Source organism: Nuphar pumila, chromosome 2 (genome assembly GCF_984573655.1).
Source record: "Nuphar pumila chromosome 2, dmNupPumi1.hap1.1, whole genome shotgun sequence".
Taxonomy (NCBI): domain Eukaryota; kingdom Viridiplantae; phylum Streptophyta; class Magnoliopsida; order Nymphaeales; family Nymphaeaceae; genus Nuphar; species Nuphar pumila.
Window position 1 is genome coordinate 114,686,360 of NC_143250.1, and position 62,058 is coordinate 114,748,417.

At 38.2% G+C, this 62,058-nt stretch overlaps 2 protein-coding genes across 3 annotated transcripts; one reads left to right on the forward strand and one right to left on the reverse strand.

Moving 5' to 3' along the window:
• Nucleotides 1–15,589: 15,589 nt before the first annotated feature.
• LOC149846825 (tRNA(adenine(34)) deaminase, chloroplastic-like) lies at nucleotides 15,590–31,068 on the forward strand. Its single transcript, XM_089998164.1, has 4 exons — nucleotides 15,590–15,720; nucleotides 15,811–15,898; nucleotides 29,611–29,738; nucleotides 30,466–31,068. Exons 1-4 carry the CDS (start codon nucleotides 15,599–15,601, stop codon nucleotides 30,725–30,727), a joined length of 600 nt encoding a protein of 199 aa, XP_089854290.1. The 5' UTR covers nucleotides 15,590–15,598; the 3' UTR covers nucleotides 30,728–31,068.
• A 710-nt stretch (nucleotides 31,069–31,778) lies between these two features.
• LOC149846826 (phosphate transporter PHO1 homolog 1-like) lies at nucleotides 31,779–41,841 on the reverse strand. Of its 2 annotated transcripts, none has more exons than XM_089998166.1 (14): nucleotides 41,465–41,841; nucleotides 41,059–41,365; nucleotides 40,331–40,757; nucleotides 40,158–40,206; nucleotides 40,009–40,080; nucleotides 39,779–39,908; nucleotides 37,052–37,172; nucleotides 35,214–35,463; nucleotides 35,022–35,126; nucleotides 34,493–34,537; nucleotides 33,460–33,612; nucleotides 33,103–33,381; nucleotides 32,807–32,943; nucleotides 31,779–31,956 (listed from the first exon to the last, which is right to left on the reverse strand). In XM_089998166.1, exons 1-14 carry the CDS (start codon nucleotides 41,708–41,710, stop codon nucleotides 31,869–31,871), a joined length of 2,409 nt encoding a protein of 802 aa, XP_089854292.1. In that variant the 5' UTR covers nucleotides 41,711–41,841; the 3' UTR covers nucleotides 31,779–31,868. The 2 variants fall into 2 exon arrangements, with proteins under 2 accessions (XP_089854292.1, XP_089854291.1); XM_089998165.1 differs by having other exon boundaries at nucleotides 40,331–40,766.
• Nucleotides 41,842–62,058: the final 20,217 nt, after the last annotated feature.

A 62,058-nucleotide genomic window follows, 5' to 3' on the forward strand; every position in this document is an offset into this window, starting at 1 on the left:
GACTCTCTTAGAGCCAAAATGGCATTGTGTCGAGGACATCGAGTTTTGCCAAAAAAACTTGATATGGAACACTTTTACCAATTTGTAATTGGATTAAGGCCAAAATTTGAATCTACTAAATCAACTCTTTTTTATCGTGGTAAAATCCCTACTATTATGGATACTATTGAAGAACTAACTATGGAGGAAAACCATCTTAGAAAGATTACTCTAAAGGTTGATGATGATTCTGTTCTAGCTGTGTCTAGAACAGGGAATCATACTCGCACTTATAGGCCGACTCATTTTGGGAGAAAGAGTGGTGAGTTTGACAAAAGAAAAGTTATGTCACCACTGTCATGAACCAGGGCACTATAGGCCTCAATGTCCAAAGCTAAAAATGAGAGACGAAAAGAGGGTTGCATCTATTGAAACTGAGCCAAAAAATCAAGATGCACCTGTTTCCAATGGCTCAACTGATGAAGATTCTTCAACCTCTTCAACTGGAGCGGCAGTTGCATCTGTATCTGGTCCAGGTAACTTCCCTTGGCTTTTAGATTATGGTGCCTCATTTCATATAACTGTTAAATTGTAATTCAATGTATTATATATATATATATATATATATATAAAGATACATATACATATATATGTACATGTATTCATCTACTTATATATATAATATATATTTCTTTAGTTGTAGGGGTATTTTAATCATTTTTATATTTTACGCATATTCATGTTTTTGAATATGATTGTAATTCCTTCTTTTTATTCTTTTTATTTTTGTAATATTTTTAATTTCTTATTTTTGTTCTTTTATGTAATATTTCTGTACACGGTCAGTGGCTGACTGTGTGACTTTTGTACACCGTTTAAAAGGTAGACGTTGGGCTAATTCTCAACGTCTCTAATAAGAGCCGTTGGGAATAGCCCAACGTCTCTTTAAGTGCTTATAAATAAAGGGCTATGTGAGCCCATTGAAGGAACGTATTACAGTAAGGAGTTGTCTCCTTAAGCTTATAAACACCGTGCATTTATTGTACTTCTTTTGTGGTGTAAAGCTTATAAACACTATGCATTTATTGCACTTATTTGTTGTGTAAAGCTTATAAACACTGTGCATTTATTTTGTGTCTTGAGTATTTGAAGTATCAAGTTATTTGAAAACTTGATTGTTTGCAAGGATTATTCACATGGTATCAGAACAAGGTTGGAGAAAGAAAGATCGTGTGGGTTCTCACTTTTTTGGGTGCCTTGAAAAGTGTGCCTTTAAATTTTTGGTGATTGGAGTGGATCCTCTTGTTCGTCCAATATTTTAGAAGACTCTTCTATCAAGAAAGGTCTAAAAATCCTTTGGGGTACGTATTCTTTTTCACCATCTCTCCTCTCTAATGGGTGAAAAAGACTCATTTTTCTCTCGGCTTCAAACTCAATGAGACCAACTATCACGTTTGGGCTGAAAACATGGAGGCTCATATTAAAGGAAAAGGGCTTTGGGGCTATGTCTAAGGCTCGATTCCTGAACCGCAGCCAAAGATAACCTTGATGGAGAAAGGAGAAAGAAAAATCCTTGAAGGTGAAGAAAGAACCAAAGCTCTTGAAGACTATACCAAAAAGCATGAAGAATGGGAGATAAAGAATTTTAAAATTCTTTTATGGATTTTTTTATCCGTAGAAACAAGAATTAACGCCAATATTATCAAGTTTAAGAAGGCTTCTCAAGCGTGGGATTACCTTGAGAAGATGTACACCTCTAGGGACTTATCTCATAAATATTACCTCTAAAAGATGGCGCTAACTCTTCATCAAGGAGAAATGACTATAAGGAAGTATTTTGCCGAACTCTCTTCTATTTGGGATGAGCTTGCTATGCTCGAACCCAAGTGGAGTGAAGAAGCCATAGAGTTTCGTCATAAACAATTGGAAGAAGATAGATTTTTTAATTTTTTGAATGGGCTTAGGCCTGAATTCGAACAAATCTGGTCTTTACTTTTATCCGCCTTCACTTCCCCCTCTCTTGAAGATGTAATTATTAAACTAAGTGGGGAAGAGACTCGTATGGGTATAAGCAAGAACAACCCAAGTGTTCTAGCTACACCTTCCAATAATGAAGAAAATGAAGAAGTTGATGCCGTCTCTCGACCGGGGATCAACTTAAGGACCTACATACCTCCTCACTTCAAGAATCAAAACTCAAGTAGTCAAGGAGGGAAGAAGGATTATAACAAGATTTTATGTCATTTTTGTAAGGAACCGGGGCATATCAAGCCTATTTGCCCAAAGTGGAAAAAGTTACTTGCCATGGCTACTACATCCCAACCTAAAAAGGAAGAGTGCTCGTCATCTTCAAATGAAGCTCTCTCATTGCAACAAATCGTGGATGCACTTAAACCTCTTCTAAAATGGGCTATTTTCGAAGCCGCCATGTCAACCTCTTCTCCTTCCGGTAAGACCTTTTGGCTTTTAGATTCGGGTGCTTCTTTTCACATGACCCCAAGTTTTAGTTCTTTTTTTGAATACTCAAAAAATCTCTCTCCAACTTTTGTTTCAACCGCGGATGGAACATCTCTTGAAGTAAAAGGAATAGAAAATTTTAAAAAACAAGGGTTCTTTATTCCAAAAATTAGATTTATACCCAAATTAAACTTAAATTTGTTTTCCATTTCTCAACTCTTCGATCATGGATGTGATATAAAGTTTTCAACTAACAAATGTTGGATACCGGTTCGCCAGTTCAGGAGATTGATTGGGGAAGGCTCTAGGAAGGGCAATTTATACTATGTCGATTCCCTTCAAATTCCAAAGAACCTGTTTTGTAATGTTGTCCAACAAAAGCATATTAATGTGTGGCACAAGAGACTTGGATATCCAAATATTGCAAAAATTTCTCATTTACCTTTTGTTAAAAGTCTATGTAAAAGTGATTTCACTTGTAACGACTATATTCTTGGGAAAATGAAAAAATTACCTTTTTGTCAAAGATCTATGTTTACAACAAGACCTTTTGAAATTATCATATAAAGTTTTCATCTAACAAATGTTGGATACCGGATCGCCGGTTCGGGAGATTGATTGGGGAAGGCTCTAGGAAGGGCAATCTATACTATGTCGATTCCCTTCAAATTCGAAAGAACCCGTTTTGTAATGTTGTCCAACAAAAGCATATTAATGTGTGGCACAAGAGACTTGGACATCCAAATATTGCAAAAAATTCTCATTTACCTTTTGTTAAAAGTCTATATAAAAGTGATTTCACTTGTAACGACTGTATTCTTGGGAAAATGAAAAAATTACTTTTTTGTCAAAGATCTATGTTTACAACAAGACCTTTTGAAATTATCCATTCAGATGTATGGGGACCGACACCCGTCCTATCAAAAAGAGGCTTTGTATATTATGTCATTTTTGTTGACGACTACACGAGATATTGTTGGATTTATTTTCTTAAACACAAATATGAAGTTTTCTCAATTTTTAAAACCTATCATATGATGATTAAAAATCAATTTAATGAGAATCTAAAAATTTTTAGAACTGACTCTGGTGGAGAATACCTTTCAAGTGAATTCAAAAATTATCTTGAAAGTCATGGTATTCTTCACCAAAGATCTTGTTCGAAAACCCCTCAACAAAATGGATTCGCCGAAAGAAAGCATAGACATATAATAGAGACAGCTTGAACATTACTTTTTTCTCAAAACATCCCAAAAGGTTTTTGGGCTGAAGCAGCTTTAGCATCTGTCTATCTGATAAATCGGCTACCTTCTAAAAACTTGAACAATATCTCGCCTTTTGAAAAATTATATACCAAAGAACTCGACTATAGTCGGTTGAGAATTTTCGATTATAAATGCTTCGTTCTTACTGACAAGAACGACAAGCTTTCACCAAAAGCCATTGCATGCACTTTTCTTGGATATTCTGAAACTCAAAAAGGGTTTCATTGTTATGATATTAAGAATGACAAGCTATATGTTTCCAGAAATGTGAGTTTTCTGGAAAATGTTAATGGTTTTGAAAGGAGTGAACCCTTTGAAGAAAACATGGATTACTCTTTTTTATTTGAAATGTTAGCACATGATGATGATAGTGATGATGATTTCATTCATAATGACGTCAATGATAAAGAAGATGGCTCTTTTCATCCACCTATCTCCCAACATAGAAATGAAGGAGCATTGAGAGATCCTATAACATATATCCATAGAGATAGAAATAGTTTTATGAGTGCAATTGAAAAATTCAGTGAACCTAGTGAGTCCAATTCAATAAATGATGAAAACCTACGAAGAACTGAGAGAAGTAGAAAGATGCCTTCTAGGTTTATTTCATATGATTCGTTTACTCCTAAACATAGAGCCTGTCTTAGCCTCATTCATTCCTATATAGAACCCAGAAACTTCGAAGAAGCCAAAAAGAATGATGAATGGCTGAAAGTAATGGAATGTGAGCTTTCAACTCTTAACAGGGCAAAGACTTGGGAGTTCCAAGATCTTCCTAAGGGTAAGAAAGCAATAAGGTGTAGATGAGTATTTAAGGTAAAAACTAAAAGTGTTGGATCTCTTGAGAGATATAAGGCTCAATTAGTTGCAAAGAGATATAGTCAAGAATACGAGATTGACTATGAAGAAACTTTTGCCCCTATGGCCCAAATGGTCACTGTCCGATGTTTCATTACCATTGCCTCAATCAACAAATGAAACATCTATCAAATGGATGTTAAAAACGCCTTCCTAAATGGTGATCTGAATGAAGAGGTATATATGGATGCTCCACCAGGAATGGAGACTCTTAAAGCAAAAGTGTTTCGCATTCAAAAATCACTTTATGGTTTAAAACAAGCCCCAAGGCTTGGTATGATAGATTTAACTTCGTAATGTTAAAAAATGTTTTTTCTTCTTGTTTCACTGACACTGCCTTATTTGTTAGAAAAACCATTGCTGGGATTGTCATTCTGCTCTTATATGTGGACGATATGCTTATAACCGAAAGTGATTCTAAAGGGGTTAAAAGCATAAAATCAATTTTGAAGGATAGGTTTGAAATGCTTGATTTGGGATTTCTAACTTCTTTTTTGGGTATTGAAGTAGCATACTCTTATAGAGGGTATTCTTTATCTCAAATTAAGCTTGCCTCTGAGATTATTGACAGGTCAAGTATTATGGATGATAAGGTTTGTGAAACTCCTGCTATAGTAGGAGCCAAAATGAAGATTGATGATGGTATTTCTCTCTCCGATCCCACCCCCTACAGACAACTTGTGGGATCTTTGATGTATCTGAGTATTACTAGACCAAATATCTCTCATGCAGTTCATACTGCAAGTCAGTTCCAACATGCACCAACATCAGTTCACATGAGTGTCATCTTGCATATTATAAGATACATAAAGGCCACACTAAACAAGGGAGTATTCTTATCATCTTCTTCTGAATTAAAATTAATTGCTTATACTGACTCTGACTGGGGAGGTGACCCGAATAACCGTCACTCCATCACTGGTTTTTGTGTGTTTTTAGGAGACTCGCTGATTTCATGGAGATGTAAGAAGCAACAAAAAGTGTCTCTATCTTCAACAGAAGCTGAATATTGTGCCATGATGACTACTACCATGGAAATTGTATGAATTCATCGGCTATTAGAAGGCATGAGGATCTCAATAGAAGGGCCCACCAAGCTATGTTGTGATAACAACATTACAAAAAATCATACTTTTCATGAGCGGACTAAACATATTGAGATGAACTGTCACTATGTTCGGGAAGCGTATCTGAAAGGAGTTATAAATATTCCATATGTAACTTTAGAATATCAGTTGGTAGATTTCTTCACCAAAGCTTTGTGTGCTCCGCGGTTCAATTTCCTCCTTGGCAAACTTTCGGTCATCTTGCCCTAAGTTTGAGGGGGGGTGTTAAATTGTAATTCATAAGACAATGTATTATATATATATATAATATTTCTTTAGTTATAAGGGTATTTTAGTCATTTCTACATTTTACGCATATTCATGTTTTTTAATATGATTGTAATTCTTCCTTTTTATTTTTTCTTATTTTTGTAATTTTTTTTATTTTTTATTTTTGTTCTTTTATGTAATATTTTTATATACAGTCAGTGGTTGACTGTGCAAGAGTCATCCATTGACTGTTGTACACAGTTTAAAAGGTAGACGTTGGGCTAATTCCCAACGTCTCTAATAAGAGTCGTTAGGAATAGCCCAACGTCTCTTTAAGTGCTTATAAATAAGGGCTATGTGAGCCCATTGAAGGAACATATTAAAGTAAAGAGTTGTCTCCTTAAGCTTATAAACATTATGCATTTATTGCACTTCTTTTATGGTGTAAAACTTATAAACACTGTGCATTTATTTTGTGTCTTGAGTATTTGAAGTCTCAAGTTATTTGAAAACTTGATTGTTTGCAAGGATTATTCACAATAACCCCAAATGATAAATGTTTGTCCGAATGTCTTAAAATTAACTCAAGTATATCAAAAGTCCTTACAGCAAATAAAACATCTCTTGAAATAAAAGGAGTAGGATGTTTTGAAAGTTTTCAAAAATTCAAAATTTTTTGTATTTCAGAAGTTAGATATATCCCAAAATTAAATTTGAATCTTTTATCTGTGTCACAAATTTTTTATTATGGATGTAATATATCATTATCTTTTGATGGTTGTTGGATACAGGATCGTCAGTCAGAAAAGTTGATTGGGGAAGGCCATAGAGAAGGAGGATTATATTACATGGACTTTTTGGAACTACCAAAGAATGTATTTTGTTTAAATATTCAGAAATTATAAACAGAGTTGTGGCACAAAAGGCTTGGCCATCCTTATATGTCTAAAATCCAATACTTTCCAAGTGTGAAAAATTTTTGCTTGTAAAGATTGTATTCTTGGTAAAATGAAAAGATTATCTTTTTCTAATAGAACCTTTGTCTCTACAAAACCTCTTGAGTTAATATATTCAGACGTTTGGGACCCGCACCAATTATCTTTAAAGGCGGTTATACGTATTATGTCATATTTGTTGATGACTTTTCTAGACACACTTAGGATTTATTTTCTTAAATATAAATCTGAAGTTTTTGCTCACTTTCAAATATTTCATAAGATGGTTACAAACAAATTTCAAAGTAATATTTTCATTTTTTGCACTGATTCAGGGAGAGAATTTTAAAACTATCTTAAAAATATATGGCATTACTCATCAACGATCATGCCCACACACCTCTCAATGAAATGGTCTTGCAAAACGCAAGCATCGCCACATTATGGAAACCACTCAAACTTTTCTAATTGCAAGTCAAGTTCCGAAAGGTTTTTGGGTTAAAGCAGCTCTCACTGCCGCCTATCTCATCAATAGAATGTCATCTTCTTCATTTAAAAATATATCCACAATTGAAAAACTTTATGATTTAGCTACAGACTACTCTAGATTAAAAGTTTTTGGATGTAAATGTTTTGTATTTACAAACAAAAATGATAAATTCTCCCATCGTGCTATCCTATTTGCCTTTTTAGGATATGCTGAAAATAAAAAAGTCTACATGTGCTATGATCTTCAAAATGGCAAATTATATGTATCAAGAAATATGTCTTTTCTAGAAAAAAAAAGTTCTTTTGAAAGTGAAAAATCTAAGGATATTACTGAATATTCTTTTTTAATCGATTTAACTTCAAAATTCAATGAAGAAAATTTCGAATGTAATTTTGACAATGATCAAAGTCCTATTATCTTTGAAAATGATAATGAAGACCAAACCAGTAGGGATGTTGGTCTGCAATATTCAAGACGAAGAGTTCGAGAGCAACACCCTCCATGTGCATTAGAAAGGTTTTCTGAAGTTCTCCCTCGAAGGACTTCTAGAATTTCTAGACCTCCCAAAAAATTTGTCTCTTACGAATTTTTTTCACCCTCGTATAGGGCAGCCCTTGCATTAATCCAATCATATGTTGAACCTTCCTCTTATTCTGAAGCCAAAAATCGTGAAGAATGGGTTGAAGCCATGAAAACATAATTGAATGTATTAGAAAAGGCCAACACTTGGTTCATTCAAGATCTTCCCCTCAGAAAGCAACCTATAGACTGTAGATGGGTCTATAAAGTCAAAACCAAAAGTGATGGGACCCTAAAAAGATATAAGGCACAACTCGTAGCCAAAGGTTATAGTCAAGAGTATGGCATTGACTATGAAGAAACTTTTGCCCCTGTGGCTCGCATGATCACTGTTAGAACTTTAATCACTTTGACTTCTATTAAAAAATGTTCTATATTTCAATTGGATGTCAAAAATGCTTTCTTAAATGGGAGTTTCGTTGAAGAAGCCTATATAGATGCTCCACCTCGTATTTGTATCCTTAAGGGCAAAACTTTTCGTCTTGAGAAGGCCCTTTATGGCCTCAAACAGGCCCCAAAAGCCTGGTATGACATATTTAGTCATGTTATGACTAATATTTGATTTCACTCTTGCTTGACTGATACTGCTTTGTTTATTAAGAAATCTGATGCAGATATCATCATTCTTTTTCTTTATGTGGATGATATGATCATCACCGGTGATGACAAACATGGAGTTGTCAATATCAAAACTCTTCTTAAAACTCATTTTGAAATGTCTGACTTAGGATTATTGAGATATTTTTAGGAATTGAAGTTGCTTATTCTCCTCGTGGATACTTAATGTCTCAATCTAAGTTTGCCCTTGATATTGTTTTCAGGTCGGGCATTATGAACGATAAGAAGGTGGACACCCCAAAAGTGGTCAATGTTAAAATAAAAAATGATGATGGAGAGCGTCTTGATGATCCTACTCCATTCAGACAGCTTGTTGGAGCACTTTTCTATCTCTCCATCACTCGGCCAGATATTGCACATGTTGTACACACAGCTAGCTAGTTTCATCATGCTCATACTTCTGTTCACATGGGAGCAGTTTTACGTAATATTAGATAATTAAAGAGCTTTCTTTTACGAAGACTCTTCTTGTCTGCATCATCCTCATTAGATCTAATTGCTTATACTGATGCTGATTGGAGAGGTGATCCTAATAATAGGCATTCAACCATTGATTTCTGTGTGTTTATAGGTGAATCTCTAGTATCGTAGAGGTGCAAGAAGCATCAAAAAGTTTCTCTTTCCTCCACTGAAACTGAATATAGAGCCATGACAACCACTACAATGGAAGTCGTATGGCTCAGGCGACTACTTGTTGATATGGGAGCTGAAGCAATACATGTTTTACGAATGTGTTGTGACAATAATAGCGCAATCTACATTGCAAGCAACCGGACGTTCCATGAACGCACGAAACACATTGAGATGGATTGTCACTATGTCATAGAAAAGTACTTGCATGAAACCATTGATCTGCCATATGTTACGTTAGAATACCAGTTTGCAGACTTCTTCACCAAACCTCTTGCGGCTCCTCGATTTCACTTCCTCTTAGACAAACTTTCGCTCATTGTACCGTAAGTTTGAGGGAAAATGTTAAAATGTAAAATACATATTTATATAATAATAATATAATTATATTATTATTATATAAACTTGTATATATTTTTATTTTTTTATTTTTTGTCTTTTTAACTATCTAGTTTATTTTGAACTAGATAGTTTGCTTTTGGTCAAGTTTCGGTTGAAGTTTGACCAAGCATCTAGCTGTTAGAACTAGTCCAATGGCTTAAATTCTAGCCGTTTTGACTTAGTTTCAATGGGGGTGCATCCTTCTTTGTAAAATCATTCACTAAAAATGCTTTTTAAGCATTTGTTCTCATAAATAAAGCTTGTCATTTATTTTTTGTTTTTTCATTTATACCCTTTTTGGAGTCTTGTATAAAGTATCTTTTAGATACTTTCTTTTGAGAGATTCAAGTGCATTAGTGGTTCGTGAAAGACTATCATTTCATTACAATGACAACAGTTGCTTTGTTTACCACTCTATAGTTGATGCTTTTACTTTCTTTCATTCACATGAATGGTTTAATTTCTCTTAATATTTCTTTACTCTAAGAAAGAAAAGAACTGCGTTTGTTGCATTTATGTAAGTTAACATCAACTTATGCGTTGTGACTGAATGTTTCTTTTCTTATATGTTGAATATACGTGATTGCAGGGAATTGTGCTCAATTGCAGGCTTACCCACCTAACCATCAGACTGCCAATTCCAGAGTAACAAACCTTTGCTGGAACTGCAAATGAGATCTAGAGCTCTAGCTACCTTTTGTCTATGAAATGCGTCTGGTTATACAAAGTTGCAATAAATCTTTATTTGTGCTAAAACTCTTTAATGTGAATGGTAATTGTGTTGAAAATGAAAATAAATGCTTATCATGGAAGTTCACCTTTGTTATTCGATGCTTGCTTTTCTTTTCACAAAGAGGCCAAACAATTGTGTAATTGTTAAAATAAGAGAAAACATCATTTAATGGTTTCTCTTGCGTGATGCTGGCCTCTCAGAATACCAAATAACTGTGTTAGATAAAGCCCGCTTGGATCCATGTTTGTCTTTAAAAAGCATGAAAACTCAAACCACTGCTGCGCTTGACAGGTGAACATGCCTATACTCGTTCTATTAGCATCGTTTTCACTTCATGGTAGGCTCTTTTTTTTTATACGCACCAGCCACTCAAAGGTGGTGTTATAGGTGACAAGATAAGAGGGGGGCTATTCTCTAGTGTTCACTTATGTCTGGTGTATTGCTTGCCTAATGCCATTTATAACGGTCATACTGTAAAACATGCGAAAAAACGATGGTGGTGCAAGCATACACAGTAATATAAGAAGATTGCCGTACTCCCAACACGCCTTGTTTCGAAAGCAGATCAGGTCATGCTGAACATGCGCGTTTTTGCTCATGCCGACATCGTGGCCGTCTGCATTTTGGATGAATGCCATGTGGTTTTGTTGACTTTTGAACTTTTTAAAATGCAAATCGGATGGCCACAATGTCGGCATGAGCAAAAACTCTCATGTTCAGCATGACCTGATCTGCTTCCCCTTGTTTCTTAGATTTGCAGGTCCCTTGTTCCATTTTCCAATTTTACTTTTTGGAAAGAAAGAAATGGTACAAGTTTAATGCAATGACTAGTTGGATGTGGTTCAGGCATCCCAACTGCATCTGAATCTGTTTAGCTGGATTCAGTAGAGTAAAAAACATATGACACCAACGGGGGAGCACTTGTTTTGTAGGAGCAGTTAGTGAACGTCACCTTGTGTTGGGATGTTGCAAGTTCAAAACCCAATGGTATGAGTTGTATAACTGGTGGGGGTCTGTCCAAATTTGAGTCCAAACTGAAACCAAATCTGATAGATATCTGAATCAAATTATGTGTGGAGGAATATCCAATTAGCAATTTTAAGCTAGTCAGATCTGGATTCGTTATTGCACTTTATTATCTGATTTGAACTCCACTCGGAATCCGATTAGGTTGACTTCAGTAAAACTTACATTCAAACCACCCACCTGTTTACACGCACACGACAGCATAGTTGGCGCTCTTGAGCCGCCGCCCCCACAAATTGAGATCAGGTTCAATGTGTTTGCACACTTTGAGTGCATCTGATCACCCACCATCTGCGCTGACAAGCTGTATCCTAAAGATGATCGGTGATCAGTGCAGCAGCACAGTAGAAGTGTGCAATCACATTGCACCTGATCCTCCTTCTCGCCCACTAAGGTGGCGGTCAAACCAAACCCAATTTGGCCAACTCAAAGCATGTAAGCAACCTCTCTCTTTCTCTTCAAGGTCTCTGACCGTCATTCTTTCTTGTTGTTTCAGGTAGCTAGTAGCTACTGTAGCCACCCTCGGGTTTTAGCAATAGACGAAGAAGATGGAAAACAAAAATTGAAGCCAAAACCTGATCAAAATTGGACAGATTGGTCGATCGACTGGAGAGAGGAACATAGAGGGGGAAGAGGGTAGGACGGCAATGTATCAAACTCACTTCAGGTCGTCCATAACCGTCAGGGACAGGCCCTCCGTCCCTTGCTGTAACGAATTCCGCTACTCCCATGGAAAGGGGAGGCTTCTAGGTTCTGCTTGTGCTTGTGGGCACGGGTATGCTTGGTACCCACCTTCTTGTAGGCTGAGGCAGTCGACTCTGGTTAACCAATTCGCGGCCAGGAGGGTGGTGCTCCTCGGCGGAAGTGGGTATTGCCGCTCTCGAGGTGATGGGTTTCCGTTCTTTCATCTCGAGGAGGGTGGTGGTGGGGAGAGGAGAAGGGCTAAGTGCGTGGTGAAGGAAGAAGGATTTGGTGGTTACCACGAGTGCGATTATAGGGTGGAGCTTCACGGGTGGGTGCAGGAAATACTGGGCTTGTTGGTCAGATTCGAGAGTTATCTAATCCCTGTTTCAGGGAAGTGCAGTGGTGTTCGACTTGATGAGTCTCCGCTTCTTCCGTATGATCATGACCATGATGGTGAGAGTGATTCCAGATTCGGATTCGAGCATTGGGCTTTCGAGGAAATCGCAAACGGGGACGTTGGTCGAGTTGTTGGAAACAAGTCTAAGGCTGGAAATGTTAGCAGAAGGGGCGGTGTAAGAAGAAACAGAGCTTCGGATAGTCGTTACGGACACGATGATGATTGCGAGGATGGTGATGATGCTGGTTATGAAGTTAGTACTCGGCTGAACGGTTATGGTTCTTCTTCTTCCAAGAGGCATCAGTGTATGTGCAGATCGCAGGACGAATTCACTTTTGGAGCTGAGCATTTCTCAAGTGATTCCAGAGGAAGATATAGACGAAATCAGACTGAATCAGGGAGCGCATCATTGAGGGTTGGTGGCCGTTATGGCGTGACAAAAGATGCGTCTTATGAAGTTGAGAGTTCAGCCAGGGCTTCCTCGATTGATACTCGAAGTAAGCAACAGCAGCAGATTAAGCATGATGATAAATACTTCTACAAGGATAACAGAAGAAGAAAGCAACGAGAGATCGGGAGCGATGGTCGGTCCTTTTCGAAGAATGATGAGATCAAGGTTTGTGTGCATGAAAAAGAAAACAGGGCTTTGTCAAATACATCAGTTCGTCGCCATGAACAACAGATTCAGATGAAGCTGGCAGATTCTAAAGTTCAGAGAGGAGATGTCACTAGAGAGTCCTCTGTTTCTGGGGTTAACTATTCTGGTTGTTATAGGAATGTCAAACCTTATGAGGATAGTCCACCCAAAGTTGGGGTGGGAGCAGTCACAGAACTGAGCCAACCATATGTTACAAGAGAAAACCACTATGTAATGGAGTTTGGTGCCGCAGATTCTTCTTCAGCGACGATCTCAAATAATGCTCATTACACATGCGGAAAAGAGAAAAGGGCATCTGTGAACGAAAGGCAAGCAACTTCGACCTCGATTCGCAGTTCAGTTCAAGGTTCAAAAGAAACTCAGGAGATGAAAGTGAACCAAGTTGGCATGGAGCCTGCACTGAAGCATCCAGATGGCTCAGTTGTCATTGTGGATTCAGATTTATCAAGACTTCACGAGCCCAAGGAGTATGTTTCTAAGCATTTTCATTCTTCAAATATCGATTACTTGCAACAAGCAAACACCAGCAGCACACAGACAGGTACAAGGATTTCACAAGAACAGTTACCATCACCAGAAATGGCAATGGCTTCATTTTCTCAGCTGCCAACCGTAACTATTGCTGGTGCTGGCCATCAAAGAACTGGATATACAACTACTGATTATGTTGTCAAGCATAATCACTCTTCAAATTCAAACATGGAATACAGGCAAGAATTAAACACTAGCAGTACACAGATAGGTGTGACGATTTCAGAACTAACGACCTTGCAGGAAAACCCAAGGCCTCGTCCTTCTCAATCAACACCAGGAAGCTCATTGAAAACAACCGGTGCCCACCAATCAGGTGGATATGCAATTAGAGACTATGTTGCTAAACATAGCTGCTCAGAAGAATCAAGCACTAGCGGTTCACAGACAGGTGCCACTATCTCAAGGCAGATAACTTCACAGGAAGTTTCAATTCGTCCATCTTCTCAGTCAAAAATCAGCGGCTCATTGGAAACTTCTGGTGGCCAACGATCGCCTGGTTATGTAAGTAATGACTATGTTCCACAGCATCACCATTATGTAAATGTTGATTATGTGCAAGAACTAAAAACTAGTGCACAGACAGGTTCAACCGTTTTAGGACAGGTAACCTTACAACAACCACCAATGCCATTATCTTCTATATCAGAAATTCAGGGATTGTCACGAGCTACTGATGGTCATCAACCAACTGGTTATGCTAATAATGAGGCATTCACTGAATTATTACAAATCGGTTCTCATGTCCTAAATGTACAACTGCAGGAAGGAGCTCCTAGATATCACTCTGAAGTAGGGAATAAAAGAAATGATACATTAAGTGAGCACGCTGATCTGATTGACAAGAGTGGTGATTCCAGCTCAGTCATCTTCCTGGAGGAATCACCTCATGAAATGATGCAACCTTCTGCTGATCAACTGCACCGGACAAACCTGCCTTCTCAGAGAATTCTAGAAACAACTGAGAAAATGTATCTAGTAGAGAGAGAGAGGACTTCGCACAGCACAACTGCTGTGCTACAGCAAGTAGTATTGGTGAGTCCATCAAATTCAAATGGAGATTCTGTGCAAGGTGGCTCAAGTGAAAAGAACTCCAAAGACTCTGAGATGCAGATTACTTGGCAGTCTCCTTCATCATCTGAGATAAAAGGCCCATCTGATGAAATGTGGGATGTTGCAGGTGAAACATTCGAAGAACCTTCTAGTTTGGATATACTGGAAGCTTATGTGCCTCCTTTATCTGTTGCTTCTGCGGAGAACTTGACTGAAGTAACTTCCACTATAGGAGCGGTTCAGGGAACTGGTGCTGCATCCTCTAGGAGAGCAATTGTGAAGAGGTCAAGCAGATCATTGTGGAGCTACCTTGCAGAAATAATTAAGAATGGCTGGGCTTTACGGATGGGATCACATAATTCAATAGCAAAGTCAGCTTCTAAGAGCTCATCAACTGAATCTAGCAGCAGTGAGGCATGGTTTTCAGGTCATGAACCAGAAGATGAGGAGAAAGTGAGGAAAGAGAAGAAGGATAGGTTGAAAGAACCAACAGCCATCAAAGGGTCAGACAGTGAACTGATATATGGTTTGAATGTGAACCAAGGACAGGAAATCACTGACAGGACGAGTCTCCAGGCAACAATAACTAACAATGAGGTTGCTACAGCTTCTTCAGTGACCCTCTCTGAACATGGATCATTCCGCAGAAGAACTTCAATATCAGATAATCAAAGATGGGATTCTGCTACTAATTCTGCCTCTATAGGTTCATTATCAGCATCAGTGAGTGGTAGAACATCACCTGATGTCATTCCAAGTTTGACAATTGGTGCACTAAAGCAAAAAGAAATTAATGAGGCTGGAGTTTCCTTAGTGGAGATTGTCAGTGATGACTTTGGCACAGGAGTGCATAAACCGTTCATCATGGATATGCCAAGGAATGCCAAGGGTGAAGATAAGGAAAGAGCCTCGAGAGAAAGTAAGTTTAAAAGAACTGCACAAGTCCAAAGAGAAAGATTTGAAGCATGGGAAGAAGCATATAGACTGGAAACTGAGCAGAGAAAGATGGATGAAATGTTCATGAGGGACGCACTTTTGGAAGCAAGAAAAGCAGCTGATACCTGGGAGGTACCAGTTGGAGCTGTATTGGTCCAGGATGGTAAAATTATTGCTCGAGGCTGCAACCTGTAAGTAATTCTTTCCTATTTTTTCTCTGTTGCAAAGTTAAGATCACACCTATTGCATCAAACTGATAACCGAGTGAATTGATGTTTCAGTGTGGAAGAGTTGACAGATTCAACTGCACATGCTGAAATGATGTGTATCAGGGAGGCATCTAACATACTTCAAACTTGGCGCCTTGCAGTAATTTTCTTATCTTTTCCTTTGTATTTTGTGGACTATGCTGCTTGCAAATAACTCTGTTCGACTTTACTATTTAATATCTGATCTCATGCAATGTGTATTCCTGCTAACCTTAGAAGCTACACCAACTGAGGGAGGCGTATTCTGTTGCATAATTTTCCCTGCAGTCTCTCATGTATAAAAGCGAGTTATTCTTCAATGGTAGTTTTGATATTCTTGGGGCAGTTAGCAACATTAAGAAGAGAAAAACAGATGATCTCACACCTTCAAGGGGGCGTTTATTTTAGCCCAAAATGAGGGAAAGAGGCCCATTTTCATATGAAATGGGCCTCTATTCCCACAAGGGCTGAAATAAACGCACAGTGTGAAAGAAACAGTAGGGCCTGCGAGGGCCCACCAGCTTTCAAACAATCCAGCAACTTTCATAGGAAAGACGTATTCCTCCCCCTAAATTCCAACTCATGTTTATCTGAGAAAATGCCCAGATATGGTATTTGCCTTTGAGTATGGATGGCATCACATTGTGTTGCCCATTATGCTATTGCTATTGCATGATATCCTGATCTCATTCAACATTGAAAAATAAATTAGGAATGATCCTTTTCTTTTTGATGAATTTACCATTAAAATATATGTGCATATCTGAACAGATCTCCTCTATGATAGAAAAGTAGTTGGCAAGCATATATAATTTCTTTAGAGGAATTTGGCAACTGTATAACAATTGAATCCATAGATATTGGATCCTCTATCTCAAGGTGGATCAGCTTCTCATATTTGGAAAATTTGTTCTTTACAACAACAACAACAACAACTATGCCTTCATCCCAAAACAATTGGGGTCGGCGATATGAACCAAAAAAGAAAATCATTCTGGGTCTTCCACATGAATCCTTCTCCTCCAATCATTTTTATCCAATGCCATGTCCTCGGTGAGGTTCAAAGCATTCATATCCTTTCCTATCACCTCCATCCATGTCTTTCTAGGCCTACCTCGACCTCTTTTAACTAATATATTTTCCCATTTCTCCATCCTTCTAACTGGAGCATCATTAGGCCTTCGCCGAATATGTCCAAACCAGTGTTGTGAGAGGCGTACGCCTCAGTACCTGAAGCGTACGCCTCAGAGGCGAGGCGCACACTCAAGGTACTGAGGCGTTGCTGTGATGCGCAAATTGCCCCTCATCACAGTTCCCCGGTTACAAATTCCCCGGTGGCGAACTTCGCCGTTGGCTGTTCAGTCTTCTCCGACCACCGGACGCGCCCCCCCCCCCCCCCCTCGCTTCCGTACCAGCTGGGCGCATGGTCCTTCTCCTACTGCCTCCCCTCCCACTGCTTCACTTCCAGTCCAGTTGTGAGAGGCGTACGCCTCAGTACCTGAGGTGTACGCCTCAGAGGCGAAGCGCAGGCTCAACGCCTCGCTTCGCCTCATCGCATTTAACTACCTTGGTCCAAACCACCGTAAACGATTCTCTCTCATCTTATTTTCAATGGATGCAACGCCTACCTTCTTACGTATCTCCTCGTTTCGATTCTTATCTTTTATTGTATTTCCACACATCCATCTCAGCATACGCATCTCAGCTACACTCATTTTTTGAATATGATGTCTCTTGGCAGCTCAACATTCCGTACCATATAGTAAAGCGAGCCTAATAGTCGTCCTATAAAACTTTCCCTTCAACCACAATGGCATTCTACGATCGCACAACACTCCAGTTGCACTCTTCCATTTCATCCACCCAACCTTTATCATATGATTTACATCTCCATCAATTTCTCCATACTTTTGAATGATAGATCTCAAATATTTGAAACAATCATCCACCGGTATTTCTTGCTCACCAAACTTCACTACACTCCCATCACTACTTTGTTGCTTACTAAACCGACATTCCATGTATTCTGTCTTACTCTTACTTAACTTAAAACCTCTTGCTTCCAATGTCTGTCTCCATAATTCTAACTTAGCATTAACCCCAGCTCTAGACTCATCAATCAAAACAATATCATCAGCAAGCAGCATACACCACGACACATTTTCTTGAATTGATCTCGTAAGCTCATCCATCACTATAGCAAATAGGAAAGGGCTTAAAGCAGATCCTTGATGTAACCCAACCGTTATAGGAAAATTTGTTCTTTATGTATGTTAAATTGCTATTCCATATATATACCTTTTTTTTATTATTTAGTTTTTGTATAACTTAATGCATATGTTATCCCACCATGTCTCAACAAACACGTTAGGGGATACATCTGTCACGAAATGGCATGAAACCCAAGATATTCCAAAAAGATTAAACTAAATCTTATTATGCAAATAAAATCCAAATGCCATGTCACAATGCATTTAGGTATGAACAAGACAAAATAAAGTAGAATACAAGAGTTTTGAGAATAAATAATTTCATTAATAAGAAAATATAAAATACATTGAACCTCACTACAAAATACACTCATACACACACCACCTTTTATTTATAAAAGAATAAGTGATGGCGGACTCGGCACGGGAGCCGATCCACAATCTGAGATCCAATTTGATCTCCACGCATGAAAGCTAAGTTAAGCAGGTGAGTCCGAATAGGACTCAAACCATCTGTGATTCGAGGCCTGAGCACTCTGTTTCGACAGAGGAGGCCAATGTGGGAAAGTTGCGCAACACACACACCTTTCCAATAGTTCCGAAAACTCAGAATTCAGATCTGTGTAGGCAGAGTTATGACAGGTTCTATGGGACAGATGGACAAAACACCTGGTACAGACAGGTGACTGCTTCGAGAGGATTTTTGATCCCTCTGACAACTGAGTTTGGAAACACTCAGAACAGACATTCAACAGAATTTTATTGTCTTTCCAACGAATCAAGATTTGTAAATTTTGGCGATGTCTACTAAAAGTTATGACTAATTTATTCTGCAGTATTTTCAGAAGCTCGATACTCAGAAAATCGATTTGGTAAAACTAATTTTCGGAGCAGTAGATGGATGATTCAACAAAACATCAAAACATGAAAGATATGCTTTAAGATGTAACAAATCTAGAACTTCAATCGGATCAACAAACAACGTTGAGGTGAGCAAGTTATGACAGAAATACGAATCTCTGTCAGAAACTTCAAATAACAGAGGCTAACTCAGGTCACATGCAACGGATTAAAATTTGCTAGAGATTTTTGATGCTCCACGAAAATGAATTAGGTAAAATGCTAAACAGTAAACTTGAAAAGCCGAACATTAACTTTCCAACCAGCTGAGGCTCATAAATTTTCATGCAACTGATAATGAGATATGACGAAAACACGAAACACTATCAGAGATGCAATGGACAGGACCGAACTCTGGTCTTGTCCAGACGTCCAAAATTTGCCAGTAATTTTCATGGCCTAACGCAAATGATTCAGGAAAAACAGTAAACAACAAAGTTGTAGGGTAGGATCCTAGCTTTCCAACAAGTCAAAGATCACTTGATTTAGACCAATACAGTCAAAACACTGAGACTGTGTCTGACGATCCCGAATGCAGAAACGACTTTCCTTAGCAGGAAAACGTGATTCAGAAAACACAAGCACACACCAACAATCCAAGTTTTTGAACAACCAGTAACTCATAAACAATATCACTATCACTTTGAAATAGTCTCTCAATCTTTAACAATGGATTCAACAGACGATGACAACAAATACGCAAAGAACACAAAACAAAGATCACAAGTTTTAGACAAAATGTTATCTTGTTTGCAATGAACAAGATCGAAAACAATTCAACAACAACTTCGATGGATCAGGACGAACATCAGCAACGCAACACAATGGGATTTCTCGAACAGATCTCTCACAACAACACACACTTGAATCAGCAATAGAACTGAATCAGACACCAGCCAAAAACCGACCTCCCTTGTTGAACCAGCCAGCACCACGCCTAACACACCTCTATTTTTTTCTCCAGAATTTTTCCCCAAATTTTCAAAATCCTCCCTCCTGGACGCCCCCCCCCCCTCCCCGTAGGCCTTTTAAAAACATGGGGAAGGGGCCTCACAAAGAGAGAGAGCCCTTCCCCAAGTTGGAACTCTCCCTAGGCCTTGACTAAACCATTTTTAGCACAGGGATATTAAAGCCCTTTTAACAGCTATATTGACTTTCAAAGTCAATATAAATTTCAAACCATGGCTATGGATGTCCACACTAAGTGGCGCCACCCATATGGCTCCAACGAAGTTTGGATCTCGGGCAAGATCCAATCAATGTAAGATTCGAACCCACAAGCAAAAAGGCATTAATATTAAATGCAATAAAAAAGAAAAACTACCCTTAATCCCCACACACCCTCTAGTGCCACAAAAAGATCCTACAGGGCACTAGAACTATCCGGATCCGTAGAATCTGCCACCTAAAATAAAATTAAAAAAAAATGTTTCATATGTTTCCAAGTTTGTTTCCATGGAATCAACACATCCAAAAAGAAATTATCGACGGACACAGGCTAAGTTGAGGATCCAATTGGACCAGAGAAGTCCTGCATGCGAGTGGATCGCCTCGGGTAACGATGTCCGGATCGGTTCTGTTGAGTTGGATTTGGATCCAACTCGTCTTCAATGCTCTGCTCATCTGGATGCTCTGCATCATCCCCTCAAGTTGAAAAGGCTTCGTCCTCGGAGCCTTGTCCTTCGTATGTGACACTCCAAAATTTCTGCAAAAAATCAAAATATAATCAACGTAGAAACTATTCACAGGAATAAAAAATGAATTATGCAATGCAGACAACATCATGTAATTATGGAAATAATAATGTATGCAATACAAATTTGATAAAGTTCTAGCAATCATGAATACATTAAGATTTATATCAAGCAAGCCAAATATATTTGGGTTTTCACGCAAATATTCATATTGATTCTCCCAAACATGAATGGTTCGACCAAAATCATGCAAATCATCATTTCTTGCAACATGTAATTCAGAAAAATTGGATTGAAGCACAAAATTTTTAAGGACATGATATTTAATAATTTGACCTTGCATAAGAGCTCGAATGATTGCAACAAAATTTGGATCAGCAGATAAAAAGTGTCTTTGTATCATGCTATTTAAAATATCAAACTTTGCACAAAGAGTTTGGTAATCACAAGACAATTTATTTTGAAAGCAAGCAACACAATATAGTAATAAAGCAAACTTACTATCAGAATTTATCAATGATATAGAAGCAAGATTATCAACTAAACCCTGATGGTCTCAACAAATTTTTGGGGTTTTCATGTTTGCCATTTCAAATGTGTTCTTCTCACATTCAAGATTAAAATGAGTTTCAGAATTTTCGAATAACTCAACAAGAGAAATGTCATTTTGAACTTCAATCCTTTCAATGACACATGTTTCTTGTTGATTCCCAATCTATGTCACAGGGATTCGGCCAGACAGGTGCCGCACCCACATCGGCGCGATGCGGGTGCGGCACCGGGTGCGGTCAACCCAACCCTGGGTGCAGTCAACGCACCCAGGGTCATTTTGGTCAAGACCGCACCCAGGGTCATTTTGGTCAACCCGACCCCGAGACCCGTGTCGGGGGAACCCCCAAACCCCCCTTCTATATATATTGTTTTGTTTTGTTTTTTTTTTTGCCGCACCCCCGCACCCAAGGTTTTTTAAAGTGCCGCACCCCCGCACCCATGTGACTTAGTTCCCAATATTAGAATCCATCTTTTTAATTCTTATATTTTGCTCGAAGATGGGATTATTAATGACAAGTGTGAGTTCATTGTTGACATCCTCACATTCAAATGATTCTTCATCTTCGATGTTTTTATCAGCATCTTCGTAGATTGGATTGTCAAAGATGAATTTGTCCTCGAACAAGGATAGACAACCGTCGGGATTCTCAACAAACAATGGGTTGTCAAAATCGATATGAGAAAGTTCTTTATGATAATCTATTTCAAAAAGTGAAGAAACTTGGGACAACTCGTCGAACACCTCATCTTCATCGAATATAGGTTCGCCAACAATCTCTCGCACAGGAACATCCTCAATTTCATTGAAGATCGGGTCACCAAAAATGTCACGAAAAGTCTTCTCTGAAGGATCTTTTGTGAAGATAACAAGAGTGTGCGATTAATTTCTTTGCACGGGGGCTCTATCTCAAAATCTGAACCAATTTCAAAATCCTTACTCTCCCCTATGACTTCTTTGATTTTTTGAGGTTTGAAGTCATACGAAATGGGATTTTCTTCCACCTCGCAACTCACATACGAGGCATCCTCACACCTAACCCTAGAATTTGCAAATCTAAATGAGGCGGGGCTGGGTTGGGGACTGAAAGATGAAAATAACATATGAGTATTCCTACTCATATTTCTATACAAAAAATTCACATAAGTCGACTTGGGATATGGACCACGGGTCTCTCATTTGGATCTCCTAGGCGGATCCACACTTCTACCTGAATATGGACATAGATGCGGGTCAGACTCACGATCAGAGTCATACCGCCTATAAGACTTTAGGGATCCATGCACACTGGCCTTGGATCGTCGTTCTTCCTCGATCATGAAGTCACAAACCTTTATGTACTGATCAAGGACTTGGTTTTGCAGGTCGAGCAGTTTATGCCAAAATCCCTATTTTCCCTTTCAAGTTAGGGCTCACTATGACCTCTACCACTCATTTGCCCGACCATGGCGAACCAACACCAAAATTTTTTTTGACGACAGCCATGAATTTCTGAACCGTGTCGGATTAAGAAATCCAACAACCTTCGCTCTGATACCAAAAATGATGCAGATCCTACTATGAGGCTCCAATACCAAAATGATGGCGGACTTGGCATGGGAGCCGATCCACAATCTGAGATCCAATTAGATCTCCATGCGTGGAAGTTAAGTTAAGCAGGTGAGCCCGAATAGGACTCAAACCATCTGTGATTCAAGGCCTGAGCACTCTGTTTTAATAGAGGAGGCCAACGTGGGAAAGTTGTGCAACACACACACCTTTCCAACATATCCGAAAACTCTGAATTCGGATTTGTATAGGCAGAGTTATGACAGGTTCTATGGGACGGATGGACATGATACCTGGTACAGACAGGTGACCAGTCTGACTGCTTCGAGAGGATTTTTGATCCCTCTGACGACTGAGTTTGGAAAAACTCAGAATAGACAAATTCAACGGAATTCTATTGTCTTTCTAACGAATCAAGATTTGTAAATTTTGGCGATGTCTACTAAAAGTTATGACTAATTTATTCTGCAGCATTTTCAGAAGCTCGATACTCAGAAAATTGATTTGGTGATTAATCATGCAGCGAATAAACTAATTTTCGTAGTAGTAGATGGACGATTCAACTAAACATCGAAACATGAAAGATATGCTTTAAGATGTAACAAATCCAGAACTTCAATTGGATCAAAAAACAACGTTGAGGTGATCAAGTTATGATAAAAATACGAATCTCTGTTAGAAACTTCAAATAACAGAGGCTAACTTATGTCACATGCAATAGATTAAAATTTGCCAGAGATTTTTGATGCTCCACGAAAATGAATCAGGTAAAATGCTAACCAGTAAACTTGATGAGCCAAACATTAACTTTCCAACCAGCTAAGGCTCATAAATTTTCATGCATCTGATAATGAGATATGATGAAAACACAGTACACTATCAGAGATGCAATAGACAGGACAAAACTCTGGTCTTGTCCAGACACCCGAAATTTGCCAGTAATTTTCACGGCTTAACGCAGATGAATAAGGAAAAATAGTAAACAACAAAGTTGTAGGGTAGGATTTTAGCTTTTTAGCAAGCCAAAGATCACCTAATTTGGACCAGTATTTAGAGTGATACGGTCAAAACACTAGTACTGTGTCTGACGATCCCGAATGCAGAAACAACTTTCCTTAGCAGGAAAACGGGATTCAGAAAGAACAAGCACACACCAACAATCTGAGTTTTTGAACAACCAGTAACTCATAAATAATAGCAATATCAATATCACTTTGAAATAGTCTCCTAATTTTTAACAATGGATTCAACAGACGATGACAACAAATATGCAAAGAACACAAAACAAAGATCACAAGTTTCAGAAAAAATGTTATCTTGTTTGCAGCCAACAAGATCGAAAGCACTTCAGCAACAACTCTGATAGATCACGACGAACAACAACGCAATACTATGGGATTTCTCGAACATATCTCTCACAACAACACACACTTGAATCAGCAATAAAACCAAATTGGACACCAGCCGAAAACCGACCTCCCTTGTTGAACCATCCACGCCTAACACAACTCTGTTTTTTTTTTCTCTAGAATTTTTTTCCCCAAATTTTCAAAATCCTCCCTTCTGGATGCCCCCCTAGGCCTCTTAAAAACATGGGGAAGGGGCCTCATAAAGAGAGAGAGCCCTTCCCCAAGTTGGAGCTCTCCCTAGGCTTGACTAAACCATTTTTAGAACAAAGATATTAAAGTCCTTTTAACAACTATATTGACTTTCAAAGTCAATATAAATTTCAAACCAGGGCTATGGATGTCCACACTAAGTGGCGCCACCCATATGGGTCCAACAAAGTTTGGATCTCGGGCAAGATCCAATCAATGTAAGATTCAGACCCACAAGCAAAAAATGATTAATATTAAATGCAATAAAAAGAAAACTACCTTTAATCCCCATGCCACAAAAAGATCCTATAGGGCACTAGAACTATCCGAATCCGTAGAATCCGACACCAAAAACAAAATTAAAATAATAATAATAAATAAAATAAGGAAAAATGTTTCATATGATTCCAAACTTGTTTCCATGGAATCAACACATCCAAAAAGAAATTATCGACGGACACAGGCTAAGCCGAGGATCCAATTGGACCAGAGAAGACCTGCATGCGAGTGGATCGCCTCGGGTAACGATGTTCGGATCGGGTCTGGAGAGTTGGATTTGGATCCAACTTGTCTTCAATGCACTGCTCATTTGGCTCATCTGGATGTTCTGCATCAAGAAGTAAAAGAGAAACAAGAGAAAGAGAGAAGAGAGAGCGCTCTCTATCCGTTGGACTAGCTCCCAATGGCTAGTAAAAGTCAACTTTAGTTGACTAAAAATAATATTATATATATAAATATATATACACATACAAAGAATATGTACAAAAGATACATTTATCTTAATACCCCCTCAAACTTACAGTGACTCATCGTAAGTTTGCAAATACAAAAGAAAAAACTCATTTCTTTAAATGTCTTCATTAGTCTTCATTAAGATCCTTTATTAGTTGCTTTCATGGAAGGGTGCATTGAAAACTTTTATAAAATCTTCAAGATTTCCAGCAATCATTTGCTCAAACTATCGTGTCTTTGAAAACCTGTAAATAGAGCTAGACAAATGTCCCAACTATACAAAGAATATATATCTCAAGTATATTTTTGAAAACAAAAGAAGATTTTAAAGTAAAAAAAAATGTTATAATAATAGATAAATTTGATTTAGACAATAAATGTAATGTTATATATTATGGAGAGAGGATGGTCGAGCACACCAACAAAACCAAAACAATACATAGAAAATAAACTAAACAATTTTAAAAAAAGTAAAAAAAAAATAACAATTTAAGCAAGATACACTAGCCATTAAGAAAGATAAGAGGAGCATACCTCAAAGATAATTTTTTTTATAAAATCAAATTTCGACAATCATAAACCCAAAATCAACATATTTTTCAAAAAAACATAAATATTGATCATAAGAGAATTTGATCACTAAAGAACATATAAATGATCAAGAAGAGATAAACAATCATGCATAAATAATATCCCAAAGTTCTGGAAAAACACTTCGAATGAAAAAAACAAATAATCAATTTATACTAAGCAAACATGACATGCATATAAAATGAATATTCAAATACCATGTAATGAAATGGTGATATTCAAATATCACCACCAAAGTCCACCAAATGGATACACAAGTGGACAATCAACAATGGAAAACTCACAATAGAGTCCATACACAAAAGAAGAGTTAACAATGAGTACAATATAACTAATATGAAAAGCATATTTAATGCACATAATTTATGATTTTTTTTTAAAGAATAGTGATTTTCCATACAAAAGCACATGCACAATGGAAAAGATTAGAAAATACATGGAGAGATAAAAGTCCCATGTATAACAAATCATATCAAACAAAATAAGATTTGCAAATTTCAACAACAATTTGCTCACTAGAGACAATCACCTCTTTGACCTCCAACTCAAAATCATCAAAATTTAAGTTTATCAGCGCATAGGACAAGAGATCAATCACAAATGTCAGCAATAACCATATCAATGACCATGCACAAGCAATATTGGCTAAGTTGACAATACAAACCATCTACAACCACAAGAGGTGCACATCCCTTGCCTCACAAATGATTGTAAAACTAACTTGTAATGAAAACAAACTTATGTCATCAAGAAGATAAGAAAGATGATTTGAAAATAACATACAAACCATGACAAGAACAATAAATTTTACAACTTTCAAACCATCATGGTTTCAAAAAAAGATAACCATCACAGATAAACATAATTACAAGCATCTGACATAATAACAATGGCCAAATAAACAAATGGGTGATGCAACATACTCACAAAACCAAAGATCAAATAGCCGTCAGTTAGAGCCGAACCATAAGCCGACAAACTAAACTAACAAAGAAACTGAGGTGCACACAACTCCAACAAACATCTCTGGTTCCACAACACCGAGGTGCACACAACTCACCTCAAAGGGCCAAAAGAGATGATGCATCAAAGAAAATTCTGTGATGGACAAAACTAATACCAAAAGAAGGCAAAAAAACCTACGAAAATCAATTTCCAAATAAGGGAGTTTATATATATAAGAGCCGATTTGAAAAACAAAGTTTCAAATCATAAACCTTGTGCAAGCAAAAAGTAATCAAAAGAGAAGCATTCACAATCCCATTAGTCCAAAATTGCACCAATAGCATGGGTAATAAAAAGTAAGCCATATAAAAATCCAAGATCATACACAAGTACAGCCAATCAAGGATGCTTACAAAAAGATCATAATCCATACAAAATAATTTTGCATAATGAAATCATTTTTAAGAGAGCAATAGCTTAAAGCCATTAAGACAAAAGACATGCTACATAAAACCTATGAAAAATCATTAATGGCACATAAATTATGCATAAAGACTTGCACATTCAAACATGTCTACAAGACATAGATATGCAAATGATATGTTTATAGAACAATCTCATGAGAGCAAGTTTGATAACATATAATTCATCCATTATTATTGAACTTAAAGTCATAATGACACAAAGTATGAAAAACATACAAGAATATGAAATTCTTAAGGACCACATCCTTTGACACATGCATTCATAAAGATACAAACAAGCCCATACAAGAGCCAAAAACACAATGTACCATTAAAGAAATTTTACATCTAATTCCAATAGACAAATACTCTAATCCCTTCAAAGAACATGCATTAGAGGAAAACTTTTTTTTAAATGGTTTGAGAACAAAACCATTTTTAACACATTTTTCCATGAAATTTTTCATGCCCAAGAAATAGCCACAGTGCCACAAAAAGGAATTTTGAAACAAAAATAAATGCATCTTAAGGTAAAGATCCAACATACCAAAACATGAGAACCCTGAGTCCAGGCTGTATATCAATCAAGTTTCTTTACGAAGCACGAACTTGAACAAGATACCAAGAGCACAATAACTTGTTCTGATACTATGTCACAAAATGGTGCGAAACCCAAGATACTCCAAAAGGATTAAACTAAATCTTATTAGGCAAATGAAATCCAAATGCCATATTACAATGCATTTAGATATGAACAAGAAAAAACAAAAGTAGAATACAAGAGTTTGAGAATAAATAATTTCATTAATAAGAAAATATAAAATACATTGAACCTCACTACAAAATACACTCATACACACACCTAAACTACCCATCACTCATACACATACACATACACATACACATACACATACCACCTTTTATTTATAGAAGTAGAAGAAAAATGAGATAAAGAGAGATTTAAGAGAGAAGAGAGAGGTATCTCTAGCCGTTGGACTGGTTCCAACGGCTAGTCAAAGTCAACTTTAGTTGACTAAAAATAATATTATATAAATAAATAAATAATATATATATATATATATAAAAGATATATTTATCTTAACAACATCATGACCTGTGAGGCTGTGACCCATCATTAAAACAATGACATTGACCACCCTCTGCCAGGGATGGTACCAATCTGGCCAATGGCCATTTTTCAACTGGTTGGTGGCTGGAGAATAACCAAATCATTATTATTATTATTATTATTATTATTAACTTTTTCATTTTAGGCACATCAGCCATTTTCTGGCCTGCCACTGGGCGGGACATGGCTCGGCTGATAATGGCCGATCAGCATGGTACCAGTCTAGCCATTTCTGATCAGTGGCTGGAGAATAGCCAAATTATTATTATTATTATTATTATTATTATTATTATTATTATTATTATTATTAACTTTTTCATTTTAGGCACATCAGCCATTTTCCGGCCTGCCACTGGGCGGGACATGGCTGGCTGATCAGCATGGTATCAGTCTAGCCATTTCTGATCGGTGGCTGTGGCTGGAAATGGCTGGGTCGATGCTATCCCTGCCGGATGGTAGCAGCCTGGCCATTTCCAGCTAGTGCTGGCTGGAAAATGACCATACTTATTTTTTTATTTAATTTATTTTTTGGGCTTTTAGCAACAAAATGAAAACCAAGATTTTGGCAAATTGGGTTTGCCAAAAACCTGGTTTTAAGGAAAAGTTGGTTTTTACAAACCCAGGTTTTGTAGCCCGTCATCCAAACAGGGCATAAACCTTCAAAATTTCTTAAGTTTTAGGGAACCTTCTATTTTTGGTATATAAATACGTGCTTCTGATGGCTGCCTTTTGTGCCTTGGATGTGGACTTCTGTGCTTGTCAAGACCATGGATAGAAACACAATTCTTGGAAGCATTTAATATGAGGAGGAAAAACTTTGCTACCTGTATTGCAGGACTGTTCATGGACCTGTTCCAACTCAAATGCAGCATACACTGACCTTCTTGGGTGGGTCTTTTAGCTTATCGGGTTCAAGTAAGGTGAAAAGTCCACATGGATCCATTTGAATCACAGGTCCTGTTTTGACCTGAGGGACTGAGAACCCTATCCTTTTTCATTACTTTTATTGTTTCCCACAGCTGTTTGACTCGTGTCAATCTGGATCAAGCGCACTGGGTTGGATCCTCATTTTACCATTACATGTGTCTGGAATCTGGTTAATTATCAGGATTATCTCAGGTCTAGGATGGAAATATCCGAACATGGTAGGCTTTTTTTCCTGGCTGAGTTGACAAAATATGCTTCGTGGTTCTACAGGCAGGTGCAGTTTGGATATTATGGTGTTGAGATGTGATCCATGGAATACCTACTGTGCTTTTTTCTTTCCTTTTTTTTGTTTTTTGTTTTATGGCATTTGTTACTGAACAGGTCATATGACGATTCATGAGTGAGTTGTGGAAAATGCTTTGCTGTGACAACTTTATGTTCAAATGAACTCCCAAATACGTTGCATATAGATATGCAAAGAATGTGCGACATGCACTTTTCTTAAATTTGATTTCACAACTTTCTAGTTTGCTCTTTGTTTCTAGGGAACGACTCTTTATGTCACACTTGAACCTTGCCCAATGTGTGCGGGTGCTATTCTTCAAGCTAGAATTGATACCTTGGTGTGGGGGGCACCCAATAAGCTCCTTGGAGCTGATGGTAGCTGGGTCAGGTATGCTTGTACATGACAGTCGTAAGTTGTTTGTTGCTTATATCTTTTCCTTTTCATCTAGCAGATTTTCAGTTGAATTCAAATTAAAGGTTTTGATGATTCATATATTTTATAAGATGCTATCATCCTATTGGGTGATCCATTGCCACCTGACGGTACAAAATGTAGACCAAACTGCTAAGTGACTTTACCATGTGTGGGCTATGATTAGATGATGAGCTCACTCAATCATAAAAATGCTAGTCTGTGGTGCCAAAATGTTTATCACCAATTAATGAATTAAAAGTACCAAGAAAAGCAGAATTTGCTATCTCCATTAATGTGTCATATCCATGGATGTTTTGTTTTATTTTCAAGATCCTATCTTTTGATGAACTCTAATTCTCCTGTGATGTGAATTCGAAAACCATATTTGAGAACTTAGCAAAGCAGTTTGCCACAATTCAGCAGCAGATGGCTACTAAACCATCGTGGAATATGGACCATATTGTTATCTTTCCTGTGAAGAATTCATTAGTCTTTCTGAAACCTGGCACCTTCAATCACATTGCTTGAACTGCAACTTGAGTAGGCTCCTTGAAAATGATGTTGACTGTAGAAAATAAAGTGTCATACGACAGATAAACTAATCAACTCTTTTAACCACTTTCGGCCTGTGTAAGAAACATCCTATTGGGACCATGCTATGATGTTCCGCCACAGTTTTGACTAGATCGTTTCCGTGCAGACTTTTCTCTTCCACTGATGAAGGACAGCACAGCTTGGATCAACCAAGCCCTATCACTGGTCCAATACACCCATTCCATCCAAATATGAAGATTAGGTGTGGTGTCCTTGCAACTGAGTGCTCTGATGCAATGCAACAATTCTTTCAGCCGAGGAAAATGACCAAAACACCAGAAGCTCCACCTTCATGCATGCCAATTGCGAACCGTCCAAAATTTTTCTCTAGGATGCAACATTTTTTTAGTATGATGTTCTGTTTGTAGCTGTTTCTGTTTGTTACCTATTGAAGGAAGAATAACAAAATACTCTCTCATTGAGTAATGAGAGGGACTTCCAGTGACCTTCTGAGCCAACAGTTTGCTTCAACTGAAGATGAACAGAAAACAATGAAGACTGTCTTCGTTGCTATGATGCTGTAACAAAGAGGTTTGAGGCTGGAGCAAATGTGGGTGCAAGGGTGTAAAACTGTCAGTCCCTTTTGACAGTTTCTTGACTTTGTTAGAGTTTTACTCTCGCAGGAATCACTATTACATTATGATTCTTAGGTTTTCTGATTTTGGCTGTGTGAATTATCATCTTGAAATCCTGCAAATGCAGTCCTTTTCTGAGAGTTAAAAAATACTTGGTTTGTTTTTCCCATGTTTGCTTGTCCTCCAATGAATAGCATAGGTGGTCTTTGTTTAGGTTGCAGCAAATGGACACATAAATGTCATATTTGTGTTACTTATTCAACTCATTTGTATGACATGCATTATACACAGGGAGCATGTTGTGTATCCTTAAGATGTTTTAGCAGTCTTTACATGAAAAATTGGCTGTTTTTGTGAAAACGAAAATGACTGTTTGAAGTGGTTTGTCCGACAAGTCCCTTATAGGGGTGTCTTGTTCAGATCTAACAGGGAAACGGTCTCCCTGCTAGACTTTCAGAAGCAGAAAAAGAAAATCATATATTGGTCATGTCAGCACGACATCCTATCTAGTAAAACCCACCATTTTTCTTTACTCTATTTTGCTTTTTTTTTTCAAACTCTACCGACGTGGTCTACATGGTTTAATGTAAACATGTTTCACGTAAACATCTTTTGGAAGAGCTTAAATATCAACAACTTACAATGCACCAAAAATTCATAATCCAAAAAATTGTGGTTTGCATCGAAACAACGCAAACCAAGGTGCGACTCTTAGCAAACAAATCAGGGTCCAACACACCCATGGTGTCAGACTGATGGAAGAGGCGCACCATGTTTAGTACACGGTGGTTACACTGTGGAAGGTCTCGAGTCACTAATTCTCAAAGACTTCAGCCCCAGCAAGTTTGGAATGAATTAGCCCTTTTATTTCTGTACTTAGCTTGTACATTTTGCCATATATTACTTATGACATGGACAATTTGGATGGGTATAGTTAATCTTCATCCACTTCACTAAAAGGTAGTGGCACAGTCTTGACTGCCCTGAATTTGCCTGCATTATTCAAATGTTCATTTTCCAACCTGCACCATTATACAAAGCTTAATGGTTAGCAATTTTTTTAGCTTGTGGCAACTATATATGGGTTAATCTAACATTAAATTAGTTAACATTAAATGGATCAATCTTATTAAAATAATTAAAACACTCTTAAAATGATAGCATTTTTAAAGATGCCAAGTTTCTTTTTGAGATAAAAAATATAACTTTGATAGCTTCATAAAATTACTTTTTTAGAAAAAGGTGTTTGACTTTTCAATTCCCTCCAATTTCAAAAGACCTATAATGCTCAAAATAGTTATCATGCATTTTAAAAAATATCATTATTTCAAGATATTTTAGTTATTTTAGTAAGGTTGAATCCATTTAATATTAAACACACCTATTAGAATAACCCTATATATAGTAATGAGCAGGTGCTAAATGATATGGATTAATTGAGTTTTTTTAGGGTTTTTTTGTTTTATTTTTAAATTCTGACCATACAGATGTGATCTATGTACTTGATTTTATAGGGATCAGTTCTTGAAGTGTTGGATTCCAACACAAGTGTCTTTTTATAAGGTTCAAAAAATCAACGGTCCAAAATGTTTGTTAATTTTTGAGGCTCCAAATATCATTTATCCAGGTATGGATTCCTGGTAAATCGACCATGCCCAACACCTTTATGGGGTCGGAACTGAAAAAAATACTAAAAGAGCAAAAAAAAATCCATTTGGCATGTATCATTTAGCATATTTCATTTAGCACCTACCCATCTCTCTCTCTCTCTCTCTCTCTCTATATATATATATATATATATATATATATATATATATATATATATGTGTGTGTGTGTTTTGGAACTTAAAAATTAATTGAACTAGCAAATACCTGTAGAAATTCCATTGACCCCTTCGAATTACTTCAAGGGATGCTAAAAAGAATCCGGTTACTCTATAATCCACACTCCCAAAGTTGGAATGGAGGGCAGTCTGCAACCAGGCCAACCTAAAAACAAGGTTCAGAACCTGCAAATTCAAGCCATTTTTTCTGTCAATGAGTTGAGCAGAACAATCTTTTTGGTTAGTATCTTTTAGCTGCTTAAATCTCAAGATGGTTTTAACTTAAATTTCATGTGGCGTGATAGAGAGTATCAAAATGTTAATCATATCAGCTAACAGCAATACCATGGAAAAGTAGTATATGAACTTGTGACGAAGTATCAGCTCATCTCTTAGCCAAGGGTTGCGCGAGTGGAACTGCAGCAAGCCCCAGTCCTTAACGTAGTCCCAGTACAACTGGTAAACCGTTGCTGCACTGGATGTGATAACAAGCAAAGACAGCCAGCCGGCGCTTTTATCTCTTTCATAAGCAATCTTTGCACCCGCGGCGATCATGGCGGACACGTACTTCCCTAGATTGATGAGGTGGCTGCTCTGCCCTTCATCAAACCATCTCCTGGCACACTGAAGAGAGGGACATGTTATTGGACTGCTTAATCAGGCTTTAGTTCTTTTTTTCTTGGTGAAGGTGTGAGGGGGTACCTGCATTGCCCTCCAGTAGTAAGGTAGGAAGGAAACAGCATAGGCAAGGTCTCTGTAATGCTTGGAACGAGTGCAGTAATTGTAATCTTGTGTTTTATAGCTTCCTGTTATGTAGTAACAGGCCACGTACTCTAGGCTCCTTAGCATTGGAACCTGCATGCCAAGGGTGTTTACATTTCTTGCAAGTTCTTGATGAATAAAATAGATTACCATTTTCGGTAATTAGTTTTTAAAAATTTCTTTAAATATACTGGAGTGGAAATTGATACATCACAGCCAAAGAGGAAGCAGATCAGGTCATGCTGAACATGAGCGTTTTTGCTCATGCCGACATCGTGGCCGTCTATTTGCATTTTGGATGAATGCCACGTGGTTTTGTTGACTTTTGAACTTTTTAAAATGAAAATCGGATGGCCACGATGTCGGCATGAGCAAAAACGCTCATGCTCAGCATGACCTGATCTGCGGGATGTGCCCCGTGTCCTCCCACTGAGAGTATAATAAAAAATGCTAAGGATGTGTAAGGGCCTTGAGATGAATCAAACCCTGCTGGTGCCCAGGTGTGTCTGCTCGTAGATGGGTCACGTAAGGCAGGACAGTCATATCCTCATCCGAGGATTTACCTCACATGGCGGGCCCATTAAACGATCTGATCCTCGGTGAGGGTTGGCTCTTCATAAAAAAAATGCTAAGGATGATTGCTAAATGCCCTTCTTATTTTTTGAATTTTTTAAAGATTGATTTACCTCTCTCTCTCTCTCTCTCCACAATTTTGTATGATTGATGTCCCTTAGCGGTTTTGATAAGTGAAAAGATACCACCCAACGATGTCATGGTCATTAGCATGTAAATATGTAATGGTCTCTCTCTCTCTCTCTCTCTCTCTCTCTCTCTCTCTCTCTCTCTCTCTCTCTCTCTCTTGCTTAGCTATTTATTTATGAGCATCCATAACACAAAATATTTAGTTACAATACAAAGATGACTCCATTGTAATCGTTTACATCAATTAACTGTTGAAAAATTTTGTGATTACCTGACTACAGAGCTGATCAGCCATGAAAAAGTCTACCATGACAACCTGCGAATGAAATTTACAACATAAGGTACGTATCACAAAATCGTATATATTGGAAATGGAAGTGGAGGTAACGTGTATGTGCTAAAATTTAATTGGTGTTGCCTTCATTCATGTTGAGTTCTCATGTCCACCCCAAAAGCAAGAAATGGACCTGCTCTGCTTTATCTCTGTTTTATTGCATTTTTCTGTCTCAAAGTCTCAATTTAATTAGGTGCATAAAAACATCCACAGGGTCGCCGGAGTGGCAGTAGTCTTGAGGAGGAGGTGCTGACCCCTTCATCCTAGGATAGACTCTCACTGGGTATGCCGGTGCCTGTAACTGGTGGATTCCATAAGGGCTTGGGTGTGGGAGAACCCACCTAGGGTTTACCTTGCAGGGAGGCGAGTCCATTAAGTGATCCAGTTCTGGGAGAGGGTTCCTCGTCATAGAAAAAAAAGGAAAAAAACATCATGCTCTTTCTGACTATTTGGTGCAATCATTTACCTTATAAAGGGGAGATAAGACAATATTCCGTAGGATTCGGAGGAAACAGTATCGGCTTGATCGATAGACTATGTTAAAAGGGCAAACCAGCAGCACTAAAAAGATCTGCCGAAAAGCAAATAAAAGCAATTCAGGAGAGAGAAAGAGAGAGAGAGAGAGAGAGAGAGAGAGAGAGAGAGATTTGTTAGTTACCAAAAGCAGCAGGCCTGGGATGGCATCCAGTTGAGTGGAGGAGTGGCCTTTTGCGACAACGTACAAGTGAGCCACCATCACTCCCACAACGACAGTCATGCAAGTGGTGCACACCAGGAAGACATCCCTATACTTGAGCTCCTTGGTGGGTGCAAACTCGAAGATGAAGCTGTAGTTGATGCGGGTTCTTCTCCATGTGATGATGTTGCATCCATATAAGAACAGGTGAAGGAAGAATAGGCTGAACATGCTGTTTTTTCACCAATAATAAAAATCATTATTCATCCCCACAATCCTTGCTCCAATAATATTTGGTGCTATTGAAGGCACCAAAAACTATCGAGTATAATTACCTTCTTCTCAAGATTTGTAGATTTATTTATTTTTTATACATCAGACCTTATGGATGTGATATTTAAGATTTGTTTAGTAGAAAATGAGTTTTGCTTGAAAAAAATATTGTGACCTTCGTGCTCTGATGCTCTCTGATGTTTGAGAGCAGTGGTGTTCCCAAAACACTGCATATTATGAATGAATTGGCAACCCCAACACAACATTTCAGATTTGGCAACTCCATCCTTAACACCACATTTTCGCAAAACCATATTTTTGCAACACATAAAAATGGTGCTTCCATCTCAATGCGAGGCTCAATGACACTTTGAAAATAGATGGTTACATTTTAAGGTAAACTGAGATTTTTGTTTTCAAGATAAACAAAAAGTTTAATACACTTTTGAAAAGGTGACAAGGTATGTTTTAGTATTTTGAATTTGAAAAGTTGAGCCTTTTTCTGGCCCCAAAAAGTAACAAATTCTTTTTAATAACATGGTTTTAAGGTCATTTTAATCAGTCGAACTTCGTTAACGTTAATACAAAATGTTTAACATTATATATGTAAAAGAAAAACAATGTTTTGCTATAAGCGAGTTAAACTGAACGTGATTTAGCCTTAAATCCATCTAGTATCTTGAACAGCTGATGAGCTAATTGAGTTGGGTATATATGGTCCAAACATTAGCTGAATCAGGTCCTACGTATCAGGTGATATTGTTGGTAATTTTCATTATTTACCTCACATCCTCGTGGATCAAGGATCAGATGCCAAATTTCCCATTCAAAACAATTTTGGGGGATTTGGCATCCGTTGTAAAACACTGTTTGCCACTCTGATGTGATGATGCAAGATCAGACTTTATATTTAGTTAACTTTGAGTGTAAATTCTTGAAAGAATAAATATTCTACCCACTTACCCATACACACACACAGACTTGAACCCGCCTAACCCAGGCCTGAGTGATCCCAGACCCGAATCAGTTTGAGGTGCCTCAAGTTGTATCCTGTCCATATATGACTAGATCCAGCCTGAGCTAGCCCAACAACTTGACATTTCCAAGAAGGCAACCAGCTCTATGCCCCCCACATTGAGCAAGGGAATCGACCCTCCATGTGATTGGTGCTGGCTGGGTCCCATGCATGTGGGTACAAAAGATCCAATTCTGCAAATATGGAGCACTGGTTTGTGGATTCGATGCTCAGGACGTGGACAGCAGATTTGATCTTTATATTCTCGTGAGTGTACGTAAGGCCATCTTTAGTAAAAGGGAAATAGTGACAGGGTAGAAGATGGGGAACAAATGAGAAGGAGGTTCAAGTGCAATGTAATTGCACACTTTTGGTGTGCTGCTGAGCTTGTTGGGCCCCACACCTGAAAGGCTGTGTCCCAAAGTTAGTAGGTGATCATCAACCTAAAAGTGTGCAGTCACATTGCACCTTAATCCCCATTCATCAAATGGAGTCAGAAAATGATGATCAAATTGGGAGCCGGGGTACCTACCAAAACACAGGATACACGGTTTCCATGTAAACAGGATTGGTTTGCCTTGTGTACAGTCCTGCCATGTGGGCCATGACGACGTAGCCAGCAAACAATGCCATGAAGCATCCGGTGAAGAGACCTGTTAAAAAAAGTAATGTAATTTGTTAAGTACATAACAAGCAAACAATAAACTATATATACTTTACTACTAATCAATCAGTTTCTTTTGTGTCATGATAGAGGTATCAAGTTTTGCCTTACCACAATATTTTAATTTATCTTATCTTGGCTTCAGTGGATTTAATCACTTTTTTTTTATATTTACATGGAGAAACCACCCCAAGATCAGAAACCTATCCGTACTTTTTTTTGAAAGGCAAGCTGAGGTTATATCGGTACTTTTTTTTAGAGAACAGAGACCTATCCGTACTTACGATCACTGTCTTCACAGCGTAAATCTCTGTGGGTTCACCCCTTGCCCTAAGAGAGTCGCCGAATCTAATCACTTAAAAGGGATGTTTTGCAAACCCATGAGCCCCTTCCTCACTTGGAAAAGGTAACCAATGGGTTTTTTCCTTTGGTGATGCATAGGGATTTTTTACAAACAGAAAGGGCATGCTTGCAAACCTATTGGCCATTATTTTCACTCATAAAATAGTCTGTAAATCATTTAATTTCCATGAAAAATGCTCAACAAAAACTTTCACAGCAGACTAAAAAGTTGTCCTTTGATTTTCTTGGAAAAAGTATTAGCTGATTTGCAAGCTATATAAACTCTCGCCACTTTGAGAAAAATTAAAGCAGGCTGCTTCTCCTACATAAAGTATTTCATAGGTTTAGTTGCAAGCATGCCATAAAAAGTTCTTTCCTATGAAAAAAAACGATTCATATGTTTGCAAATTAACTTGATGGACCGCTTTTTAACTTTAAAAAAGAACCATCTTTCCTAAGAGGAGAATTTCATAGGTTTGGAAACATGCCTTAATTTTAGGCTTATATATAACATGGTCTATTCACCGTTCGAGTAAGCTCTACCATAACTAAAAGTTTCAGGATTTAGAGGTGGAAAAGTAGGTCCAAATTGTCCACAAGAGCACTCTACCAATGTTGTCAGCATCGGTGCGTATCAGCAAAAAATCAATACGATACTAACCTGAATAGACTATTTTTAATAAATATAAAATGCTTAAAATTAATTTTTAATAGTATTTTATTGACTTTAACACATGACATTTTGATTGACACAAAAATTTTTTTAATTATTTTTTAGCCGATTCATAATCATTCACTTGAAAATCGGTATAGGCCGATTTATCTAAATTTTTGGCCAAACAATTCAGGGCCAATACCGATGCTGACAACATTGCTCTATACACCTGGCTAGATGGGTAGGCTTAAAGGGCATCTTTGAAAGCAAGAAAATTTCTCATAAGAAAAAAAAATTGCTTATGAGAAGTTTTGATACGATAAATTTTTCAAAATGAAAAATTCACTTGTTTGGGTAGCACGAGAAAAATAAAATGAAAAATCTTAAAAAAATGAGAGAGAGGAGGGTGGTGGTAGTTTTTTGGGAGGTAGTTGATGGTGGTGGTAGTGAAATGGATGGTGGTGGTGGAAAATCATCGTGGGGGTGATAAAGCTTTTCTAGGAGGTGGGTGGTGATGGATGGGGGGAGGGCGGTTTTCAAAGAGGTGAGTGATGGTGGTAATGAGATGAATGATGGTGGTGGAAAATCATCGTGGCAGTAGTGGTGGAGCTTTTCTAGCACAGTTTTTTGAGTAGTGGTTGATGGTGGGTGGTAGTGGTGAGATGGATGGTGAGTGGTAGTGGTGGTGATGATGAGATAGTGGGTGGTAGTGGTGGTGAGACGGGGTGAGATGGGTCGGGGGAAGTATAAAGCACCAAATTCTCTTGGTAAGAAACATTCCTTCTTCAAAAAATGTACTTTTTAGAAAAAAAACTCGTACAAAAAGTCTCCCTCTTTTGGAAGGGTCAAAAAAATTGTATTGGTTTTGAGAGATAGATACCTTCATTAAAAAAAGAAAAAGAAAAAGAGTTTACCCCAGATAAATATCCTTTAAGTGCAAAGCTAATGAAAAACTGTCCCCGACGGTTTGAAGAGAGCATTCGTGGAGTTTTATATTGTAGACACTAAAACAAGGCTAAGATCAAACATGACACCTCTCTCCTCGTAACCGGACATCTAAACCATAGCAAAGGTTTCTTTTTCAAGGTCATTTTTATGCAGCATGCACTGCATGCAGATCCACTATTGCTGACCATCCATGTCAACATTTCTCTAATGGACAATGCACCCATCTCGAGAAATGTCAAGATGAATGGATGTCAGGCAGGTCGCTGCATGCCCACCATGCAGCGATGCAGCATATAATGTGAAGTCTTCCTTTTATTAGAAAAAAAAAAGATCTAAATTGTATATATGGTGGCTTGATTGACACTATCGTCTCGTTATATTATCCCAATATCTAACCAAAAGTGCAGTCGACAAATCTTTCTTGATGTTACACGCATACACGCCACTAACTAGCTTTGTGAGACGAACACCAACGTCAAATCCGAGTGGAGGAAATAAAGGAAGATGGTAATGATGATTGTCTTTCTCAATCTGTTTAAAGCCTCTTTTATCTTGTATATTTATTTTAGTTTTTTTTTCCTTTTTCTCTCCCCAAGAACAAAATGGTGGGTAAGAAAACGTAAAAATTATCATAAACTAAAAGAAAATACCAATAAAGAAGGTGACTGCATGGGATTCTTTGCGTTGGTGAGATTTGAGGTACTTCATGACTTTCCCACGGTCATTTTCCGTGAAGTGTCTCACAAAGACCTCCTCAACCTCGTCGGCTAGTTTGAGTGCCTGGTAAGTAGAAGGATTAACAAACAGAATGAGATTGGTTCCCACTCCATATTGCTATTAAATTAGTCTAATTCACTTCCACGTTTCAATTAAACCTTGCCTTATCTGAGCTATTGAAGTATGAGCTTTCAACAACTTTAAGGTAAATAGGCAGAACTTCTTGCTCTGTCACCTGCAAAATTCAATCACTTCCATATATCATTTGGAAGAAAGTAGAACAATGAAGTGATGGATATTTCTCCTACGTACCTTATCAAATTTCTTCAATATTTTCACAAAAGCCATCATGTTAAGAGTCCTGCAGTTCCATACCCATGGCCACTATTATCATCTTAGGTGACAGCAATAAACACACATGGTGCCTCAATATTGACTGGTTTTAAAGAAAAAAACACCCAAGAGATGTAATAAAGTACACCCACCTGAATGTATTTAGGTACCCCAGACCTTTGTATAGCTCAATGAACGCACCCCGAATCATCTTCTCACCATGGTGCAGTGTGGTCTTGTTTATGTTCGGCTTGCTTCTATCAGAGCCGCATTTCTTGGACTGGCTCACCAAGTCCTCCCTCACCAAGTAAGTGAGAAAAGAGAGGGTTTGGGATGGCGTCGTCAGGGGTATATCCATCCTCAAGTTTCTTCCCTGGCAGCTGAATGTCCTTGCTGAGAAACTCCTTGAGATACTTAGCCTCTTCTCCTCCTTTTTCGATTTGGTGCACTTTTCCGGTTGCTCCAACTGAGGGCAGTCAGTATCGGAGACGCCATTTCTCTCCAAATCTAAAGTCGTGTTATTTGGTGGTTGATCCGGTAGACCGATGGCATCTGCTCCAAGAGGCTCTTCTTCCTGATCTGTAAATCCTAATCATGAAAAATGTTGATGCTAAGATATGTGGATAACCCACAATAAGCCGCTCACATGGTTAGTGCAATCATGATTATCCTGGACATCTCTCAATCGATTATCGATGTATGGGCCCATCCAGTAAAACCAAAAGATATGCCTTTATCCATGGTTTTGCTGGACAGGAGGATCAGTCCACAGCAGGTACAACCTATCTACAACGGCCTGTTACCATGATAAGCTTTCCGATCTTCAAGAGAAAAAGAAAGAATAAAATTGAAAAGACACGGAAAAGAATGTAATGATTACCACACAACAGTGAGAAGGAAGTGTTAGAAATGGAAGGATCTTCCTCCTTGGACGTAGAACCCTGCTTGCTGTGTTGCTGCTTGAGGGTGGCTTTGAGCTCTATGAGGATCGCCATCTGCTTCTCTAGCGTCTCCCCTCTCTCCAAAAACTCATTCTCTTTGGTCCTGTAGAACTGATTCACCTTGTTGAGCTGCATATCAAGCTTCGAGAAGAAGTCCGCCGCCGCCTCAGTATCAAAAAAGTGCTCCAAGAGTTCAGTTTCGTACACGTCGCCTTTGCTCGCAGAACCAGCAAGCTTCCTATGCACCTGTATCAGTCAAGTGCATGACACAAATAAGAATAATTACTAATGCATGTATCAAGTAAACAATTAAAGACGAGGAGTTTTAGTTTGCAAAAAGAGTGCCTGTATGGCTCCATGGTCGTTAGATGAACGGCCACAGATTCGTAGAACATGTCGATGGAGGATGGATGATATGTGTTGGAAAGAGCAGCTTCTCTTAGCATCTTGCTTGGGTGTTGCTTGCTTGTTTTGCTCGAGTTTTAACAACTGTAGTTTCTTCAAGTCCTTCTTCAATTGCCTGTAGTCTACAAAGGCTTCTTTCCACTCGGGAACCAGTTGAGCCTCGAATTGCTTAGAGAAGTTTACCATCTTTAGGCACACACACACACACACACACAGAGAGAGGGAGATCAGATCGCGACTGCCAAAGGAATAGAGTGTCTGCAATGATGGGGATGATAATTATAATGGTGAAGAAGAAGATGATGATAATGACGTTAATGATGCCCACCACCACTCTGGTTCCATCACATTCTACCAATGTAGTTTATTTATGGAGGCTAGAAAAGATGAAAGACTGAAGTATGATTTGCCATGGATGCCTGCCAGCATATACTACGATATCCTGTCAAATAGTTTATATGGCCATTGTCCACTTAATTTTGGTGTCCGGATTCTATGCTTTCACGAGAGAGATGCATGTTGCTTTATTACAGATAAGGTAGATAAATAGCGAGCGAGAGAGAGAGAGAGATCTTGGCAATGGTGCAAATCTGTGCTGTTCGAAAGTGTAGTGGCTGGTGCGAGTCGAGTCACCAAGGTCCAGTACAAAATGGTAGGAGACCCTCTCTCTCTCTCTCTCTCTCTCTCTCTCTCTATATATATATATATATATATATATATATATATATATATTGCATCAGATCCCTTCCCCTACCCTTCCTACTTGTCAATTTGATGCAATCCAACGGCAAAGATTGGAGGACCAAAGTTTGCCATCGATATACATGTGAAAAAATTATAAACCACTCACTGGTCAGTGAGTGAGCATCCATGGATGTCCATTCGTACGACATTAGTAGCCTTTGCTTGAGTGAAACACACGTGCCCAGCTTGTTTGAAAAGCAAACAAACACAAACCATGAATTAAATCTCTCTCTCTCTAAAAAAAAACTGACTAGCTTCGCATAAACGTTTCTGATAACAATCTTTCATGGAGTTTAGAGATAAAGTACCATTCTGTGACTAATCATACTGGATAACACGGAGGATGGTATCGTTATTATTCGTCCTTTCATGAAATAATTCTCTTCCTGGGAACGGGAAGGGTGTAAGTACGTGAATTAAGGATTATTCCCTGGCTATTCTTTAGTACGTGTTTATATTCCTTTACTGTTATATGTATTATCCACAAGGGCTTCTATCAGGATGGAAGGTAGAATTGGATGCAAACGTAGAATCCAATGCCATAATCCTCGAATACCAACCAAAAGGAACCGCATATATTTACGTCCATCGCATTTGATTCTAATTCTTGGGGGTTAATCACGAGCATTTGTTTGCTTTTCTGAATGAGTAGAGATGGTATTAGTATATACAAAATGGGACATACTCATCGAGAAGGATTCTTGTTCCACATTACCAAGGCGAGGTATATATATGTGTTGCTTTTATAGGCAAGCGTATCAGGCTGGCCTCAAAGACTTCAGTTGCATGCCAATTGGCATTATAAAATAAGTTTGATTTCTTGTGTATGTTTGCGATTTGTTTCCTTTTTAGCAATTAGGACACAAAGGTTGGAGGTTGGCCCACCGACACACGGACAGTCCTATGTCACAAAGATACGGGTACTGACCTGATACGTGACTCGAGTTTGACACGCATATTCTATTTTTTTTTTTCAAAAAATAAGATACTGCAACACGGATTTTTGAATATTTTAAACTTTTAAAATATAAAAATATATTTTTTCCTGAAATATTACTAAGAAGTAATAATATATATATATATTACATTAATATAATATATAAAAATATTACACTAACATACATACGTGTTATGGACAAAAAATAGGGATGCATGTCATAGTCATGTCGGAGTGTCATATCGTGTCCGACTCGTAGTGTCGCCCATGACACACCCCTAAATGGTGTGGCACATTGTGAACACTTAGAGGGTTGGGAAATGACCAGCCATGTGGTTCAGCTTTTAAGGGCACTTTTTTTATTACGAAGAATCATTGCCGAAGGGAAAACCCCGTGTGGGGCCCATGACTACCCTGCCTTATGTGCCCCACCTCTGAAATCTACAAACACACCCTGCACGCCAATAGGGTTTGATCCGGCACCTTCTACTCAATGCCTTCACAACCACCCCACTGGCCATGCAGGCTTTTAAAGAACACTTTTGAGCTCATGAAATAGGCTTGGCAAGCTGAACATAAGCAAATGTTCAGCTCGGTTCGGCTCTTATAGGTTTTATAACTAGCAGTAAATATATTAAAATATAATTTTTATATTGCAGAGTTTAGATGGTTGAAGAGTTGAAGTGTTTGGCCTGTGAGCAATACGTTTAGGGGCCAAATCCTTGCTCACGGCGTTGAATGATCTATTTATTTTTAAATAAGCCAAGTAAATCTTGGCTCAGTAAAAGAAAATATTTTCAATTAAAAAATGTACCTTTTTGCTGATGGGCCAATTCCAATTTAGCTCGTTTAACTTGGGCTTGCTATGACTATAAGAAAATTGCCAATTAGCGACGGATATTTGTGACGGATTTTTTCTGTTGCCAAGTTGCGACAGATTAACGAGAGAAAGTAATCTGTCGCTAAGATTTGTAATATTTACAAAACTAGCGACAGAACACTTCTGTCGCTACTGCCGTAACACTTTCGTCACTACCGTCGTCGCTAGTTAGCGACGACAGGTTTTTGTCGCAACACACACGATGGTTAGCGACGGATTTGGCGACAAACATTTTTTCGTCGCTACTTAGCGATGACGTTAGCGACGAAAATATTTCGCCGCTAACTGGTCATCTAAATTTACGATGGTGTTGCGACGGAATTCGATCGTCGCCAAATCCGTCGCTAATTTTCACGTAAATCCCTAATCAGAGCCCTTTTCCTCTTTCCTGATTCGTCTCTCCCACCAGCCCGACGCAATCCTCTGCCACCTGACATAATCCTCCGCCGCCCGACGCACTCCCCAGTCCGTCGCCCGATGCACTCCCCAGCATGCCGCCTGTCGCCCCCTGATCCGCCGCCTACCGCCCGACGACTCCTAGGTAAATCCATTTTTAGGTTTTTTCGATAAAAGGAGCGCCTGCCCCTTTTATTTTTTCTGACAGGGGGTCGGCCCCCCTGCCTCGTTTATATTTTCCGGCAAGGGGGCGACCCCCTGCCGCGTTTTGTGTTTTTCGGCAGGGGGGTGACCCCTTGCCTCGTTGTTTTATTTGGGCAGGGGGTCGCCCCCCTGCTTTTCCGGCAGCCCCCCCCCCCCCCCCGCCCGCCCCACCCCCCTGCCGCATTTTGTGGTTTCCGACAAGGGGGCGACCCCCTGCCCCGTTGTTTGATTCGGGCAGGGGGTCGCCCCCCTGCCTCGTTTGTTTTTTTTCGTAGGGGGGTTGACCCCCTGTCGCATTTTATGTTTTCCGGCAGTGGGGCGACCCCTTGCCTCGTTGTTTTATTCGGGCAGGGGGTCGACCTCCCCTGTCGCATTTTGTGTTTTCCGGTAGAGGGGCGACCCCCCTGCCTCGTTGTTTGATTCAAGTAGGGGGTCGCCCCCCTACTTTTCCAGTAGGGGGTCGCCCCCCTACCTCGTTTGTTTTTTTCGGCAGGTGGAAGACCCCCTACCGCGTTTTGTTTTTTCGGGCAGGGGGCGACCCCCTGCCTCGTTGTTTTATTCAGGCAGGGGGTCGCCCCTCTGCTTTTCTGATAGGGGGTCGCCCCCTGCCACTTTTTTTTTTCCGGCAGGGGGGTCGCCTCCGTGCCTCTTTTTTTCTGGCAGGGGGGAGACCCCTGCCTCGTTTGTTTTTTCCGACAGGGGTTCGCCCCCCTGCCTCATTTTTTTATTTGGGCAGGGGGTCGCCCCCCTACTTTTCTGGCAGGGGGGAGGGGGGCGACCCTGCCTCATTTTTTTTTTCAACAGGGGGTCGCCCCTCCTGCCTCATTTTTTTTTCGACAGGGGGGGGACGGGCTGGGTGGCGCTCTGCGATTGCCGGGTTTCTGAACCATGGCAGCACCCAGTGCCTGCCGCTTTGGGGGACGATCACTGCCTCCGAAGACCTCGTGTTGTTGTCGTACATTGCTGGCCGACCGAACTCGAGGGCGTTTCGCCTCGCCGAATTCCCGTCCAACTTCGATATTTATTCTAATTTTTTTTCTTTCGACAGAGAATGACTTCATTTTAACACAGTGTCTTTTGCAGATTTCTAAACGGATCCCGCTTGTGCCCTGCCACCCCTGGTAAGTAAGTGACAAAAATAATGTAAATCGGGTAAATACCTGTGGTGAGTAAGTGATGCAAGTGCATCACATGTTATTTAATTTATTGGATGCAACACTTTACTATTCACACACTCACTTAGTTGTTGATATCTAGGACTGTTTTTGTTGGAGTTTGGAGATCATGCTGAGCATGATTTTAATTTATGAGAATAGATGTGTTCTTATTTTTAGAGTACGGATTCTATGCTAGGCATGATAATAGTTAGCAGGATATTGGAGTGTGTTTGCTGCAGGTACATGTTTGACATTTTTTTGATATGAATGTTTTTGATGTATTGCAATGTTTGATGTGATTGTATTCATGCTTGCATGTAGTTACTTTCAATTTGATTATGACTTACATGTGAAATTGTATAATGAAAGTATGTTTCAAATGAATGTATCGTGTTATGAATAGTTTGCACATAAAAATATTAAGTTATCAATGCATGCATCATAATTCTTGTGATTGTATGACATCATATATTGCATGATAAATTTGATATTTTCTTCATCATACTGATGATTCTCTTTTAACTGGTTAGGATACTATTCGTAACATCATACGACAAAATGACTGCAAACCATAAATGGATGTACCGTAGGATAGTTGACAATGAGTTATCGCATGAATATATGGATGGTGTTGAAAGTTTTATTGAATTTGCAATGGCAAGTGTCAGTACAGTGAATCTTACAGGTCGGATTAGGTATCCCTGCAAGATTTGTAAGAACAATCGATTTCTGAGACACCAGTTCCCTTACAGATTTTATTCTAACTTGGATGTGTCTCCTCTGCTTTTGGTTATATTTTGTACTTTTAATCTTTGCAATTGTGGTCATATTGTCACAATGTACAGATATAGCAGGAATTGGTTTGCTCATTAAAGGAAGTTCCTCACGAAGTCCCTTCAACCATTCAGCTTCCAATCCTGTGATATCTAAAGCATAGAGTTCAACCTCAAAAGTAGACTGAGACAAGATGGTCTGCTTTACTGATCTTCAGGTGACTGTGCCGCCACCCACGGTAAATACATACCTTGTCACGCCATAACTCTCAGAGTTCATGGCTATCCAGCTCGCATCACTATATCCCTCAAGAACTGCAGGGAATCTCTTGTAATGCGAACTCAAGGAAATAGTTCCTTTCAGACACTTAAGTACCATGTCCAATGCCTTCCAATGAGTGCGATTTGGACAACTTGTGTATCTACTTAATTTTGTCACTGAGAACAAAATATCCGGTCTCGTGCAATTTACAAGATACATCAAACTTCCAATAATCTGGGAATACCTTAATTGAGACACAGGAACACCAGTCGTATTCTTATGAAGAGGAATAGAAGGGTCATATGGAGTTGCTACAGATCTCCCTTGGTTATAGCCAAATTTTTCAAGTACTTTCTCAACAAAGTAAAATTGAGAAATGGTTATCCCTTCAGTTAGACGAGTCAGCTTTAAGCCTAAGATCACATTTGCAACACTCATATCCTTCATATCAAACTTACTACTAAGAAATGACTTTGTCTCATTCACAATTCCTAAATTGGAACCAAACAATAAAATATCATCTGCATACAGGTATAAAATAATACAACCATCACTTTTAACTTTGCAATAAACACATTTAGCATATTCATTGACAACAAAGTCAAATGATAAAATAACATTATCAAACTTCTCATGTCATTGTTTAGGGGCTTGTTTTAGTCTGTATAATGACTTAACAAGTCTACAAACTTTGTTTTCATTACCAAGAGCCACATAACCCTCAGTTTGATCCATATAGATCTCTTCTTCAAGATCGTCATGCAAGAAAACGGTTTTCACATCCATTTGATGGACCGAGAGATCATAAATGGAAGCCAATGGAATAAACACCCTAATGGTGGTCATCCGAGTAACCGAAGAATAGGTGTCAAAGTAATTTATTCCCTTCTTTTGTTTGAACCTCTTGGCAACCAGTCTTGTCTTGTACTTGTCAATGGATTCATCTGGTTTCAACTTCTTCTTAAAGATCTATTTACACCCAATAGTGAAACTACCACGAGGGAGGTCAACCAGTTCTCAAGTGCCATTAGAGACAATAGAGTCTATTTCACTCTTTATGGCTTCTTTCCAATGCCTTGCTTCAGGTGAAGCCATCGCATCTCGAAAAGTAGGAGGATCATCCTCGATAAGGTAAGTGATAAAATCACTTCCCAAATCTTTGGTAATCTGAGGTCTCTTACACCTTCTAGGTTCAGCCACTTTCTCAGACTCAATGGGTCTAGGATGGGAAAAAGATGGTTTTACCCCCACATCTGCCATCCTTTCCACATGTTCGGAAATGGAACCAGAAGTTGAAGGTATATCTAAAGCAGTGGCAGAGCCAGGGGTAGGCATGGGTTGGCGGTCGCCCACCCCAGAATTAGAAACCGAAAAAAAAATGTTGTGCCTTCAGCGATATTTCGTAAAGAAACAAAGAATCTGATTTTAACTCTTGTATGCTAATGCCTACCGCTATGCGTGTGTTTTAATTTGTCTGGTGTGTGGCAAAAAGAAAATAAGTGTGCGTTTACTTTTAATCCAGCAATTTGTTCGAGGATCAATAACGTATGCTTGGAATTGAAAAATCGTTAGTGTTGGACCTGACCTGTTCTGGATATTATCGTTCGTAGTGTGTTGTCATTTAGATACAGTTTGTTTTAGGTGGTGAGCACTCGCCCAGGACAGCGATCAACAAGTGGTGCTGACACGTTTATGTTTTCCCGTGGCAGCGGTATCACATACACCCTAAGCTTCCACCTAATATGGACCAGCGTCTGTCACTCCCCGAGTTTGAATCTGCATTCAATCGGGTTCTGGATTGTGCGTTTTAAGCTTTAGAAACTGCTTTCGGAAAGCAGCGTAATGTTCTGGTGCTTTGTTGTTCTCACGATGGGTTGCACAAACTGAATCGTGTGTCATACTTGCTTGTGATTCTTGTTGTTTATTTGAGCTGAATGTATGCAAGACTGATCTTAAATGATTTGAGTATATTGTGATAAATATTGCTGATTTTTTTTTTACATTGATAACCAGTCGATTTCAATATAATTCAAAGGCTTATTTAAGTTTTAGCTCTTCACGAACGACAGTGCCTCCAACAAAAAAATTCTGGCTCCGCCACTAGTCCGAATAAATGGATCGTCCTTGATGACCATAGCATTGTCCCCGAGACCCGAAGTCTGCCCACCCAACGAAAAACTTCTAGCTCCGCCACTGATCTAAAGAAGAAAGATTCTGAGGTACACCAACTTTCATGGGAAATACATTCTTAAAGAATGTAGCTTCTCGAAGCTCAACAATAGAGTTTATATTTATGCCAGATATCTAAGACTTAATTACTAAGAACTTATAGGCATAGTTGTTCTCTACATAACCCAAAAAGACACCATCTACTGTTTTTGGACCCAGCTTTTTTTTTTTTTTGCTCTGGGACAAGTACCTTTGCAAGGCACCCCAACACTTTAAGGTATTTCAATCTCGATTTCATATTTCTCCAGAGTTCAAAAAGGCTACTCTCTTTATGCTTCTGAGGAACTCTATTCAAAATATGGCAAGCCGTATTCAGAGCATCCCCTCACATATAGATAGGTAATCCAGAACTCCCAAGTAGAGCATTTATCATGTCAATTAGGGTTTTATTCTTTCTTTCTGCAATCCTATTAGATTGAGGAGAATATGGAGTAGTAAACTCATGAATGTGAACACCCCAAATTTTTCAAAATGTTGTAAATATTTCCTTTTTGCCCCTGACCCCATTTTCTGGGAAATTGAGTCACTTTTAAATCTAAATTCCATTTTATTTCTCAAGTTTTACTAAAATTAAATTCATTTTATATATTTGACTCAATTTCGAATCCGGATCCAGATAAAAGATCCAAATCTGAGCTTCGTTGTTTAATTTTTAAATCAAATTCTCAAAATTACCAAAATAACCTTTTAAAAGGCTCAGACACTTCGTTCGGTATCTGTTTGGATCCATCGTGTTATATTCCTCGATTTGAGGTTTTAAACTCGAATATTTTCTCAAGAATTGGGTCCAAACCCATTTTCTAAAGAAATTTCCCCAAAATAACCTTGACTTTTCTGAAAAACTCTTCTTTTGTAAAATATTTTGAAATTTTGCAAAATTAGTTTAATTTCCTTAGTTTTAGAGATCTGTTTACAAAAATATCAAAATATATATATATAGAAGATGAAGAAAAGAACAAAAAAAATAAAAAAAAATATATAGAAAAGGAAAAAATAAGTTGTTAAAAACTTTCTTTTTGAAAACATTTTCTAAAAAAACATTTTTTTGAAAGAACTTTTAAAAAGGGAGAGCTCTTTTGAAAATTGTTAAAACAGAAATTCATCTTTTCATAAAAGCTTTTTTTAAAAAACCGAAGATCTGAGGGTTTCGAGAAACCTCTCGAACCTTCTCTCTGGGCTTCTCCCTCTCTCGCCCGAACCCTCCATGGCCATCTCCTCCCCTCTTTCCCCATCACCGTCCATCTTCAACATCCCTCTTTCTCTCCTCCATCCATCTGCAACTGAATCTCCCTTTCTCCTCTTTAAAAGAAGCACGAAGGGGAAGGGTTCGGAGACCATGTTTCACCTCCCCATTTCCTCCTTCACGAACCGCTTCTTCACCTCTACGTTACCCCATTTTCTCCTTCATAAAATATGTTCTCATCCTTCCCCATCGCATCTCTGATCTGATCTTCATCCTTCTTATTCCCCTTTCCTCTTCCTTTGGTCCCCTCTTGCGGGTGTTTCCCATCAACGAAAGGAACTTCAATCCATAAGCATCGAAGCCAATCATTCTGAAGCCTCTGCAATTTCAGGTAAGTAGTCTGCTCTCTGACTTTTTTTTTTGCTCTTTTCCCTCTTTTTGTTTTCTTTTTGTGAGCCTACCTCCGTTTTGCCTCTTTATTTCAGATCTTCTCTTCCATTTTTTTTTACTATTACCATTTTTTTTCTTTCGGTAGAAGCAAAATACACAACGTCGATCTGTTTATGGCAGCATCGACTTGTGTTTTGCGATAAAAAATTTGGTCCCCTTTGACGGCCACACCCTTTTTGTAGATTTATATGCTTTGATTTTTCACATTTACATCATATTTGTTATTGTAGGTTAGTGATAACCGATTTTATTTTCCAATTTGCTTTCTATTCCCCATTATAGTTCATATTTGATTCTTTTTTTTTATGCTTCATCTCATTCATTTTAATCACGTCTCGCCCCATTATATCTCCATGGTGTTTGATGGCTTAATGTGATTTTTTTTTGTTTTATTATTCTTTTATCTGCATTATCGTGGATCATCAACGTGTTAACCCTCAATATGATTCAACGTTGCTTGGATCAAATCCACGGTGAAGCCCATCTACTCTTGATTTCACTGTGAATCCATCCATGGAATCCGATATGAGGTTTATCCTTACCTCTACTGTAAAATTTCGACTGTAAGCACCACATGGCTTTGGGCTTCGGTGTGAACTATTGCCTTTGGGAATAAAAAGGTTTAGGGCAATCACATGATATTTTATAACTATCACATTGCAAAATCATTCCATAAGGGGCGGATGCTCTATAGAACAACAGCAGAGCACCTGCATGCACTGATGGAAACGAAACTGGATGGCACCTTGTTCATTAGTGCGATGAAAATATTAGCAGAAGCCATTTCGCTGCAGTGGAATCTACCGCAAATGCCCCAGGATTTTGAAGAGATACTTCAGTAAATGACCTTACGGGAATCCATTCAGGAAGGTATGATTCGGATGCCAAAATACAATGATTTTGAGTTCCAACGTCGGTACCAGCCAACCTTTCCCCCTTGCCAAACCATGAAGTTTCTTGAAAAGCCTGCTATTGAGAGAGCTCTCACGTATCCTTTATTTGGCAACATTCCTTGCTCAGTGTGCAATTGTTATATACATTAAAGAAGATCCAAATTTCTATATTATTAGAAAGAATATTTGTTTGGTGATATTACATTTCAGGTTTTTAGATGGAATTATTGCTGAAATCAGTGTTATACCTGCAGAAGAGTATGCTTATGCAAGAAATGCTCTTGGGAGCTTTGATTTTTTCTCTGTGACTCGGACTGATGCTCAGACTGAATCTGCTGAAAATAGGTTGTCGGAGTTCCCATCTAAGCTGGATTGGCTGATTTCTGCTCCATTTCAATTTTCTCTGGATCTGAAAGGTAAGGTGGTTCTATTAGACTTTGGACATTTTGTTGTATAAATTGTATGCATATCTTGTCGGATTTGGACTTTTTGGAAAAGAAGTACAAGGATGAACCATTTGTAGTTATTGGAGTCCGGTCAACAAAGTTCGATAATGAGAAAGACCTGGAAGCCATTCGGAATGTTGTGTTGCGCTATGAGATCATGAAGGTAACACGTACTTATGAAGAGAAATTAGGAATAAATTCATGGCTAACATTTGTTCTTATTGGGCCTAGCGGTAAGATTTTGGCACAGATTTCAGATCCTTGTTGAATTGAGATGGGTATTCCTTGCCTAAGAAGGCCATTCATATCACAATTTTAGTATGAGCTCTGGAAATGTAGTTGGTTGTGATGTCCAGCATAGCTTCTTCTTTAAGTTACTTACAGCTAGTACAGAACTTGGTCGTGGATTGGAATTGGGTATTGCAGCAATCAATTACAGCTCCTAGTTGATTCTTATTTGCTCTCTGGTATGATGTTGGGGTCCTTAAAGACAACCTCAGACTTTACATCGGTGTGAGGTTGACCCCATTTGCAGTCACGCACACCAATTCCTGGGAGGTAATCCTGTAACGATGTTGTTAAGGTCATCATGTACTCTTTCATTTTGCTTATATTTCCAGCTTCTGAAAGCTCAAAGCTGAATATGGAGAACAATAAATGGTTATCTTTGTATTTGTTCAGGCATAAGACTGTTTGGGTTCATCTTTTAAACATCCATTTACCTACTCTAATAGCATGCCAACCATCATCTCATTAACCCATTCCAACGTCATCCATTTCTGCACCAAGTCCTGTTGGTTCTACATCTATGTTGAATGGGCTGGCTGCCCCATTTTCATGAGCATTTATAGGTCTCCATTAACATCCATACAATGTATATAAACCAATATCCAGAGATCCTCCAACCCAGCACATACATTGGTTGTCATTTCATTTTGTACTAATTATCAGTTGTTATGTAGCACATACCTCACCTTCACTGGTCCTTGCTGCCAGCAACCTCCTCTCTCACAAGCGATCACCCCTCAGCTTGGTGATAAGTAACTCATTAAGTTACCATGTCAATTCTGAACCAGAAGAGGTATGAATGTACAAGGTTCCTTCATGAAAATTTGTTATCATTAGTAATTCCTTAGCAGATTTTTGGGCGTGGCGGTGCTAGAAACTGTCAGTTTTGGCATTTGCTTTGGATACTTCATTGGGTTGACTCAATATTCCGCTGGTTGAATGACCATGTTGTATTGGAACTGAGTCTTTGTCAGATAAAACTCTTGTGTGAGATGAATAGTGTCTTGACTTTGCATCTTTAAAGTGAGTTCGATACCACTTGTAGCTGTTGATGCTTACTACTATATGGGGGCCATTTGTCATTTAAGCTTTGATATGATGCGGATAAATGTCAAGATAATATATATATATATATATATATATATATATATATATATATATATATATATATATATATATATATATATAATTTTCAGATCTCCTGATGACGCTGTGGGTGCTAAAGCCAAGAGAGCTCAAGCAAGTTGGGTCATATTGGATTTTCTGGTTTTTACTCTGGTAGTAGGCGTCTGCCTATGCATTGTGCTCATTTTCGGTATAGGTTCCTTTCTTTATTATTCGTTTTTTCTGTTAAACATAAGCATCTGAAGCAGGAAGATAAAATGAACACACCTTCAGCACTGCGATTTCAAGCACATATACATTCTCGTGGCATCTATTAAAACTTATCTGATGTAGATCATTTGTATATTGAATAAAAATGCTTGAAAGTTTGTTCATATCATGATTATGTGTTACTTAGCCATCACAATGTGTGATAGATAAAGCATCAGCTTTACCATGTTCCCACCCACAAAATTCTGCACTCTTGTCATTCACTTATTTGTGATAACAGACCACCCTCACCTACTCTACATTCATGTCATACATACATACATATATATATATATATATATATATATATATATATATATATATTAATGGCTATCCTTTCATACCTAGATTATCAATGTTATTTCATTAAGCATTAAGCACAAAGTAGGTATATGAGTGTCTCATTACTTACATTTCTGAAATCAATGCAATTTTCCTTCGCTTTCATACTAACCAAGTGTTTTGCAGGGAATATGTGGAAAATGTCGTTACTTGGAGTCGTAAATTCAATTTTATATGTTGTAATAAGTTAGATCTTAATGAGAATTTACATTCTCGGCTTTTAGATAGAATGAATGAGCATTGTAAATGCCATAAATTACTTGTTTTCATGCTTTTTTTTATTTTTCAAAAAATCTCACAATGGTAAAACACGAATGACACGTGCATCATTTCGTAAGAAGTAATTAATCCTAAGTTGATTTGCATCAATGGCCATAGTCAGGATGTAAACAAAACTTAGGTTTTTTATCTTTTATAAAATAACACTGGATCCACACTGAATCCTTTTTCAAAATTCATCATATTTTCTTTAAATATTTTCCTCTTTTATCAGAGTTTAGTTTAAAATTAATTCGATACATATATTAATGGCCATAGTCAAGATATATTGAGAATTAATTTCATCTTAAACTCTATAAAAGCACCAAAATATGTTTTATTCTTCACCTGAATTTAAATATAAATTATTGTATAATACATTCAATGACCATAGTTAAGAATATATTATATCTTCAATCTTATTTTAATTCATTTAAAGAATGGAATAGCTTTTCAAAATCTAAATTCAAATTCTTTAAATTCATTCATCATTTAGGATAGAATTGCATCATATTTTTCAAAATTCTTTTCCAAAATCCAAGTGGTCTCAAATATCTTTCCTCAAATCTCTATTTCAATTCATTCTTTTATCTTATTTCAAATATTTAAATTTCGATTTTGAAGTCCAATTTGACTTTGAAATTTCAAAATTCAATGTTATATTCAAAATTTCATTTTCAAATTCAAGTTTAATTTCAAAGTTCAATTTAACTTTGAGATCTCTGATTCATCTTTTGATTCCAAATTCAAACTTCAAATTCAAAATCCAAATTGACTTTGAAATTCATTTGTATATTCAAAATTCAATTTCTAAATTTCAAATCAAAATTCAAATTCAAACTTTGGAATTCCAAATTCATCTTTAGGATTCAAATTCAAATTCCAATCAACATCTCAAAATCCAAGATCAAAGTTTTGAGATGGATTCTGAATCTCAGAGTTCACGTCTTTTTTTCTAAGTTCTAAATTCAATCTGGGTTTTCAAAACCCAGATCCATCTTCAAAAGTCCCATTTGGACTTTTCAGAATCCAAATCCAAAGTTAGATCCTAATCCCAACTTGGATCCAGATTTCCGATTACAAATCTCCATATTGGATCTCAGACTTCAGATCCAAAATCCAGTTTAGGATCCAGAATCCAATTCTATATTGGATCTCAGACTTCAAATCCAAATTCTATATAGGATCCAGAATCCAATTCCACCTTGGATCTCAGACTTTAGATCCAAAATTCAGTATAGGATCCAGAATTCACTTCCACCATGAATCTCAGACTTCAGATCCGAACTCCAGTCCAAAACTTCATATCCAAATTCCATTTAGGATCCAGTATTCAATTCCATCTTGGATCTCAGATTTCAGATCCAAATTCCATTCCAAATTTTGGATCAAATTTCATCTTGGATCTCAGATTTCAGATTCAACTCCCATTTGGGATTCTAAGTCCATAATTCAGTTTCATCTTGGATTTTAATTCTATTTAGAATCCAAAATTTGGATTCTAATTCTATATTTCAAAATCCAATTCCATTCCCAATTCTAGATCTCAAATCCAAATCTATCTTGATTTCCAGATTTCAAATCCGATTCCATTTTCAGATCACATCTGGACTTCTTGAATCCATTTCTATTTTTAAATACCATTTGGATTTTTTAAATCCATCTTGATTTCAAACTCTAAATCTAGAATTCAATTTCACTCTAAATATTCATTTCCTCTACTAAATCCAAGTTTAAAATTCTAAGTTCAAAGTCCATCTTCTGACTTTGAAATTTCCTTCATTTTCCCTTTTTCTCTCATCTTCAAATCATTCTTTCCAAATTCAAAGATTTATTTTTCAAAACTGTGATTATTTTCGAAGACTTAGAACTTCAAATGTCTCTCCTGATCTATCTCAAGTTCTAAGTTAGATTGAATCATTTCGCCACTCTATTATCAAATTCATCTCGAAAACACTTGGAGATTTTCGAATCAATTTTTAAAAAGAGCATACATCCTTGCATTGCACACGCATGATTCTTTGTGCATTTAGACTTAGGATAAATTCTTAGATAATATTTAGGCAAAGCAAAAGGCATAAATTTGATCCTTGGTTTGATTACCCCTGGTAAAGGCGCCAGGAACGGTCGAACCTCATACCGACGAGCGAATCCCGTCTCTCCATTTTCCATCAATATATTTCAAAACAGGGGCGAGTAATTTTCTAAATATTTTCAAATCAAGGTCAAGTGAGACCCCGCAAAAGAGTTCCTCTCTCTCTTCTCTTTCTTTCTCTTCTCTTCTCTCTTCTTTTCTATCTTTTATTTTTTTCCCTTCAAAAAGGAGAAATAGAGGTCAGAAAGGAAAAAGAGAAGGAAGAGAGAGAAACCACAAGAGAGGAAAAATTTTGCGACGATCACAATAAACTATGCCAACAGATTTGCAATATTCATCGAGTTTATTAGAGGTATATTCTCCCCCTCTATCAGACCTCAATCTTTTAAGTTTTCTACCAGATTGTGTTTCTGCTTCATTCTTAAAATTAAAAAACTTATCAAAAGCTTCATCTTTTGATTTTAGCAGATACACATAACAATATTTAGTACCATCATCTATAAAAGTGATAAAATACTTTTATGATTTCTGGTTAACACTTCATTAAACTCACAGATATCTGTGTGCACCAGATTCAATATTTTAGAATCTCTAAGGATCATATGGAATGGTTTCCTACATTGTTTTGCTTGCACACAAATTTCACATTTTTTAGTTTTATCAATGGAATGCTCAAGAATCATTTTCAAGTTCGCCATGTGTTTCACAGAATTGAAATTCACATAACCTAATCTATTATGCCATAAATCAGATGATTCTATGTTATATGCAACATTAGACAATGAATCAAAAGAAACATCATTTTCTAATTTATCACTACAAACATGTTCAATACGAAGTTTAAACAAACCATTATCTAAATACCCCTTGCCAATAAATATTTCAGAATGTAAAATAACAACTTTATTACATTTAAAGTTAAATTCATAACCCTCTTTAACAAGACATGAACCACTTAGAATGTTCCTTCTAACTACAGGCACATGGTGCACTCTGTGTAAAGATAGAACTCGTCCTGAGGGAAACTTCAGATCTACGTGTCCAATCCCTAACATCTTTGCAGCCGTTGAATTGCTTATAGTCACGGATCTGCCTGCAACAGCCTGGTATGAGACAAAGACAGACTTATCAGCACAAACGTGCATATTAGCCACAGTGTCAACCAACCACTCAGTTGGCTCATAAACGTGATAGATTTGCGGGTTAATAGAAACATATCAGTACTGGTCTCAACGACCTCAGTCACCATGTTGACTTAAGGCATTCTATTTATGGTCCCATGAGCTTTGGCCTTCTTGGAAGGACATTCCTTTGCCCAACCTGCCCACAGTTCCAACATGGTTTGTTCTTTGCCTTTTTCTGGATTTTGGCCTTAGGTTTAAACTAATTTTTCATTGCAGATTTCGGTTTTTGTCCATTGCCCTGAAAAGATCTAGTCATCATGTTCACTTTAGGTTGTTCAGTTGGCATCATGACCTATTTTTGGCTTCTATGCTCTTCTTTAATGGCAATGGCTACCATAAGATCATCCAGAGAGATCTTCCCCCTACGGTGCTTGAGAGACATACCAAAGTCTACCCAAGACTTAGGAAATTTCTCCACGATGGTCATAACTTGAAACTTCTCAGGAAGTTTTATATCAGCCTCAGCCAAACTATGGAGCAATAGTAGAAACTCGTGTGTCTGTTCAGTGACCGACTTGCCCTCAACCATCTGATATTTCATAAACTTGGCAACTGAGTATTTTTCAAGACCTTGGTCTTCAGTATTATACATTTTGTCAAGTTGATCTCATAGGCCCTTAGTAGTGGTAGATGAGGAACAGTACACATCGAACAATGTGTTGGACAGAGCCAACAGTATGCAACCACGGCATATACTGTCATTTTTTTTCCACTCTACAGCCGCAGTGACCGCAGCAGAGTCAGTATCAGAAATCGAAGGACAGTCGAGTTCCAGAACAGACAACAGCCCTATCGTAGTGAACCAGATTTTCATGCGTTGTTGCCAACGCTTGAAATTCTGACCAGCAAACTTTTCTGGCATACCGGACGTGTCCACTTTTGGTACAAAAGCAGAAGAAGTCGATATGCTTAGAATCTTCTCTAAGACTGTTGGATCATTTTTCAGATCACGCAGTTTCACAATCATCATCATGATATAAAACATGATATAAATCATAATATGCAGCAGAATACAAATCATGATTAACAGTAGATCAAAACAGAAACAGGGAGCAAGCATATCGGTTTCCACATAAGACCAAAATCTAGACAACAGCACATGAACAACCAGATGCATAGAACACAATAAGAACAATGAAAGCATATTAATACTGTGTTAAAAGGCTAAGGCGTATGAAAGTACTCCCCTTAGAGAAGATTTTCCCCCACATACAATGCAAACAGGGTTCGGCGTCCTTCCCCCAGGATACAATAGCCTCGACGATCAGAACCGGTGCACTCCGACAGATCATCCTTCGAAGACAACCTCTACTAACTGAAGTTGTAGAAAAATCCCTTTTCGAAATAACTCAGGAGTGAGAGAGAGAGCAACAAGGAAAGAGAAAACACATAGTCTTTCTTCCTCAGAATTATGCGTAAAGCATCTAAGTAACCCCAGCCCTAATCTCGCTTTTATAACCCATGAACGGTTACAAAACGTGGTAGGAGCCCGTTACAAAATATGAGGCGGCGAGGCCCATTAACGGACTTCGAAGAGTCGAGATCCGTTACGGAATCTAAAGAGACAAGACTCTTTAATGGATACAGACTACTAGGAGTCGTGATCCGTTGTCATTTCTCATAACCCATTAAAGCATCCAAATACACACAAAAACTTTGGGCAAAAATATACTTTGGTCTTAATTTGATATGGCCCTAAGGGGCCAATTACCCGAACCTGAACTCAGTTCAGTGGGCGAGCGTGCGCGTGTGTATGGTAGTCATCCTAACCTCTTGTTCTTAGGAACAAGTGTAAGAGTTTACATGTAGTTTATAAAGCCTACAACGAACTCAAACACCGTCAATATGGGACTATTCCACGTCATGAAAACCAAACTTTTTTCAAAAAGGAAAACCGCTTACGTTTCTTCTTATGAATTCTCTCTCCCCTCCCTTCTTACACCTAACAGAGAGGACTCAGTTTCTTGAATTCTAACTAGTGAAGAATATTTTTCTACTTTATCAATGTATATTTTTCTTGGACTGCCGACAACCTCCTTGTTCCCTAAGCATACCTTATGAGGTGCTTGCCTCCTATCAAGGGCATCACTCATGGGATGGCTTATTCTATATGATACGGACATCAAATTGAAGAGGAGAGGCCTTCACCTTGCTAGATGTTGCACATTATGTTTTTGTGACGAATAATCTACATCACATCTATTTTGGGAATGTAGTTTCTTCCGCATTTTATTATACAAGGCATGGAATGATGTCTACAAAGATTGGGATGACTTGCTATTCCCTAGAGAGGTTCTCATTGCGCCACACATCAACTTTAAGGCTGCTCGATGGAAATTCAATTGGCACACAGGTATTTTCGGCTTGGCGAATAGTCTGGATAGAAAGAAATAACCGTGTTTTTCGTGGGAAATCAACTGATATGGAGCTGTTGTCTCTGATATGGACAACCTGTTGCATATATTTGCAGGTTGCAGGGGGAGCTGAATAAATTCATCCATTCTGCAAAAAGGTGCAACATTTTTGCAGTCCATTGCATTTGGTAGCCCCGGTCTCTCATGTCTACGGAACATTCAAATTCATCTGCTTTTCTCAAGATCGTCTGCATATGTCTTTTATCTGCTGATGTTTTGTCTTGATACTTTCTGGACCCCCTACATTAGGTCAGTGGATTTCTATTTTTGTTTTGTTTCTGTTTTTGAAACCTGTTGATTGTCAATTGCAGGTGATTTCTTATCACCCGTTCCGGTAATGTTGAATTGGTTGTACTACTTTATAGTATCGATAATATCTTACCTCTTTCAAAAAAAAAAACACTTCATAATTAGAACACTTAAAAGAATCAGTAATGAACTTAACTTCATTAAGATAGTCCACCATAGGCACCCTCCTTGATATTCTGGTCTCTTTTAAATTAACTACAATATGCATAAGCCAGAGAGTGAGGCATAGGATTCTTCCAACACAACCCAAGCATCACGAGTGGTGGAGACCCTGATGATCTGAGCCAAGACCGATTCAGTAACAGTGACATTAATCCAGCTTAGAGCAAGCTGATCGGCCCTGTTCCAAACAAAAATATTCAAGATTGAGAGTGAATGTATTAGCTTTTTATGATGAATTGAGGTGAAGCACTTGATCTCCCATCGACAAACTTAATCAAGTCATGAAAAAACATGATAGACTTGATTTGGGACTTCCAGAGCAGATAGTTATTCTGGTCTAATTTAATTGAGAGCAATAACAAGAACACATTCCATTGAATGGCTATGCTCTGAGACAATGATGACGATGGATTTGATGAGCTGTTGGAATTTTTCATGGTTAATGAAAGTGAATGAAAGCTGCTACACAATCACAACCGAAACCAAGAATAACACACACCATGTAAGGTATCAATCATGCAAGCAAACACACCATACACAATGGACTTGGTTTATCATGGTTCGGTAGTTGTACTTACATTCACGATAGAACAACCTTTTCTCTCCTCTCTACTTTCTTTCATGAGAGAGGAGGTTCCTTAAACCATTAAGGAACTTTACATATGGAAGGAGATCTCTCTAATTCAGCTAATCTTCAACAATTAAGGGCCGGATCTTTCTTATAATAAGAAACATGGTTTTCCAAAATACGTGCATAAGTTTGTTTTCATATTGAACCGAACAACCTTCCCATTATATTGATCTTCATTACCGTGTTATTGATTATAGACGTTTCTATACTCTTTGGATCTTGTTTTGGATTCGGATCATATCTTCTCTCAACACTAATCACTCTATGATTGTCCGCGATCCGAGCTGCTCGAAGGCAGCAAATACTATCGGTGGGTTGTTTTCCAACGGCACTGCTGGCCGGAAGATGAGTGGACAAGGCAAAGGGTAGCATGTCTGCTTTCCCAAAGAACCAGTAACGACAATCATTAATTGCACTGTTGTATCTTCCCAACATTGGTTAGCTCAAAGGGTGGTTGCTAAAGTTATGCAATGAAAGTGAAAAGATGAGGTGCAATATGAGTCCACAAATATTTGTGCACTAAGCACCTGATCACACTCCATCTTGGGGACAGGCCTGTCAATTGTTGGCCCAAGGCATGAAGGAGGAGAAAAGATCAGATGCAATATGATTGCACAAATATTTACGCATTAAGCACCTAATCACCCTCCAATTTTGGGACAAAGTCTGTGGGACCCAAGACCTGATGGAGGGAGACAGGGTGCTTAATGCACAAAGTTTTGTGCAATCATATTGCACCCATCCAGACGCATGATGGAGGGCAATCAAATGCTTAATTTACAATTTTTGTGCCATGTGATTGCACCCGATCGGGACTCAATGAGAAAGGCTTTGGCGACCCTCAATTGGGAAGCACCATTTGTAAGGTGCTGAAAGCCTGTACCGGTAGAATATGTTATTATTAAATAGAAAAATGGACTCTC

Coding starts and splice junctions, on each gene's coding strand:
- LOC149846826 (XM_089998165.1), bottom strand. CDS start 41,710: ATGGTAAACTTCTCTAAGCAATTCGAGGCTCAACTGGTTCCCGAGTGG. Junction 33,613..34,492: donor CTGATCAGCTCTGTAGTCAG/GTAATCACAAAA, acceptor CTTGGCATGCAG/GTTCCAATGCTAAGGAGCCT. Junction 32,944..33,102: donor TCATATACTACTTTTCCATG/GTATTGCTGTTA, acceptor TTGAATTTGCAG/GTTCTGAACCTTGTTTTTAG.
- LOC149846825 (XM_089998164.1), top strand. CDS start 15,599: ATGGATGAAATGTTCATGAGGGACGCACTTTTGGAAGCAAGAAAAGCA. Junction 15,721..15,810: donor ATTGCTCGAGGCTGCAACCT/GTAAGTAATTCT, acceptor TTGATGTTTCAG/TGTGGAAGAGTTGACAGATT. Junction 29,739..30,465: donor GCTGATGGTAGCTGGGTCAG/GTATGCTTGTAC, acceptor GTTTCCGTGCAG/ACTTTTCTCTTCCACTGATG.